Genomic DNA, 71,650 nt, shown 5'->3' with positions numbered 1-71,650 from the left:
GACGATAAGCATGTCTTTTGCCCAGTTTTGCAGCATTAAAGTGCATGCATGGTCCAGTGCCGTATGATTAAGGGCCACCCGAGACTGCAAGTTTTATTATGTGTGATTTCTGCAACGTGCATTGTACCAGTGGCGGATTTCTTCTGATTTAGTTTGTTCTGCTTCCCCAATTCTACCCCGTCATTGATGCAGAGGGGCTATAGTGTAACAAAATCGGGGCGGGTGGTGGTGGTGGTGGCCTGGATAAACCAGAACATTTGTTGTACAAAAAGTCATGGGATTTCAGCAGGATGTTATGAGATCTGCACTGACTGTAAATGCAGCATGATGACTGCCCCAAAACCTGTGCAGATGCCGCTCCAACAGGATGAAGAGTACACATCTGAGCTAGAGGGGCTCTGACTCTATAACAGAGACCCATTTTCAATCAATTATCACCTTGCCGACAAAGGTCCGTATAGTTAAAGCTATGGTTTTCCCAGTAGTGATGTATGGAAGTGAGAGCTGGACCATAAAGAAGGCCGAAGAATTGATGCTTTTGAATTATGGTGCTGGAGGAGACTCTTGAGAGTCCCATAAACTGCAAGAAGATCAAACCTCTCCATTCTGAAGGAAATCAGCCCAGAGTGCTCACTGGAAGGACAGATCCTGAAGCTGAGGCTTCAATACTTTGGCCACCTCATGAGAAGAGAAGACTCCCTGGAGAAGACCCTGATGTTGGGAAAGATGGAGGGCACAAGGAGAAGGGGACAACAGAGGACAAGATGGTTGGACAGTGTTCTCGAAGCTACCAGCATGAGTTTGACCAAACTGCAGGAGGCATTGGAAGACAGGAGTGCCTGGCGTGCTCTGGTCCATGGGGTCACGAAGAGTCGGACACGACTAAACAACGTAACAACAACAACAACAAATATTCATGTGAAGTATTTCATGTGTTGTTTCATTCTGTTTCCAGCGCACATTGCCTGCCTGGCATGCATTTGTGGTTCTGCAACTTCTACAGATACACTAATGACTTACGGTACTAGGTAGAATTGAGAAATGTGGGGAAAACAATATTTCAATTATTTCTCCCAGTTTCTACCTACTTCAAAAGGCTGCTGTGAGAATAAAATGGGAGTGTAAAGGACCATACTGGTTGCCTTTGCTTGTTGGAGGCAGGGCAGGATATAAATGCAATAAATTACAGTACTTCCTCCGTGTAACATTTTTCAACATATAGTGTGTCCTAACATCAGTCTACTATGTGTTTCCTCCCACTGCCAGCAGCAGCTGATGATATGGAATGAGGGTGGGGAAACGAGCAGCAAAATGATGTCTGGAGGAAGGGTAAGACGTACCTGACATTACAGAGAGTATAGCCTCTTTTCTCGATATAAAGGAGTGTTTATGTACTATTCCCTCTGATAAGCACATTCTTCTTCTTTTGCAGGCTCATCAGTGCAGGGAGACCCTACTTTAAGAAATTCAGCCGAGTGCCATAAACGATGGCAGAGGCACGCACAGAGCTAAGTTATATTTGCTCTCCTCGATACACATGTGTGAATCCCATTAGTGTAAATGGGATATAAATGTGTATATATTGAGAGTAAGATAGACTCACAAAAAAGGAGGGACAGGTATCGGACCTATCTGGAAAACACAGCATTACAAGATGGAGCATGCATGTAGAAATAAACACTGTTTGTGCTAGAAAGCTCCAGTTGTTATTAGGATAGATAGTATTATCCAAGCTTGCCAATATATTGGGGGTTACGTAGCATTCTGCTTAGATTTCAGATGGTTTTTCCCGTGGCTTCATATGGTGGCTTTGAGATGCTGTCCAAAATTAACATGCTTGAAGACTTTTCCCAGCTGGCAGTTCTCAACTGTACTGCGAATCAAGTTCCGCTGAAATTCTTCATTTATTCCTAATTAAAACCCAGGCATATTATGAGTGTGTGTGCCCATTTTGTGACTGCCCAGTCAACATTAACTCAAGTAGGCATCCTGACTTGGTAGCTGCTGGTATCACAAACTCACAATGTGAGTCTCAAATGAAACTGGAAGTGATAACTTTTAAAAACGGGACGCGGGTGGCGCTGTGGGCTAAACCAGAGAGCCTAGGGCTTGCCGATCAGAAGATCGGCGGTTTGAATCCCCGCGACGGGGTGAGCTCCCGTTGCTCAGTCCCTGCTCCTGCCAACCTAGCAGTTCGAAAGCACGTCAAAGTGCAAGTAGATAAAAAGGTACCACTCTGGTGGGAAGGTAAACGGCATTTCCGTGCACTGCTCTGGTTCGCCAGAAGCGGCTTAGTCATGCTGGCCACATGACCTGGAAGCTGTACGCCGGCTCCCTTGGCCAATAAAGCGAGATGAGCACCGCAACCCGAGTTGTCCGCGACTGGACCTAACGGTCAGGGGTCCCTTTACCTTTACCTTGGCTCCTGGGCAGTTAATATATGTCATTTGTTGTGTGTGTCTGACCAACATGGCATTCTTAGGCAAACATGGGCACAGTGGCATTCTGGAGGTCTTCGCTTAATCATGAGATGGTGAGAGTGGTTATCTTGTTTCCCCTTGACAAGTACATAAACCCAAAGGACAAAGTTATGACCTTTTCCACTTTCTCTTTCAGCTCTATGTGCTTTCCAAGGCTTGTGGATCAGTCCTATCCAGATCCATCGCAAAAAAAAATTGTGTGTGCACGTCCTCTTTCTCTCTCTGTATGTGTGAGATCTGGGAGAGTTGCTGACCAGAGATGGCAACATCCATGACATTAACTCAAAAATTCAAATCTGCCTACAGACCTAAAAACTATGACGACTTCTGCAAACCACCCTTTCAAAAACCTTGTCCAAGAAGGGGAGACTGGCAACTGGCCGGTAATTACCATATTTTTCGCTCTATAAGACGCACCAGACCACAAGACGCACCTAGTTTTTGGAGGAGCAAAATAAGAAAAAAAATATTCTGAATCTCAGAAGCCAGAACAGCAAGAGGGATCGCTGCGCAGTGAAAGCAGCAATCCCTCTTGCTGTTCTGGCTTCTGGGATAGCTGCGCAGCCTGCATTTGCTCCATAAGATGCACAAACATTTCCCCTTACTTTTTAGGAGGGAAAAAGTGAGTCTTATAGAGCAAAAAATACGGTACTCAGATTTTCCAAATCCAGGGAGGGTTCACTGAGGACTGGTTGTACCACTGCCTCCTTCAGGCAGGCAGGGAGCACCCCCTCTTTCAAGGAATTAATCACCACCCTGCCCCGGCCAGTTGTACCCTCCCTCTTAGTTATTATCAGCCAAGAGCAGCAAGTGGGACGCGGGTGGCGCTGTGGGTTAAACCACAGAGCCTAGGGCTTGCCGATCAGAAGGTCGGCAGTTTGAATCCCCGCAACGGGGTGAGCTCCCGTTGCTCAGTCCCTGCTCCTGCCAACCTAGCAGTTCGAAAGCACCTCAAAGTGCAAGTAGATAAATAGGTACCACTTCAGCGGGAAGGTAAACGGCATTGCTCTGGTTCGCCAGAAGAGGCTTAGTCGTGCTGGCCACATGACCCGGAAGCTGTACGCCGGCTCCCTTGGCCAATAAAGCGAGATGAGCGCCACAACCCGAGAGTCGGTCACGACTGGACCTAATGGTCAGGGGTCCCTTTACCTTTAAGAGCAGCAAGGATCCAGGGCCCAAGTGGTTGCCCTGACTGATCCGAACACCTTGTGCACAACCTCAGTCCTTAGTCCACAACTAAGAAGCTCCCACAGAGATTATACTCATAAGGGGTTTGAATGTAGAGAAGTGCCAACTTGAATTCCAAGTGTCCCATAGCTGAAGGAGTTCTCCTTATCCCATCACAGCTTCAAATCCATCAAGCAGAGAGTTGTAACTGCAGCTTTTCAACATTTGTGGAGCTGGAGCTCCTTAGACTCAGCAAAGACTTTGCAGGAGGGTAAGTTCATATCTGTCTGCATTCAAATGCTTTTATTTATTTTCTTTAAAATATATACTTTTAAACTCTAAAATTGTACCCAATGGTTCACAATACTTTCAACAAACAACAATAAAATGATTATTATACAATAAAGCATCAGAACAACGGAAAATCATGCAGGATCATATATATAAAAAAACAATATTCAAGCAGTAAAACAACACTAAAAAGAGTCTTGGAGAGCAACAATAACAAAAGTCTTCATCTGTTGCCTGAACAATAAAGGAGCTTTTGATTTGGCATTCTAAATTATTTAAATGCACCTCTAAATCTTTATTGCGGATGATGAAAAAGTCAGGTTCCCCACCACTGCGGTACGCAATAAATTCATATTTGAATTCATAGGCTTTGAACTGAATAGCAAGACTTCACAGTAAGAGCTCAGGCTGTAAATCTGAATTTGGAAATAATGGGGAACCTTCTGCTGCTGTGTCTTAGCAGTCACAGGCACCCCAGTATTTGGATCTTAAATTCCAGGACAAGATTACAAATTGCCTTGTAATCCTCTTGGGTGCTCTATCAACAATACCTTAATACAATAGAAATATATTTTAAAAATTAAAAAATTGTCCAGTAGCACCTTAGAGACCAACTAAGGAACTCTATTCTGGCAATATTTGGTGACAGATTATGTATACAGTGGTACCTCAGGTTAAGTACTTAATCCGTTCCGGAGGTCTGTTCTTAACCTGAAACTGTTCTTAACCTGAAGCACCACTTTAGCTAATGGGGCCTCCTGCTGCTGCCGCATCGCTGGAGCCTGATTTCTGTTCTCATCCTGAAGCAAAGTTCTTAACCTGAAGCACTATTTCTGGGTTAGCAGAGTCTGTAACCTGAAGCGTATGTAACCTGAGGTACCACTGTATATTGAACTTTTGAATTATTCTACCGCGACTGGTTTAGAGACTTTGGTTGTAATTTCTGATCATTTCTATTAGTCTATAAATAGTGTTTAGCGCCATTGTTATTGGCCATCGTGTGCCATTATTATTGGCCATTGTGTTGTGTTATATTGTTCAGCTGAATTTTTTGAAGGCACAAACATACGGTACTGAAAATGGGATCGCGTACAACTGCCCGTTGCCATCATGCACAGAAATCATCACACATGCAACGTAAAAATGATGTGTGGAAGAGCCTGAAATCAAATGAGGCCTTCTCTGTCAGTGCTAACTCAAGCAGAATACTGCATAGACTTGTGAATTCAGTTTCCAGTTGACCTTTTTACATAAATATAGATATTTGTGATGGATATGGTAATTTTTGGAAGCCAATATCCAAGCTTGGAGTGAGAACCAAAGCAGAGATTTAAAGTATCAACATATTCAGCAAAGTAATTACTAAGAAATTTGGATGGAAGAGATTCGAGGAAGTCAAATACTATGTCTATGAAGATGGATGGCACTTAATTTTAATTAATTAAGTGGTAATATGTTGTATGTATCTTTTTTCACTTTTTCTCCTATTTTTTGTTTCTTTATTATTGTTAATCTTTTCTTTTTTATTATGTTTATTTACGGAAAATAATAAATATTATTTGGGGGGAAAAAACATATTCAGCAAAGTAATGCATGCAAATATAGGCTAAACCTTTAAATATGCCTTTCTAAGTGAATTCCAAAATTTCCCTCTTCCTCCAGCATAGGAAAAGACCATATGTTTGGTAAGTTAAAATTGCAAGTAAACTCTCCAAAGGTCAGATTTATGTGCTTCAGGAAAGTTGCACAGGCAGTGAAATTTAGCTTAGTTACAAATTGGTGAAAATTATTGGTATAGGAACACAAGAATGGCTGGTGAAAGCCATGTGGCTGCGCTGAAGCAACGAGCTCAATCCTCTTCACACACTGGTTTAATCAGGTAGACTGCATACAACTATAGGCTTGATTACCTATTTCTTCCAAAGGTGAGGGGAAGTGACATAGATAAGCTTAGCAGGACAGCTTACTCTATGGTTTTAACCCCTTCATGCATTAACTAGACTTAAGCATGTTGGTTATTTGAAGCTGGTTATCCCACAGTATTTTCCTCTTCAAACATCAAGTGGCATTTCTGTCTCAGACACGTATATTATATATGCTGGTCCAGTAACCTGCGCTGTAAAAATATCCTTCGCTTCATTGCACTTCACAATAATATTTACCACCACTGTTTCAGCTGCAGCAAGCTCTTTGGCGGGGCTGCTTGGTTTACCCCTTCTGAAACAAGAATAAAAAAAATACAACATAGCAAATTATTTGGCTGGTCAAGTGTGATGTTCTGCCGAGATTGTCCTAGACTACTACTACTACTACTACTACTACTAGTAGTAGTAATAATAATAATAATAATAATAATAATAAAATGCAGTGGGGAGGAAAGATTTGCAAATTGCAACTTCTCAGGAGGATCTTTGGGAGAGAAAAGTCCTGTAGCAGCTTTTATGTCCGAACCTTAGCTTAATCATTAGAATAAATAATCACAAAAGTGAGGTTTCTGCTTCCTGATAAAGTTTTTAAAGTGGGGCTAGGCAGGAAGATCTCATTCTAAACCTCTAAGAAATGGCTTCAAAATGTATTACTCTCTTTCTGCTACCCAAGGAAGCGGATGGAAGGGGAAAGTTTAGGACAGGGGTAGGCAACCTAAGGCCCGTGGGCTGGATGCAGCCCAATCGCCTTCTGAATCTGGCCCATGGGAATCAGCGTGTTTTTACATAAGTAGAATGTGTCTTTTTATTTAAAATGCATCTCTGGGTTATTTGTGGGCATAGGAATTCGTTCTTTTTCCCCCCTTCAGAATATAGTCTGGCCCACCACATGGTCTGAGGGACGGTGGACCGGCCCACTGCTGAAAACGGTTGCTGACCCTTGGTTTAGGACATCCTTTGCTGCCTCTAAGGCCACTAAAATGTCTTGGCTTTTTGTTGGGGGTGGGGTGCAGGAGAAGAAGGAATGAGAATTTTCTGCTTAACATTTTAGCTTATAATTTCCTGGCTCAAAACATCCAGGAGTTTAGGTGTTTGATGCTCTTTTGGGAGAGGGTTCTTGGTTTGCATCGCTTTTGCTTTTGTTTTATTATGTATTTGGCGTTTTCGTTTTGTATTTTTATGCTGCGAACCACCCTGTGATCTTCGGCTGAAGGGTGGTATGCAAATTTAATTAATAATGAATTAATTAAGCTAAATGAATTTTCAGATCAGGCCGATCGGGGGAGGGTGACATGAGATGGCAAAAGATTTACACCATGGCAAGACCAGTCAATGAATTGCTGCGCCTCCAGTGGTTACATGGTGCCCAAGGATTAAAATATGACCTGCTTATGTAGCAATAGTTACACCAACCCCATCCTGGTTGCATTGTGTTGTGTTGCTCCCGCATTCAGGGAGTTGAAGACCCACAATACTTCTTGTGCAACACCATAGGGCAGCCTTCTACAACCTGGTGCCCTCTAAATGTTGGACTACAACTCCTATCAGCCTTGACCGTTGGCTATGTTGACTGGGGCTAATGGGATTTGTAGTCCCCAGCTTGGTGAAGGAACATGGTATCGGGTATGTTCTAAGTTTGTTTGGAATGTAAGCATGAAAGCAGATGTTATGTACTGAGTTGAATAGGATCCAAAAGGCAGCAGTCTGATTGGTCCTAGAACAATAGGATTCAGAATGCAGCAGTCTGATTGGTCCTAGAACAATAGGGTCCAGAATGCAGCAGTCTGATTGGTCCACAGGAGGCACCCAATCCAGCTCCAGGTGGAAGTGAATCCGCAACCTGATTGGCCTACAGGTGAATCCCGGAATTAGCCAATCACGTGGGGCCCATTGTGTAAATAATGTATATAGAGCAGACATTCTGAGGGAACTTCCATTCCTCTTCACCACTATGAGCTGAATAAAGAGCATGAAATCCACTCTTGACTATATTTCAGCTGGAGTCTGACAGATTCCCCAGAAATGCACTACCTCTGAAAATGCAAGACCCTCGTTCGGATTGTCTTCACTGCAACGAACATCAGAGCTGCCAGAAAGATGCTCCCAGAGAGACATAACATGATGATCTCATAGGTCCAAGAGGAAAGATCTAAGCACAGAGAACAAAAGCAACCATTCCTTAAATGTACACCCCGTGGTGTTAGGTTATTAGCATTAATCCTTTTCTCGACAACATGGATTTGAAATAAAAAACAAAAGCTTGTGAATAGACCTTGGTCTGTTGTTCAGCATAAGGTAAAGGTAAAGGTAAAGGGACCCCTGACCATTAGGTCCAGTTGTGACTGACTCTGGGATTGCGACGCTCATCTCGCTTTATTGGCCGAGGGAGCCGGCATACAGCTGCTTCTGGCGAACCAGAGCAGTGTGCGGAAATGCCGTTTACCTTCCCGCCGGAGCGGTACCTATTTATCTACTTGCACTTTGATGTCCTTTCGAACTGCTAGGTTGGCAGGAGCAGGGACTGAGCAATGGGAGCTCACCCCGTCACGGGGATTCGAACCCCTGACCTTCTGATTGGCAACTCCTAGGCTCTGTGGTTTAAATCCTGGCTATACCTACGTCTCAGGTTGATGTTGAGACCTGTGGCAAAACCTTCAGGAGGCAAGGGACAGAAACATCGCCAGTGAGCTTGTACAGTTTGGAACAAGAGGAAACTTTGTTGGCCTTCCAACGTTTTGTTTTTAAATGAATGGGATTAACCTTCGCTGAATATAGCTTTGCAGTGTGGAGTACCTGGATCTTTGGGGGGAAGCGTTCCATGAAATTCCTCCTCCCTAGGAGTAAGCATGCTGCAAAGGAAAACAGAGCAGAGAGCTGTAAGAAGGATGAAGGTTGTTAATGTGATAGGTTGGGGGTGATATACATTCCTAAAGGCCATTCCCATCATTTCTGATCATTTTCTGTGCTACCTGCTGCTGGTGGGTGTTGGAGTCCAGTGATGTGTGAAGGGCCACAGGTATTCCACCATGGTTTTAAACCATGGGTAGGCAAACTAAAGCCCGGGGGCCGGATCCAGCCCAATCGCCTTCTCAATCCAGCCTGCAGACGGTCCGGGAATCATCGTGTGTTTACATGAGTTGAATGTATCCTTTTATTTAAAATTCATCTCTGGGTTATTTGTGGGGCATAGGAATTCGTTCATATTTTTTTTCCAAAATATAGTGCGGCCTCCCCACAAAGTCTGAGGGACAGTGGACTGGCCCCCTGCTGAAAAAGTTTGCTGACCCCTGTTTTAAACCATTAAAATGGGAATGTGTGCTAAATATAATTGCAGGAGCAGGCTTGCTCGCTCTGCCAGAGTTGCGAGGCATCTCCACCCCACCTCCCCATTGCATTGCCCTGTAAGCAAAGTCTTTAAAGTGGGAGGGAAAGGGGTAGGAGACATGGGGATTGGAGCAACAGACTTGGGGTTTGTAGGGTCCTGGGACTCCTCCTAACATAATCCCTCTGTAGTGACAGACTGTTGTTTTCAGCATCCGTCTGTCTTGAGAGACAATGGAATACGCCACCAGGGGTGAAGCCAAGCCGCTGGAGAATCACGGCGCCTGCTGTGGCTGCAGAAACCGTAACTCGTAACTGCTACCTCCTGCATTGTTTTTGCTGCACTAGCAGCGCCAAAGTGACCTCCCTGGGGCATAAGCCTGGGCGGTGTGTGTGGAGGTCCTAGGCTGCCCAGACACCAAGACCGTCCTCTCAGCCTCACTGATGCAGTTCAAAGGAAAGCAGAGCAAGACATTTGGCACCAGCTTAGCTGCAGGCGTTGCCAGAAGGAGGTGTACAAGATGTCATCCAACCGCCTTAGGGACTCCACTCTGGATTTGTGTAGGGTTTGCTCCTTAGCCTTTTCTTCTTCTTAAGATGTCCCACAAAGCAGCAGGTAAGTGACTATGTATCTGCTGGCATTTGGGCCCAAGCACCTTATAAGCTCATTGTACTAAGTCAGGGGTCAGCAACCTTTTTCAACCGTGGGCCGGTCCACTGTCCCTCAGACAATTTGGTGGGCCAGACACACACTCTCTCTCTATATATATAAAATGTATTTTTATTAAAGATTTTCTTCATTTACAAAGTTATGTGGAATGTTTCCCTTGTATTTTCCCCCCCATGTAACATTTTTTTTTTTACACAAATCGGTTTCATTTGTTGAGACATTAGGAAGAAAAGGGGGAAAGAGGTGGGGGGGGGAAGATGAGCGGGGTCGAGGTCGGGTGGCAATGTTTCTATTTTGGCTGGACTATATTTTGAAAAAATAAATAAAAAATGAATGAATTCCTATGCCCCACAAATAACCCAGAAATGCATTTTAAATAAAAGGACACATTCTACACATGTAAAAACATGCTGATTGCCGGACCGTCCATGAGCCAGATTGAGAAGGTGATTGGGCCACATCTGGCCCCCGGGCCTTAGGTTGCCTACCCCTGTACTAAGTTTTCCCCAAGTTGATCTAAGGAAAGCAACACATATGCTAGTATGGGGAGGATTTCTTTCCAGGTCTCAGGCATCGTTTCTGATTTTACTTAGGTGTGTAAAGGACTTGCACACCCTTTTTTTCTGGGGACTTCTCTCTCTCTCGTTGTCTTGCTTCTTCACATATACAACCCGTGGCTAATGGATTCCCCCCTGTTCCTCACCCCACCCCAATAAATTTGTTTTAACTTAAGGTTGTCAGTGCAAAGAGAATAGAATTTAAAGTGCCCCATACATAACGCAAGGCACAAACTCCCCGGCACCTGGGGACATGCCACAGCCAGTTGATTAACATATTTATTAAAGGTGTGCTATCGGGCTATGCATTCGGTAATTCCACACCTCATTTATAATCTGGAATAAGGGGCAGCCGGGGTCAGTGCATAAATGCCACAAGGAAGCCAGTATATTAACGCCCAAGTGACAAAACGAAAATGCCTTGGGATGAATTTATGGGGAAGGAAGGCCTTTAAATCCCAAGGCTTTAACGGAGGCTCAGAACGGAATCGGGCTCTGAAATTATGTGCTATAATGTTTAACGGGAGTTTTGTTGTCACGTACATTATTTTTCCTGATAAGACATTTCGTATTTATGTTGTGGCTCCCCCCCCCCCTTCGGAAAAAGAAAGAAAGATAATGGTATTGTAAGTGAGGCTGTGTCTTCCCTGTCGTGATTTGATGTGCCTTTGACAGAGCCTGAACTCCATGGGAATAAGGTCGTAGGATGCTCCTGTTAGACCAGACCAAAGACCCATCTAGTTCTGCTTCCAACTTCCTGCTGTGGCCAGCCAGATTCCTCCAGAAAGCCCACCAATGGGGACTTGGACGCAATGGCCCTCTCCTATTTAGTTCTGTATTGCCCCTGCTTCACTTGGTGGCCATAACTAATGAGAATAATTGGAGGAACATTCTCCAGCGGGTTTTAATCAAGGAGAGGGGTAGTACCTCTGGTGGGTACCTACCGTGCTCCTTCTGGGGTAGTTTGTCCACCTTTGGTCCCCGCCCTCCGCTCACCTCTCACCTGTGGCTACTAGAAGCTGTCAGCATGTGACAGCAGCCACACCCCAGGAACAGCTTCAACTAGCCAGCTAAAACGGGTGAGGGTAGACGATGGGTGTTAAACCCTCAGAGAGTTAGGGACTTCCCTTGCATGTGAAAAGAAGAGCGATCAGGAGAGATAGAACTGCCAGTTGCTTTCTGTCATGATGGCTAAGGAAAGCCTCCATCTTCACAGGAAGTAGATCACTGTACAGTGGTACCTCGGGTTACAGACACTTCAGGTTACAGACTCCGCTAACCCAGAAATAGTACCTCAGGTTAAGAACTTTGCTTCAGGATGAGAACAGAAATCGTGCTCTGGCAGCAGCGGGAGGCCCCATTAGCTAAAGTGGTGTCTCAGGTTAAGAACAGTTTCAAGTTAAGAACGGACCTCCAGAACGAATTAAGTTCTTAACCCGAGGTACCACTGTATAGCCCACACAGGGCTGCCTCTGAAGACTTCGGGCTGGTGCAGAATTCTGCAGCCAGATTGCTCACAAGAAACTGGTAGTTCTAACGGTTCTAGCACAACTGAGCTGGCTTCCAAGATGATTCCATTATGGACCCTTTGCCTGATTCTGTAGGGCTCGTCTTGTGTTCTTAGCCCCATTCCCAACAACATACAGTGGTACCTCAAGTTACATACGCTTCAGGTTACATATGCTTACAGACTTGGTTACACCTGGGTTACAGACTCCGCTAACCCAGAAATAGTGCTTCAGGTTAAGAACTTTGCTTCAGGATGAGAACAGAAATCGTGCGGTGGTGGCGCAGTGGCAGCAGGAGGCCCCATTAGCTAAAGTGGTGCTTCAGGTTAAGAACAGTTTCAGGTTAAGAACGGACCTCCGGAACGAATTAAGTACTTAACCCGAGGTACCACTGTATTTGTCTCTTCCTTCCTCTTATTTTAATACCCAGCCTAAAGAAACTGCTAGAAGCTGTCTGCATGGGACAGCAGCCACACCCCAGGTAAAGGCTTTGACTGGGCGGCTAAACCAGGTGGAGATGACCGATGGGTCTCAAACCCTCAGTGAGTTAGCGACTGCTCTTGCATGCAAAGACAGGCTCCAGAGGATTGAGTGGGTGAGACCAAGAGTGAGGGTTGGCCAAGAAGGCGATTTCTGCATGTGCTGTACAGGGAAGTGAGGGGCTAATGGGGCTTGTCAATCGGGGAAGGGAGCCCCTCTAGGAGAAGGAAAACTCTGATCCTAAATCTTCTGCCTTGTGGGATATCTTTGAGAGAAGAAAAGGCTAGGGAGTAAACCCTACACAATTCTGGAGCGGAGTCCCTAAGATGGTTGGATGGCGCCTTGTTGGCCTCCTTCCGGCAACTTCTGCAGCCAAGCTGGTGCCAAACGTATTGTTCTGCTATCCTTTGGACCACATCATTTTTGCCCAGGCAGCCAAGGAACTCCATAAATGCTGCCTGGGCTTATGCCCCAAGGAGGTCATTCTGGTACCTCGGGTTAAGTACTTAATTTGTTCCGGAGGTCCGTTCTTAACCTGAAACTGTTCTTAACCTGAGGTACCACTTTAGCTAATGGGGCCTCCTGCTGCCGCTGGAGCACGATTTCTGTTCTCATCCTGAAGCAAAGTTCTTAACCCGAGGTAATATATATGGGTTAGCAGAGTTTGTAACCTGAAGCGTATGTAACCCGAGGTGTCACTGTACTGCCAACGCCACAGTTTGATTTCGCCCACAGAGCCCCAAAAGCCCCAGTGAATGCCCTGAGCTTCAGCCTCATTTGGCCAGTTCTGGGTCAAAAAGTGCTGTTTGGGGGATGCCTCAAAGTACCCATAAGACTCTGAACTGAACAAATTTACACCAGAAATAGGTGAGAGGGAGGAATAAACAGCATTTAGACATAAAACAAGGAGCTGTGGACTAATTACCTTGTGGCTGTCAAGTCTTCTTTCCTGTTTGTCTCTCACTGGGTCTCGTTGGGTCTCTCGATGAAAGAAGATCTTGTCATGCTGAGCTCTCAGCTTGTCACCTTCTCGTACTCCTGGTTTGTATGAGGAGTTTAGTCGCTCTTAGGCTTTTATTGAGAGGGAGGTGGAATTCCCTGCCTCACCCATGTACCGGTAATTTCTTTCACACTGCGTTCTGTAAGATACCAAGGCTCCCCCTACAGGGTTAGTTCTGCATGCTAGTTTTTGATTTTACTATGGCACTACTACTACTATTAGGAACGTGGGTGGTGCTGTGGGTTAAACCACAGAGCCTAGGACTTGCCAATCAGAAGGTCGGCGGTTCGACTCCCCGCGACGGGGTGAGCTCCCGTTGTTCAGTCCCTGCTCCTGCCCACCTAGCAGTTCGAAAGCACGTCAAAGTGCGAGTAGATAAATAGGTATCACTCTGGCAGGAAGGTAAATGGCATTTCCATGTGCTGCTCTGGTTCAGCAGAAGCGGCTTAGTCATACTGGCCACATGACCCGGAAGCTGTATGCCGGCTCCCTCGGCCAGTAAAGCGAGATGAGCGCCGCAACCCCAGAGTCGTCTGTGACTGGACTTAACTGTCAGGGGTCCCTTTACCTTTTACTACTACTACTACTAGAACTATTTAGATGTAGAATGACTTGCACTTCACAGAGAGAAAAGCAATCTCATTTCCCCAGCAGTTTCTGTTCTTCTGCGTCCCACCACTCGGTCCTTCACACTGTTGTGGAATGCCAGCTGTTCTGAACAGGTTCTTTGCAGAGGTCAAGCATTAATGTCCTCAGAAGATAAACTGCAGTAGAGGTGGTGGCAACTATATGAAAACAGCAGCAAGAACCCAGCTGCCTTCACCAAAGGGAATTTATGGGAAATACAGTAAGCCACAACCATTATTCCTGTTAAATATCATTATTCAAAACCCCCACAGATTTTTTACACAAGACTGGAATCATTTAGTACAAAGATAAGGATGATATTGTGACCATAAGGTGATTTTTAGCAGACATTTCACAGCTTGGTCTCATTGTTTCTCTGCCTAGATGCCAACTGACTCACTGGGTTTCAATCAAAAGGTGGAAATGATTACATAAAGTCATGCAACTTTGAGTGGAACACAGAGCACATAGAGTTGCACACAGAGAACACATACCTGTATGGAGCATCATTGCACAACCAGTGCACACCTGACTTCTGCTATCTTATGGGATAATTCACCCGTAAGCTGTGCAGCACTAGGTTATCCAAAACCTGACTATTCAAAACTTGACAAGTGTCAGCTAAATTCCTGAATCAACTCCACTGAAAACATTAAAAGAATCTTAGGTAAAGGTAAAGGGACCCCTGACCATTAGGTCCAGTCGTGGATGACTCTGGGGTTGCGGCGCTCATCTTGCTTTACTGGCCGAGGGAGCCGGTGTACAGCTTCTGGGTCATGTGGCCAGCATGACTAAGCCGCTTCTGGAGAACCAGAGCAGCACATGGAAACGCAGTTTACCTTCCCGCCGGAGCGGTACCTATTTATCTACTTGCACTTTGACGTGCTTTCGAACTGCTAGGTTGGCAGGAGCAGGGACCGAGAAACTGGACCTCACCCCGTTGCGGGGATTCGAACCGCCGACCTTCTGATCGGCAGGCCCTAGGCTCTCTGCTTTAACCCACAACGCCACCACAGAGCACCTTAAATGATTCTGTTGGTTTGGTGAAACAGACTAACAAGACGGGATGGGAAATGTTGTGCTTGTGGTGAGATCAGGTGACAGTAAAGCCCTCCCCAAGGTGTTGAGTCTGTGATGGTTCAGTCGCGTATGCGAGTTGTCAGTTTGATGTCACGGTCATCACAACTGGGCGCAAGGACTACTGAACCAAAGCAGGCCTTTTCTCCTTCGTAGGGGGGAAATGTTTTGCAGTGGATGTGCCCCCTGACTCAAAGGCCACAAGTTCCTTAAACAATGGATGGGGAGCCTGTGGTTATCTAGATGTTGTTGGACTAAAACTCCCATCATGCCTGATCATTTGCCGTGTTGGCTGGGGCTGAAAGGAGTGAGAAGGCATCAACATCTGGAGGACCACAGGTTCCTCATCCCTGTATTGAGAGAAGGGGCGTTTGGGGAGAGAGTTTCTCCCAGGTCAAATGTTGTAGGCTCTCCAAACACCACCTATTACTTTCCTCCTCTCTCCATTGTCAGAAACAGTTCAAGAGGAGAAGGCAGACAAGATGCACAAACTGATGGGACAATGCTATTTAAACATTATACCAATTTCCGGCTGGGCTGGATGAATCCCTAGCCGGAATTAAGATTGCTGGAAGAAATATCAACAACCTCAGATATGCAGATGACACAACCTTGATGGCAGAAAGTGAGGAGGAATTAAAGAACCTTTTAATGAGAGTGAAAGAGGAGAGCACAAAATATGGTCTGAAGCTCAACATCAAAAAAACGAAGATCATGGCCACTGGTCCCATCACCTCCTGGCCAAGAGAAGGGGAAGAAAGGGAGGCAGTGAGAGATTTTACTTTCTTGGGCTCCATGATCACTGCAGATGGTGACAGCAGCCACGAAATTAAGAGACGCCTGATTCTTGGGAGGAAAGCAATGACAAACCTAGACAGCATTTTAAAAAGTAGAGACATCACCTTGCCAACAAAGGTCCGTATAGTAAAAGCTATGGTTTTCCCAGTAGTGATGTATGGAAGTGAGAGCTGGACCATAAAGAAGGCTGATCGCCGAAGAATTGACGCTTTTGAATTCTGGTGCTGGAGGAGACTCTTGAGAGTCCCATGGACTGCAAGAAGATCAAACGCATCCATTCTTAAGGAAATCAGCCCTGAGTGCTCACTGGAAGGACAGATCCTGAAGCTGAGGCTCCAATACTTTGGCCACCTCATGAGAAGAGAAGACTCCTGGAAAAGACCCTGATGCTGGGAAAGATGGAGGGCACAAGGAGAAGGGGACGACAGAGGACGAGATGGTTAGACAGTGTTCTCGAAGCTACAAACATGAGTCTGACCAAACTGCGGGTGGCAGTGGAAGACAGGAGTGCCTGGCGTGCTCTGGTCCATGGGGTCACGAAGAGTCAGACACGACTGAACGACTAAACAACAAAACCAATTTCAGAAAATTTGTGAAGAGATGCTGAGTCCAGAACAGGCTGGTTTTTCTTTTTCCTTTAGGAGGGAGAAGGAATAAAAGTTCTGTATCTTTTCTCTCGTGCTCCATCTGCAGCTCTCAATTCCATCAGGCGGGGCGGGAGGAAGGGGGGAGGGAAATAGCGTTCGAAGTAAACCCGCAGATCAGACCATCTATGCTAGTCTGCCACTACAAATCTATGGGAGAAGCGCTTGTGGTCCTTCCCTAAAGCCCTTGGAACACCTGCCCGCGCTTCCGCCTCCTCCTCTCCCTCCTCTCTCTGAACTGCTTTCTCTATGGTTGCCCTCGCTCTCCTCTCAAGGCTCCTCAGCAATTCATAGGCCGTGCCAGGCTGCCCATCTCATTCGGGTCCTTCGGCGGCACAGCCACAGTACGGCCTAGCGGGAGCGGTGGTGACAGGCAGAGGGGAGGCCCCAGGCAGAGACGCTCAGTTCGGCGGCCGCGAGGAGGATGGTGGCGGAAGGGCCCGAGGCTCCCACAAGTCCCGGCGGGGAGGGGCTCCCGGGGGCCGAGGCTGGTGAGAGGAGGCCGGAGGGGGGGCGGGCTGGGCAGCCAAGCAACACGGTTGGAACCTCCCTCCTCCCTGGCCAGCAGGGAGGGAGGGAGAGGAGCTGCTTCCTTTGAAACCCGCGAAATTTAAGGGACATCATCAATAAGGGACAGCAGCGGGACATGGCGCTGGGATAAGGGACTGTCCCTCCAAATAAGGGATGGTTGACAGCTATGGACCCTACTCCTTATAGACAACACTGAGCCAGATATATCAATGGCCTGCTGCAGCTTCATATCTGCACACATATTCAAGCTTATCAACCAACACAGTTATTACCTGCCATGACAAATAACAGGGCGAGGAGGAAGAGTAAGCAAAAGAATGAAACAGCTGACTTGCAGGAAAGCACCAACTATTACGTCATATAGTTTTCTGTTTTTATTATAGACTTTTTTTTTTATCCACATGAATGTTAAAGAAACTACAACAGAGTTAAATACCTTTTTTTTCCTTTTAATCTCAGGGGTTATATTTTTAATTACACTCAATAATAAATTGTAAAATATTTCCAGAAGAGTACAATCTTCATTCATACAGCAGGCAAAATACTGGGAGAGAACGGAGAGAGTCTGGGAAAAGGTGGTTGAGCGGATGAGGATCCTTGAATTTCCCAGTCTGCTTTCAGAAAGCGCTGGGTATGGCTAATGCTCTTCCATCAATGTCACGCTAGCCCAAGTTTGTTCTTTCCCCCCCTTCCGAATCACGTTCCTTTCCACAAAAGAATCACTCTTCAAAAGCAAAACAAGCTGAACTCTCCACGTGCTTTTGTGACACTGCACTGGGAAGCCTTGGGAGGGTCTTTTGTGTGGGTTTAACCACATGACTGGGTCAGAAAGCCTTTTCACAGTTTCTATCAAGTTGAGGAGTCCTTCTAAAAACACCAAACCAAACTCTGGTACCACCAAAAAGATCCAAGACAGGCATTCTTGAATTGTTCCACCTTTTTAAAAAACTCCTCCTCTTCTTCTTCCTCCTCTTCCTCTTCCTCTTCTTCCTCTTTTGAAATTAATAAATGTCTGCTACATTCTAATTTACATGGTTGTCCATGAAGCTTTGAGGTCACTTGTCCTTGGGTTCAATGGAACCTGATTTATTTTTGTTTCTTCCTTATTTTTTTAAAAAAACACCCAAAGCCCTTCCATTTTCAGTCTTCAAATAAGTCCGAAATCAAAGCGATGGGTGGGTAGTTTCTTATCAGAGGATCCTGCGCTCCTGCTATAAAGCGACAGAAAAGAAAATATTAGAACAGGCTATAAATCAATAACATCATTTGATTTAATTACATAAATCTTAGCTGTGACCATCCATAATTTAACAATTCTCTCCCATAGACAGCAATAACAAAAATAAGAAGAAAGCCTTATCTCCCTTGGCTGGAGCAAGTTGGCAAGGCTTAGCAAGTGTAGGCAGATCCACCAATGAAATTGTTCTGACAGTCATAGAATCATAGAATTGTAGAGTTGGAAGGTACCCCAGGGTCATCTAATCCAACCCCCTGCAATGTAAGAATGTCAGCTAAAGCATCCATGACAGATGCTCATCCAACCTCTGCTTAAAAAACTCCAATGAAGGAAAGTCCACCACCCTCTGAAGGAGACCGTTCCACCATTGAACAGCTCTTACTGTCAGAAAGTTCTTCCTGATGTTCAGCAGGAATTTCCTTCCTTGTAATTTGCAGCCTACCCTCCAGAGCAGGAGAACAGGACCCTCTTCTCATTGGGTCTAAACTGCCATCATTCACAGAACACAGAAGTGGAAACCCTGAATCTGTCCCATATCTGAAGGAGTGTCTCCACCCCCATCGTTCTGCCCGGACACTGAGGTCCAGCGCCGAGGGTCTTCTGGCGGTTCCCTCACTGTGAGAAGCCAAGTTACAGGGAACAAGGCAGAGGGCCTTCTTGGTAGTGGCGCCCGCCCTGTGGAACACCCTCCCACCAGATGTCAAAGAGAACAACAACTACCAGACTTTTAGAAGACATCTGAAGGCAGCACTGTTTAGGGAAACTTTTAATGTTTGATGCATGGCTGTATTTTAATATTTTGTTGGAAGCTGCCTGGAGTGGCTGGGGAAGCACAGCCAGATGGGCGGGGTATAAATAATAAATTGTTGTTGTTGTTGTTGTTGTTGTTGTTCAGCCTCCACAGAAGGGGGTCCCATTTTCCAGGTCAGTGCTGATTTGCCACACAGCCCAGTGCTGCCCAGAGTGGGTTGAAGCTGGACGTGTTCCTTGAGCGGCATGCCGAAATAAAAACTACGCACACAAATTCAAAATCAGGGAGGATTTAACATTTCAGCTTATTTTAAGTGGGTAATAATAATAATGGGAGGGACGTGGGTGGCGCTGTGGGTAAAAGCCTCAGCGCCTAGGGCTTGCCGATCGAAAGGTCGGCGGTTCGAATCCCAGCAGCGGGGTGCGCTCCTGTTGTTCGGTCCCAGCGCCTGCCAACCTAGCAGTTCGAAAGCACTCCCGGGTGCAAGTAGATAAATAGGGATCGCTTACCAGCGGGAAGGTAAACGGCGTTCCGTGTGCTGTGCTGGCTCGCCAGAGCAGCAATGTCACGCTGGCCACGTGACCCGGAAGTGTCTCTGGACAGCGCTGGCCCCCGGCCTCTTTGAGTGAGATGGGCGCACAACCCTAGAGTCTGTCAAGACTGGCCCGTACGGGCAGGGGTACCTTTACCTTAATAATAATAATAATAATAATAATAATAATAATAATAATAATTTATTACTTATACCCCGCCCATCTGGCTGGGTTTCAAAGCCACTCTGGGTGGCTTTCAACAGAATATTAAAATACAATAGTCTATTAAACATTAAAAGCTTCCCTGAACAGGGCTGCCTTCAGATGTCTTCTAAAAGTCTGGTAGTTGTTTTTCTCTTTGACATCTGCTGGAAGGGCGTTCCACAGGGCGGGTGCCACTACCGAGAAGGCTCTCTGCCTGGTTCCCTGTAGCTTTGCTTCTCGCAGTGAGGGAACCGCCAGAAGGTCCTCGGCGCTGGACCTCAGTGTCCGGGCAGAATGATGGGGGCGGAGACGCTCCTTCAGGTATACTGGACTGAGGCCATTTAGGGCTTTAAAGGTCAGCACCAACACTTTGAATTGTGCTCGAATTGTAAATCTGACACCATATGTATCGATGTTTCCCTCCAAGCAAATTCAAGGCAAAGGAATTTGTGTGACAGACTCTCTCTCTCACACACCTCTGTGCTGTTGATTGCAGCTCCGTTTGAGCAATCGCGCAGATGGAGGGATAAGACTGCTCTGCAACGCCGCACAGAGAACAGCCGGAGAGGATTGTATTGCACTCATGAGCCCAACTGGACCAGGCAATTAGAGGAGCCAAAAGAGGCTTGAGTTAACATGAGTTCAGTACCTTAGTCTGAGAAGCTTATCAGAGCTGCTGCTGTAGAGAATGTGGCCAGCTAGTTGACCTCACCTGTATCCCAGTCTCTGCCCGCTTTTCCTATGTTTACTGATCTAGACCTTGACTTGTGCCCAACCTGGTCTCTGGCCCTTGCAGGCCAAATCCTGCTGGGCCCAACACTGCAAAAAATAAGGGGACTGTCAGTTTCTGCCAGACTATACAATGCAAGGTTGGCCGGCTGCATTTGGCTGGGAGGTTTACCTGTTGCGCAGAATTGCTTGAGCAAGTAAGAGAGGCAGCATGCTTAGATATGCAGAGAGTGAACAGCCCGGTAGATAAATTTCTCATGCTGGGTCTGTTGTCGCTGACATGCCTCCCCTGCAGACAGCCTGATTTTTTTTTAATATAAAAAAAGTAGACAGCAGTGCTTTTCAAAGATTAGTGTTCGCTTAAATGCTAACTAAACCATCCAAGCAGAGAAACCGCTGGGATTATTACCAAGAATAGATAGATCTATTTAGAGCAGGGTGTTTGTTTTCGTTTGCTGGCTCTCGGAACAAAAAGAATGCAAACGACGACGTACATTGGTTGCAGGTGTCTTAACGAAGTGGAGGAGCACAGGCTCAGTCGGTAGACCACGAGACCCTTAATCTCAGGATTGTGGGTTCAAGCCCCATGTTGGGCCAAACATTCCTGCTTTGCAGGGTGTAGGGGTGCAAATACCCAGAGTGTGGGGGTCAGGTGGGATCGCTATGAGGAATTATAAAATATGCATCAAGCCATTGTGTCCGCAATGAAAGCATTGTGTTGACTGGATTTGATTCACTGACAATAATTTCGGATCAAATCCCACAAACCTCTCTATCTCTACCATTTGCTTTCTCTACACCCAACGGGCACGTATAAGCATTCTAAAACACAGGCCAGTTGCTTCACCGGGCATCCTGGATCATAAAGATAGTAGGTAGCTTCTTTGCTGTAAAAGGTAAAGGTAAAGGGACCCCTGACCATTAGGTCCAGTCGTGACCGACTCTGGGGTTGCGGCGCTCATCTCGGTTTATTGGCCAAGGGAGCTGGCGTTTGTCCGCAGACAGCTTCTTGGTCATGTGGCCAGCATGACTAAGCCGCTTCAGGTGTACCAGAGCAGCACACAGAAACACCGTTTACCTTCCTGCCGGAGTGGTACCTATTTATCTACTTGCAGTTTGATGTGCTTTCAAACTGCTAGGTTGGCAGGAGCAGGGACCGAGCAATGGGAGCTCACCCCGTTGCGGGGATTCGAACTGCCGACCTTCTGATCGGCAAGTCCTAGGCTCTGTGGTGATGTGGCTCTGTGGTGATGTGGCTCTGTGGTGATGTGGCAAGTCCTAGGCTCTCTTTGATGTAGCTATTGTTAGTTTTGTTAATCTAAGGGCCAGGAAGAGAGTTCACAAGGAGATGGTAAATCGTGCCTCTCCTGTTTATGACCTCCGGGGTATCCTAAAAGCATTCCTCCTTGCTTCCTCTTTTATTTATTCTGAACTACTATGCATGCTCAAATTAGCTCTTTGTAGTTTTAACTTTAACTTTGTCCCCACGTGGGGGTTTTGAATTGCTCAGAGGAAATCTGATTAGTTCTTACGAACACTGTGTAAAAAGTTCTTTTGTGAATAAAACGACCTGGGCCGAGGGGTGGACAGGAATTATTATTATACGCACTCCGCCCAGAGTCTTTCTTGCTGTCAAGCCTCGTGTGTATTTTATTAATCAGAGTCCAATCCTTCCTTGCTTTGGGAAAGCTACAGCAGGGTATAGGACCATATGAGCCTTGTGGTCCCTTCCAACTCTACAATGTGATGATTCTATGCATTGCCTATAGGAAATACTAAGTTCAAACTCTGGTATCTCCAGTTAAAAGGATCGGGTGATGGGAAGAACCTCTCCTGGAGACCTTGGAGAGCTGCTGTCAATCAGAGTAGACATATCGCGTTAGGTGGACAAATGGTTGGAAGTCATATAACTCACATTCCCATGTATCCATTTATATACGTAAAACAAAATCTATGCTTGATCTCAGCTGAAAGACTGAGAAGCGATTGGGACAAGACCTAAAACAAGGGTTGGGAACCTGTGGCTCTTCAGATGTTGTTGGGTTCCTACCTCCCAACAGTCCCAGCCAGCATGGCCAGGGTTGGTGGGAATGGTCAACATCTGGAGGATGTAGAACATTAGCATCTGGAAGGTCACAAATTCCCCACCCCTGATCTAAACATTTCCTGAGGTATTTAGGATTATACTAATGAAGTTGACTTCATGGAATGGGAATGTCATGTAGATGAATCATCACTCATGAGTCTACTTTGGCACATATCCAGCTAATTCTGAATTACACGCCAATTTAGTGTGAAATGTTTATTTCAAAGGGCTCCAGTGCAGCCGTGTTGACACAACATGATACTGTGGGTCAATTCAGGATGCTGAATTGTGCTATAAACTGCGATCAAATGAACTCATAGCTGTCCTTGCACCCTAGTGGGATTATTTTCTGGTGCAGAAAATGTTTCAAGGGATACCTTTGAATCCTAAAAAGGCACAGAGGTGACCTATGGAAAAGCAAAGTGTGTGGGTGTCCCCACACTCACATGTATGGCGGGAAGAAGTGACCAAGGGGACGGGCAGAAAACAGCAGAAAGGGATGGCACCTCCAAAACATTGGCTCAGTGGTGGGACCTAGCTAAGCTCTGAATTTTTGGTTGTGTTCTTGGGAAGCTGCTGTAAGTTATTTCAACTTGTCCATCTAAGCATTCCTAGATAACTTGTTTCCCTTGTTTTAAGAACTAGCAAGAATAGAGGTTATGAAGTTCATGCTGTGAATTTAACATCCACAGTGCAGTGGTCAATTCTGACATGAAGATGCCAATCCCCATGCCATGTCCCTCCTAAGGTTTTATGACAAAAAGGCATTTTTGACCACATTACGACCTTCCCTATCAAGCCAGCCCTTTTTCTCATCCTCCCTTCCCAGTTTGTTGAACATCAGGTTTGATAAAAGTGTTTTGGTGGACTCAGAAGGTTGCACACTAGTTTGTGGCACTCGGATCAATTGTAGTTTTTTTGACATTTTTCAGAATCAGCATGGCAGATTAACCCTTTAGCCATGCATGCTAGTGTAACCAACTAGGCTCCTGTAGATATTGAAGTGTCAACCTTGAGCATAACATAGCCGACACTTGTTTGATCAAACTTACTTTTGTTAATATCTACAGGAGCCTGGCTAAAGGAACTTTAAAGACTAAATCTTCCTTTTGGACACAATTTGAATGAGTTTTCTGTTTGTGGCTTTTGTAGGAGATCTTGTACCTCGTTCTCTCAATTTTTGGATTATTAATATAAGATTTAGAACATAGAATGGTTTGGTAGTGTTTTGTGTGCCGCTTAAATGTGTGTTGGGCACACAGCCTCAGCCCACTCTAGACTACCACTCACCTTGCCCTTTAGCTTTTGCTGAGATGCGTGCCGAGTTTTTCTTTCCTGATCAAGCTTGCTGCATAGGGGATCTGCAAAGATATAGAAAATGCGTCTATGTGAGGATGAGATGCCGAGGAGATATCAATCAGAAACAGGACTTTAAGTCAAGGCTAAGCCAGATGCTTCCCAGGCGATTCTTACAGGAGCTTGTAAGGCAGGCAAGTATTTTTGTCAGTGCAATACAGAACAGAGTATGTTAAAAAAGAGTGGCTTTCTAACAGCACAATTCTATGCATCTTTTCTCAGAAGCAAGCCCCACTGAATCGATGGGGCTTGCTCCCAGCTTAAAGAAGACCCAGGTGGGTCAGCTGAGCTCCACACAGAGACATCAGCTTCAAACGTCACGTTCTTCCTTGCTGTGGGACACTTGACACAACGAAAGCGAACTAAGCAATTTACAAGGAAGTAATTGCTAAAAACCAAAACTAACTAACAATATTGAGTGGGAACATGTGTGGGATGAATTAGTAGACCAAATTGTCACTTCTACCTCAGGGGAAGAAAGAAAAAGTTCTCCCAAGTAGAAAAATCCAGCTTTCCAAAATTAAGAGTTCCCCAGGAAAAGGGATTGATTGATGAACAACTCTGGGGAATTATAGCTGTAGGAAAGGAACAGGGGTCTCCAAACAACTGCAGCCCCCATAATTCCTTGGGGGAAGCCACAACTGTGGTACCATAGTGCTTTCAATGTGTGCTGTGAATGTGCCCTTTTACCCAGAGTGAGCTCATTGAGATTAATGAGCATGGCTAACTTAGGCCCATTAATTTCAGTGCGTCTACTCTCAGTAAATATTAGCCCCATGTCTCTAGAACAGTCTGCATGGACACCTGGTGGCCTGTGGAGCATCTCAGACCCTGCTGTGTGTTCTTGTGAAAGGGTGTCTCCCTATGCTCACACCTAAAATCCCTGTGGGAAATTCCACTTCGCCCGTGGAGACATCAGGGGAGAGACAGAATCTGCTGCAACTATCTCCCAATACTTCACAGACATAACCAAAAGCAAAGTTTTCAATGTTAAATGTTTTATTATGTTTTCATATGTGTTAGAAGCTGCCCAGAGTGGCTAGGGCATAAAGAATAGAATTATTATTATTATTATTATTATTATTATTATTATTATTATTATTATTACTACTACTACTACTACTATTACTATTACTACTACACCCTAAATCATAAACCAAAGCCCCCTGATCAAGCCCCTCTCTCCCACATCTATTCCACCTTTCCAAAAAAGGGCTCTGCTTCACTTTCATCATCAATATATCTATTTCCCCTGTGATTGGATGTTCAGTCAGTCTGCAAGTTGCATCATATGCGCTAGCGCATTTAGTTTCTTTTAAGAGCCAAGCTAGCAGGTGTAGAAGGACCTGGTGGGGACTGTGGTGAGTGGGAAGGGAGAGTTCAGCCCTTCTGCCACAGTTCCGAAGAAAAAATTCTCCTCAAAGCTGCTTTTTGGATTACATATATAGAGAAAAAGCTCCCATTGGCATCACTGGGAGCTTTCTTTCCAATGGAAAAAGCAACTTTGGGCCTGGGCGGTTAAAACATAGATATATATTTAACATCCACAATAAGTAGTCATTTTATATGGAATTCTGACCTATCATAACTAACTTTTACATATACTTTCATTCTCTTTTTCTCAATGATCTCATTCCCTCCTTTTTCTGTCTCTCTGTCTCTCTCAACCACTCCCCCCCTTTCAACTGCTCTTTTTCCATCTTGCACTTTCTACCTGTCACTCACACTAACTCCGCCCAGTTGTCAGTCATTATTCCACTCCCTCTGGGATTTACTCCCTCGTAACCATGTTCTGAGGGACGCGGGTGGCTCAGTGGGTTAAACCACAGAGCCTAGGGCTTGCTGATCAGAAGGTCGGCAGTTCAAATCCCTGCGACGGGGTGAGCTCCCGTTGCTCGGTCCCTGCTCCTGCCAACCTAGCAGTTTGAAAGCCCGTCAGAGTGCAAGTAGATAAATAGGTACCACTCTGGCGGGAAGGTAAATGGCGTTTCCGTGCACTCCTCTGGTTCGCCAGAAGCTGCTTAGTCATGCTGGCCACATGACCTGGAAGCTCTACGCTGGCTCCCTTGGCCAATAAAGCAAGATGAGCGCCGCAATCCCAGAGTCGGTCACGACTGGACCTAATGGTCAGGGGTCCCTTTACCTTTAACCATGTTCAGAAGTGCACCCTCAGGGAATCCACGCTCCCCAAAACATACACAGTCAAATGACAATAAAATCCACCTTTGTCTCCAATGAGCTCAAGGTGTTCCGTGGTTCTCCACTTCCCAATTTTGTCTTCACAACAACCCTGTCAGGTAAGGCTGAGAGACAGTGTCTGGGCTTAGGGCCACACTTGAAACTTTGTGGCTGCAAAGGGATTCGAACCCTGGTAACCCAGCTCTCAGCCCAACACTCTAACTGCTACACCACATGGGAAGAGATTGTTCCTTGCAAGAAGTCGTCCTCATATACAGCCTCACCTTATGTTCATTGCCTGCTTTAGTTTGAGAGCATATAATTTCCTGTGGCAAAGGATGTACAGGGGAGAAGAGAGACTGTCTTGCCAATTTCCCAATTATTGGGGAAGCCAAGGAAGTCAGTTGCTCAGGAAATCGTAAAAAAGAATCTTTACAAGTCCACGGTGGACAAAAGCTGAAAATGAAACCTTATTGATCCAGGGTTGTTTTTTTTTTAATTGCATGCTTTAAACTCCCTCATCTGCTGGAGGGTGTAGTGATAAGGTGGAGGCAGAAGGGGGCGCTGGGAGATTGATATGTTGCCGAGAGAAAATTCTAGCTCTCAAGTGTTCCCATCAACATCTGCAGACTGGAATTACAAGGTAAACTTTATTATGCTTTCTGCGTTGCAGAAGACTTCTCCTGCAAGTTGCGCCAACTTGGTGATGACCCCATCCTAGCACAAATCAGCATTGCACCTACTGATTTAACTTGAGAAGCACCATAGCTCAGCAGCAGATCAAACAAGTGGTCCAACTGATTCAACACTGTCTACAATTACTGGCAACCACTCTCCGTGGTTTGAGTCAGGGGACATTCCTAGCTCTACTCCAGAAATGCTGGGGTCCTTTGAATTCAAGGCAGATGCTCCTACTACTGAGCTATGACCCTTCTGATGTGTGTGTTTTTTTCAGTTTCCCCACTCTAAAATTCCACCAGCATTGTGTGCTGACTGGCCTTGCTCAGTTCTCCTTGGGTTTTAAGTCCCCACCCCACCCCTTCTCTCATCTATCTATCTATCATCTGTCTATCTATCTATCTATCTATCTATCTATCTATCTATCTATCTATCTATCTATCTATCATCTATCTATCTATCATCTATCATCTATCTATCTATTTAATCTCTAACTTCTGCAAAGCTTTGGGTTCCACCAGAGCTCATTTGAACCATCCTCTTCTTTTGCTTTGTGCTCTTTTGGCTACATAAGGATCTCCACGCTTGGAGAATGGAGCTCACTATCCGTGTATCAGAATGCTTTGCACACAGAAGGGGTCTCAGGGTTCCTATGCTCAGGCCACCTCAAATTCTTATACGAATGACCTGCCCGCCCACCTTCTTAACCATCTTTCCAACTTACTTAAGAGATTATTTAAGAGGAGGACTGCCTGTGGGGCCTGAAGGACCTTGCCCTTGCCTCTTTCCACCTGGCTTGGGGTGGGGCCTGACAGGCTTCACAAGGACTGTGGCTGCTTTCAATTTGTTTTTAATTTTTATCTGTGTTGTTTTAAACGAGACTGTCTTGGCTGTGAGCCCTGGAAGACCTGGCCTTTTTTCCACCTAGCCGGGGAGAGTGGAGTGTGGACTGACTCCAGCTACAAAAGCTGAGGTTGTTGAACAGATTCTTGGGCTGGAGTATCGTTCAGGGGAGGTTGAGAGAGCTTGTTGCTGTTATAATAATAATAATAATTTATTATTTGTACCCCGCCCATCTGGCTGGGTTTCCCCAGCCACTCTGGGCGGCTTCCAACAAAGATGAAAAATACACTAAAATGTCACATATTAAAAACTTCCCTGAACAGGGCTGCCTTCAGATGTCTTCTGAATGTCAGGTAGTTGTTTATCGCTTTGACATCTGATGGGAGGGCGTTCCACAGGGCGGGCGCCACTACCGAGAAGGCCCTCTGCCTGGTTCCCTGTAACTTGGCCTCTCGCAGTGAGGGAACCGCCAGAAGGCCCTCGGAGCTGGACCTCAGTGTCCGGGCAGAACAATGGGGGTGGAGACGCTCCTTCAGATATACTGGACAGAGGCCGTTTAGGGCTTTAAAGGTCAGGACCAACACTTTGAATTGTGCTCGGAAACGTACTGGGAGCCAATGTAGGTCTTTCAAGACCGGTGTTATATGGTTTCGGCGGCCGCTCCCAGTCACCAGTCTAGCTGCCGCATTCTGGATTAGTTGTAGTTTCCGGGTCACCTTCAAAGGTAGCCCCACATAGAGCGCATTGCAGTAGTCCAAGCGGGAGATAACCAGAGCATGCACCACTCTGGCGAGACAGTCTGCAGGCAGATAGGGTGTCAGCCTACGTACCAGATGGAGCTGGTAAACAGCTGCCCTGGACACAGATTTGACCTGTGCCTCCATGGACAGCTGTGAGACCAAAATGACTCCCAGGCTGCGCACCTGGTCCTTCAGGGGCATAGTTATCCCATTCAGGACCAGGGAATCCTCCACACCTGCCCGCCTCCTGTCCCCCCCAAAACAGTACTTCTGTCTTGTCAGGATTCAACCTCAATCTGTTAGCCGCCATCCATCCTCCAACCGCCTCCAGACACTCACACAGGACCTTCACCGCCTTCACTGGTTCTGATTTAAAAGATTCTGATTGTTGTATCTTTAGTTTTAGAGCTTATGGTTTATGTGGAAATTGTTTCCATTTGGTTGTGTACTTTTTGATGTGTTTTATTTATTGTTTATGACTTCTGTTATGTTGGTAATTATGTAAATCTTGTCGTGCTGTAAGCCGCCTTGAGCATAGTTTCAAATAAGGAAAGGCGGCATACTAATAAAATGATGGTGATTTCAAAAAATGAAGTGAGTTTAAAAAGAAAAGAAAGGAAAAGAAAAGAAGCCACAATATCACATAGAGCTTAACATTTTTTTAGCAAGGGAACACTCTCTTACAATTTGTAACTGTTGAACCATTTCTTCTCTGTAGGCCAACTCCCGCTTCATCTGGTCTTGAAAATTATCTACATGGGGGGAAAAGAAGGAAGGTCCATTAAGAATCATTACAGGGCAAAAGCATTTAAAATAAATAAATAAAACCAAACCAGTAGAATAGAAACACAACATTAAAAGTTTGTTATTCCAATGTATTGCACGAGTGGGAACGATCTGCAGATCCACTCTGCAAGATAAGATGGGATTCCTTTTTTAAAAAAATAATATTTATTAGAAGTTTTATAATTACAGAAAAAAGTATAAGAAAAAAAGAAGCAAAAAAAAATTAGCAAACAATACATCAAGAATAAAAAGAAAAAACAATACATCAAAACAACAAAAGGAGGAAAAAAACAAAAACATTTAAAAACACATCAAATTTCCATATCTTTATCTTTCATTTACTTGTTTCCTCAACTTCCTCACGCCTCCCTTTTTTGTATTCTAGTTCAAATTAGCTAATTCAGCAAATCCTTTCCCGATAAGATGGGATTCCTTCATTACCAGCCCTTGGAATTCTGTGTGGATTTCCACATGCGGAAGGCAGAATTAGGGTTCTAGATGTGACACCCTGTCCAGGCTTGGAAAAGATGTCTGGATCCAAGCAATGGCTCTGAGCATGGCTAGCAGCACAACTTGCACCTATAGCTTGCAAAGGCCAAAGACATCTTTAGCAATGGTCTGAGCAGACTTCTCAGGCACAGTGTGGATCTGAATTCAAAACTTGCCTTTCATGAAGTGTTAAAAGGCAAGGCCTTAGTGAAACACACACAAAAAAAATCTTACCCTTTTTGTTATTTATTTGCAAATCATTTCCCATGAAACATCTCAAAGTGACGTAACAGTAAAAAGCAACAATTGCATATATAAAGGCAATTGTAAATCCAATACGGATACAGATTAGGATTAAAAAGAAAAGCCCATGATTTAGCCAAAACATACCTGACATAGATTTCTTTTAAAAACAGTAGTTTAAGGGGATTTCCACAAAGGTAAGGAGATCACACCCGCTCTGTAATTCAAGCATTTCTTAAGTGCCTCTCTATCTTTATATATTAAAATCAAAGCTGAATCAAGCTATCCATCTCACCCCTGCCTTGTGTCCTGGGCTCATTTTGTGCCTTTAAAAAACATTTTGCGGTCCTGTCTGTGAATTTATAAGCATATGCATTAATCCTTTATCCCACCAGTCTTCAATCTTTTCAAACACACCTTTTACCAAAACATGCCTTTGGGGAACCGTTTCAGAATCTTTTACTATATATTTGTATGGTGGCAGTGTTCCTGTTGCAACCCAGTTTGGATCAGGATGTGGCCTGGGTCAAGGCCACCGGTTGAAGACCAGTGCTTTATCTTGTCCCTCAAATTCCCAAATGTCCAGAACTTGCCAAACTGCTTTGAGGCTTAGCAAGGCAGAGTGGGCTGTAAGTGATGTTACAGGTGCTAGCCAATAGATCTACCACCATACATGGCTTTTCCCTGATATGCTGGTAGCTCACAGAAAATTCAAAGCTCATAACTCCAGGGCATGAAAATATCACTGTGCTATCAGGGCTTTATTAAATAACTTCAGCTGCCCTTAAAATGTTCTCCTCGTCTTCACCCACAATTCTTTGCACACTAACCTGAGTAAGATGGACTAGGAACACAATCTGTCCAGAACAAAGCCTCATGAAGTTCTATAGGGTTTACTTCCAAGTAAATGGGTACAGAATTTCAGTATAATTGCAGCAGGATCTCTGTCCAAGTAAATGCATATAGCATCTGGCTGTAAGTACAGTGGTACCCCGCAAGACGAATGCCTCGGAAGACGAAAAACTCGCAAGACAAAAGAGTTTTTCATTTTCTCAGGTGCTTCGCAAGACAGATTTCCCTAAGGGTTTGCTTTGCTAGACAAAACGGCCCTGCCTCTCGTGTCATGGCGACGGTCACTCACTGCACGCACGCACGCTCGCTCGCTTCGCCGCTCCTCCGGCTCCCTCCCACCTTCCCGCTGACGGTTGGTGCCTTGCGCCGCTGCCCACCTCCCTCGCGCGCTCCCCTCAGAGAGCCGTTGCCGCCAGCGCCTCTCTCTCCCTGGAGTCACGCTCCTGAGCCCCGCCGCCCTCCAGCAGCCGCGTCGCACAGTGGCCACAACGCGCAGGTGAGTCTGAGGTACCGGCTGCAGCAGCTGTCCTGCTTCTCTCCGCCCCTCCCCGCCGTTGTCAGTGTTTAAATGCAGTGGTGCTTCGCAAGACGAAAAAACTCGCACAACAAAAAAGCTCGCGGAACGAATTAATTTCGTCTTGTGAGGCACCACTGTACATGCAAATTTATCCACACTTAATCCTAATCTGGGAGTAGGTCCCAACCAATTATGGGACTTGCACCCGAGTCAATACTGTTAGGACCAGGCTGCAAAACTATAAAGCAGCCATTAAATGTTCCCACTCCTTAGTACTCCATAGTTGTTTATAGCCTGGTATTTACGTTCTATTTTAATCTGGAGCAAAATTGACCACTGCTTTGTGGTGTAGCAAGACCACACATTCTTCAAGCTGGCGAATGCCATCGCCGCCACTTCCTTGGTCAGCAGCGCATGACTATCCATTTTCATTCAGATTGTGTTTTGTGTGGTTTCATTGCGGGCTTTAGTTACATGAAGGGGAGGCAAGTCTTAAATTTTACTGTGGTACCAAAAGGAAACATGGGGGAATGCAGATGGCTGAATGCCAAGCTGCCGTGATAACATTACCTGGCAGGTAAGGTAATGTACGCAGTGGCGTAGCGTGGGTTGTCAGCACCCGGGGCAAGGCAAGTAATTTGCGCCCCCCCCCGCTGCACTGTCCCTCCCCCAGATAGTCCCTTGCTCTCTCTCCACACCGCACGCCTGGCACCCCCCCCCCACAGTGGGCGGCGACCCGGCGGCTCGGATCGGATTCGTACAGCCAGCACTGCAGTGAGAGAGAGAGTGAGTGAGCCAGGTAGGGGCAGAGAGCTGCGAGTGCGAGCGCCCCCCCCCAGATGTTGCGCCCGGTGCGGCCGGCCCCCCCTGCACCCTCCACGCTACGCCACTGAATGTATGACAGCACTTTGGAACCCAGCCTTGTTCCCCAAGCTCTTTGAACCGCAGCTGTTTGTTGTTGTCGTTTCTTAAACCGTTCTCAGTTTTGTTCACTTGACATTGCTGCTTTTCTAAATTGCACGTTCTCTTTTGAACTACGTCGTTCTGGTTTTTTTAGGTACTTTTTTGTACTAGAAAGGTATGGTATAAATTAAGGCGGCGATCCTATGGCAAGATTCACTGGGATGAGCAGTTTAGGATTCAGTGAACTTTCAGCTCCGCTAGCAGGTTCCCGGCTCAGCTGGGGTAAAGTCCCCAATCTGTAATATTCTTTGTACCTGCTGTAGTGGTTACTGGCGCCCACTGGGAATAGATAGGGGAGAAGGCTGGGAGGCAGACAGTAGGTGGAGCCAGAGTTAATCACAGGTAAAAAAGTAAAGGTAAAGGGACCCCTGACCATTAGGACAGACTCTGGGGTTGCGGCGCTCATCTTGCTTTATTGGCCGAGGGAGCCGGCATACAGCTTCTGGGTCATGTGGCCAGCATGACCAAGCCACTTCTGGTGAACCAGAGCAGCGCACGGAAACACCGTTTACCTTCCTGACAGAGTGGTACCTATTTATCTACTTGCACTTTGACGTGCTTTCAGATTGCTAGGTTGTCAGGAGCAGGGACCGAGCAACAGGAGCTCACCCCATTGCGGGGATTCGAACCGCCGACCTTCTGATCAGCAGGTCCTAGGCTCTGTGATGTAACTCACAGTGCCACCAGCGTCCCCTACTAATCACAGGTGGAGCTGGCCAATTCCAGTTTTGTCCCCATCCTCTTCCCAGGCGAGTACTACAAGGGTGTCAGGAGTCAGCCAGCAGTAAATCACACTGTTCAAGCTAGAGTTAACTCTTTATTAGCAAGAACGTGATCTGCACAGACCTGGTGGCATGAGCACAGCAGCTCAACCCCAGCAGGTCTTGCCCCCATGAATCAGTTGCTGAGGCTGAAGGTCCCCACCTCCCCACAGCCACTTGAGTCCATCGTCTCCATGACTTTTCCCAAGCAATCGGAGACTGTGCCTGCATGAAGCCAACCTCTCCTCTGCTTTTTTCATGCCTCTTCTGGTTCTGGGAGACTAGAGGGGAGGGGAGCTTGTCACAGCAAGAGGAGGAGGCACCCATGCCTCTTCACAAGCCTGACCCATCTTGGCTTCCCTACTCTCCTGCTTCAGCTTCTGCCTCTGATTCTGGACTTCTCTCTGCCACAGACTCTCCCTGCTCACTTAAGCCCTGCTAGCTCTTCAGCTTTTAACACCTCTTCTTCCTAGTCTTCTCCCTCCCTCTCTCTCTCTGAACACTCATTGTTGTCCCACCACCAATTCCTGTGCTCTAAGCCTTCTTGCTTTGGTGGTTCCTCACCTGGTTCCTCCCACCATTCCTCTGCGTCCAACCACTCCATAATACTGAGGCAACACTGAGACTGAGGAGGAGGAAGGAGACCACCATCGCCACCCCTGGACTGGCTGTAGATAAGAAGCCAGGTATATGGGCAATTGATACAGAAGATAATTGTATTTCGAGGAGCTAGTGCTCTAACATGATTATCATTCCCGCTCCTGTTTGCTTCCCCCTCTCTAAACTCTTTGATGGCTGAAGAACAGCCTTTAATACTCTAACCCAGCCTTTCTCAACCTGTGGGTCCTCAAATGTTGTTGAACTACAGCTCCCATCACTCCTAGCTAGCAAGGCCAGAGCTCAGGGATGATGGGAGTTGTAGTCCAACAACATCTGGGGACCCACAGGTTGAGAGCCGCTGCTCTAATCCAGGCTTCCTCAAAGTCGGCCCTCCGTGGCCTATAACTCCCATGATCCCTAGCTAGCAGGACCAGTGGTCAGGGATGATGGGAACTGTAGTCTCAAAACATCTGGAGGGCCAAGTTTGAGGAAGCCTGCCCTAATCTGTTGGAAGGAAGTAAGTGATATTACTGGGTGCCTTCTTTTGATGTTGGACATTGTTTGAAGAAAGTGAGGCATTGGGAGAGGCGGCTAATGAATAATCTGCATGTAGCTAGTAGCACTAGCCAGTCAGGCAAGCCACGCAGGCTAACAGGTTAGCTAGCTATAAATCAGATGACTTTGGGCTGAGTTCTGAGAAGCTGGTGGACGGACTGACGGCCGTGGGTCTGTGCCACCTGAGACTACTTGGGGGAGTCACTTCGCCACTTCTTGAGGATTTCCAAGTGGTAGCTTGCTTGGTAATGTATATATTGCTTTCCGTTTAGAATAAAATCTTAAATCTTCTCACTCACTTGGGTTTTGTATTGCCTCTGAATCTCTTTTTAAAAAAACCACCTTGCATTCGGCAAGGCACAAGGCAGGTAGGAGGCTGTTTGAGGGCAGAATGAGCTTGGTGGGACAGTGTCCTATTCATAGCTGTCAAGCGTCCCTTATTTGGCGGGACAGTCCCTTATCCCAGCGCCATGTCCCGCTGCTGTCCCTTATTGATGATGTCCCTTAAATAAGCTACTGAAGGGGCCCTCTCTATGTCCAGCTGTCCTTTGCCAACAACAAATTGTTGCTGTTTTTTTGTGTTGAATATATGCTATATGGTAATTTATGGACCTAATAGGTATCTAAAGCCATTTGCACGCAACAAAATATGTATTTCATCAAAGTAATTGTTGATCCCTTATTTTGGCTGCTGATCCCTTATTTGCGAGGCTGCTGGTCCCTTATTTTCAAATCTGTAAGTTGACAGCAATGGTCCTATTTGCCCCTAAAGTAACACCCTCCTCTGGTACCAATTGATGCTCTTGAGCGTTATTCACATACACTTAAATATACAGAGATAAAGTAAGAAAAATCAATAATATAAATGATTGTCTTACTGAATACGGGGAAAGAGGCGGTTCCTTTCAGGACCTGGAATTCCTGTTCTAGCCTCCGCCGCAAGTCTATCTGCTCAAACAGGACCTTCTGAAGTTCTTCTAGACCAAGAGGAAAGGAGATATTTTTCTACTAATCAGCTGAAATAAATCTTGAGAAGCTGCTTATCCACGCAATCCATTATTACAAAGACTTGTCTGTGCTGGTGGTGGCAATTTAAGGGTGTCCATGGTGGAGAGTCTTGCTTAGGCCCAGGATAGATTTTGTGCAGAAATCCATGAATATAAATCAATGCAATATATTATTTTAAAGTATTATAGCACAGTGTCATGTATTGATTGATACATATGCATTAATCTCAATTATAGCCACACAAAAGGTCCATATATTATTCATATTATTCACTTGTCAAGCTTAAAATATGGCGGAGAATAAAAAAAAAAGACAAGGAAAGAAAAATCCCCTCAATTGTCTTTGTATTGCTGCTAAAACAAAGGGCCACATGGCAACGATAGATCGAGAGCTATTTATCTATATATAATTTCTCTCTCTTTTACCTTTTCCCATGTTTTCGACATCCTTTTTCAGAGAATGAGGTGAATTGGTTTCCTGTATGGGTTCGCCTAATGAAGAGAGGAATATAAAGTTATTGATTTACATGTATGCTGCTTCTTATCAGACGCAGAGGTTCATTTTGAATCCTCATCAAATGGCTGTGGGGGTGGGTGGGGGGAGATATTACAAAAAAGGGTTTTATGGCACCAGCAAATGCCTAGAACCTCCAGCCTTTGTTCATTCGAATTTAGCCAGAGATCTGGCTTGAGAAAGACGTACGTATATGAAATTACTACTACTACTACTACTACTACTACTAATTTATTATTTATACTCCGCCCATCTGGCTGGGCTTCTTCAGCCACTCTGGGCGGCTTCCAAAAAAATATTAAAATACTGTAATACATCAAACATTAAAAGCTTCCCTAAACAGGGCTGCCTTTAGATGTCTTCTAAAAGTCTGGTAGGTGTTGTTCTCTTTGACATCTGGTGGGAGGGCGTTCCACAGGGTGGGTGCCACTACTGAGAAGGCCCTCTATCTGGTTCCCTGTAACTTGGTTTCTCGCAGTGAGGGAACCACCAGAAGGCCCTCGGTGCTGGACCTCAGTGTCCAGGCTGAATGATGGGGGTGGAGACGCTTCTTCAGAAATCTCAAAGTGAAGAAATGCCACTTTTTTTTTAAAAAAAAAAGTATCTGTTCACCCTCCTTTTTCTGAAGGTGTGCAGAAAAGAATATCAGCGCTTGAAGTTGATGAAGCCTCGCCTCCCAATTTTAAATGCAGTTTTATATTTAACTAACTAATATATTTACAAACCGCACTTGCATAGGAAAAACATCAAGGCAGCATACAATGGAAAAAACCACAGAGTAATAACATGGGTTAAAAACTCTCAGCGTCTTGCCAATAAACGCTGGTTGGTACAGACATTTCAAATTCCAAAGGCCTGTCTGAGTGCTACTGTTTTTTTAAAAGACATCTAAAAGAAACAGGGACGCGGGTGGCGCTGTGGGTAAAGGCCTCAGCGCCTAGGGCTTGCCGATCGAAAGGTCGGCGGTTCGAATCCCCGCGGTGGGGTGCGCTCCCGTTGTTCGGTCCCAGCGCCTGCCAACCTAGCAGTTCGAAAGCACTCCCGGGTGCAAGTAGATAAATAGGGACCGCTTACAGCGGGAAGGTAAACGGCGTTTCCGTGTGCGGCTCTGGCTCGCCAGAGCAGCGATGTCACGCTGGCCACGTGACCCGGAAGTGTCTCCGGACAGCGCTGGCCCCCGGCCTCTTGAGTGAGATGGGCGCACAACCCTAGAGTCTGTCAAGACTGGCCCGTACGGGCAGGGGTACCTTTACCTTTAAAAGAAACAGGGATAACTCCCACCCAGCGATGATTGGTAAGGAGTTCCACAGGGTCTCTTGCACTAAAGACTTCATCCCTGGTAAAGGCCAACTCAGAGGCATGGGGTAACCAACCAAGAGAGAGTAGGGACTGCATCAGGGACACAGGAAGTTGCCTTATAAGAGGCAGATGACAGGCTAAGTACTGTCTGAACCAGGGATAGCCAATGTGATGCCTGTTGACTACTGTTGGACTCCAACACCCATCAGCCCCAGCTAGCATCCCAGCCAGTGGTCAGGGATGCTGGGAATTGTAGTCCAACAACATCTGGGAAGCAGCACATGGACCACATCTGTCAATACAAGGCAGCTCTATAAACCATATACACTATTCATGCGCAAAATTGTTGGTGTGCAATAATTGTCAAACAAATGTATAAACCCCACCTTACAGGATGGTGTATATACAAGATAGGGGTATATCTAATATATTTAGTACACAGTAGTATACCTAATATGTTTAGTACATACCCCATATACTATTAGTAGCAAAGATGCTAATTTCAGCAGGCATTCTGATATTACAGCGTTAACAAATTGTTATCTTTATTATACTGTTGAGTCACTTGTACACCATATAGAGACAATCATAATAGATAAATTGTCTAAATAAATAAATAAAATCACAACAAACGACCTACAGCAGGCATCCCCAAACTCAGCCCTCCAGATGTTTTGGGACTACAACTCCCATCACTCCTAGCTAACAGGATCAGTGATCAGGGATGATGGGAATTGTAGAGCCAAAACATCTGGAGGGCCGAGTTTGGGGATGGCTGACCTACAGTATAGATCAGTGATGAGCAACCACCAGCTTAATTCAGGCTTAATTCAGTCCAGTCGGTGTCTAAAACTGCTCCATGCCATTTCCCCAAAGACATGTCCACCTGTTGTACGCTTGATTTCATATATATCACAAGGTTTTGAGCAGATAAAGATGCAGATCCCTTCTAAAAGTGGGGATTATGCCTGCAGACACCAGTGCCTTGGTCCTCGTGGGCACCAATTCAAACTGTGTTGACAGTGAAACAGGGGTTTGCGGACACCACCAATCAGCTAGTGAACGGTACCGGCAAAGCCCTGAGCCCTTACCTGCATGGTTTGATTTCAATCCATGCAGGTAAAGGAGAATCGTTCACCTGATGTCACAACGAGGTCAGGTGATTGCCAGGTATGTGACCCCCTCCCATCCGTCAAAATGCCCTGAAAGGGTTTTGGGGGCAGCTAGATCCTGCTTGCTGACAAGATATTCACTCGATAAAATGGAAAATGCAAAACATTTCATCAAAAGCAGGAAGAGCCGCAGGCCACAGTTAAACATGAAGTAAACTCATTGAAACATGCAGACTTAAATTAGCTGTGTATTAAGTAACTCTGTACGAGATTAAAGGCAGTCGGAAGAAATCAGAGTGCTCTATGTAGGCTGAGAATTCCTGAGTTCAAATCCTTGCTTAGCCATGAAGCTAGACAACAACTCTCAACCTAGCCATATAAATAATAAAATTATTATTATTATTATTATTATTAGGCTGCTGGGTGGATAAAATCGGAAGATTCTGCACACACCTTTCTGAGCTCTTTGGACAAAGGACAATATATAAATGAGCCAATGTCATCCGAGAATATTAGATGATGAGATATTATTAAAACATGAACTTTAGATTTGTTGATTTTTCTATATATTTACAGGGAATGGTTTATTCCTAGTTTCCACTGATCAATGTACACTTAAATCTGCCCTTTGCAGAAATCCTATTATTGCGTATGATGCATATTCAATAGTGACATTTGTGATCTCTTCTCGATATTTATTGTAGTAATGCAATTGTAAAACCAGATGTATCCAACGTGGTGCCAGCATTTCCATTATGCTCAGCAACATGGTTGCTAAACTTCATTCCAGGATGTTGTGTGAGGAACACAAGGTCACTGTCCGGTGCAATTTTTTAAAAAATTCAAAATACAAATAGAAATACAAATAAAAGCTCAATAATGCAGGAGAAAAAGGGATGCTTATAAAAAGCAGTAGGATTTAGCTGGTCCTTGTATATTATTTTTTGGCTGAGAGGTGAAGGAAATTACTGGCAACCCCACCCGATCCCTTGACTTATGTTCATGATCAAACAACTCCATTTACAGGGGGCCTGGAACTCCAGGTTCTAAAGCAGGCACCCTCAAACTCGGCCCTCCAGATGTTTTGGGACTACAACTCCCATCATCCCTGACCACTGGTGCTGTTAGCTAGGGGTGATGGGAGTTGTAGTCCCAAAACATCTGGAGGGCAGAGCTTGGGGATGCCTGTTCTAAAGCATGCCTCTACCCATGGACCTCTATGGGGCTGCTGAGTGGCCATGCTTAGGATCACTTTATTGGGCTGGACTTTGGATCAGGGCTTGTTTCAGAAAGCTTGAGACCATGGAAGTGTATGAAGGTGCCTTCAACAAGAACCAGAGCATCAGTCTATTGGGCCTAGCACTGTTCACATTGGCTGTGTGATGGCCTGGGACTCGGGCTCAGACTCGGAACCAGAGAAGTCTCAGTCTGCACCGGATCCTCAGGCATCATCTGAACCAAGTCTGGGGCCTGATCCTGAAGAGTCCCAGTCTGCACAGTTTCCCCTGCAACAAACACCAGCTGGGCCGAGTCAGGGGCCTGAGCCTGCCCTGGCTCCAGATGCGGGGATTACCTCGTTGCCTTCAGCTGGGCCATCACTTACAGCTGCTCCACTACCGGTTGGGTCAGGGGAGGCTGAGGCGACCCCTGGGTCTAGTAACCCACCGACGTCTCCCGAGCTGCAGAGACTCAGGTCTGAGAGAAGGAGAGGCCTGAGTACTCGCCGGAGGAGTGCTTGCCTTCAGGCAAGACAGGGAGGTGAGTCGCCGGGGGATCAGGACCGGCCGTTACCCCGACAAAGATAAAAGGCTGACGGACCCTGCCCCAGGTTGAAGGAGCAACATTGCTGTATGCCAGATCCTGTACCTGTCCTTGCCTGGTTTCCTGCCTTGGCCCTGTCGGACTGACTCCTAGCAGAACCTCCAGATTCTGGCCCGGTCCTGGACCGCGTTTCAAGGGTTACCCATGGGCCCAGCACAGGCTGGAGACTCCTTCCAGGAGACTGAGCTTACGAACTGGACCTCTGCTCATACCATTACGGAGAAGAGATGTGTGATTTGGTCTTCTGTTACTCTCCACAAGTTTCTAGCCTTGCAATGGAAGATATCACGTTGATGTACAGTGCAGAGTTTCTTTCTGCGGGGAGGGGGAGTGATTTAATAAACCTTGCAAGAGGGGGACGTTTTACAGGTTGTCATGTTGCTTGCAAATAGAGACCATCTTGCCCATGGCAAAAAGTGCCTTGCAGACCCCAGGTGCAATTTTGAGTTGGTGTGGTGCCTCTATAGACATAAGCAGTGCTGGGGGGGGGGGGGGCAAGGTCCAAGTACAACTAAGTTATTCACCCCCCCCATTCATGTGCAATGTCTGGATTACAAGTATAGACTGCAAAATAAAAACTTTTCTCTCTTTGGAAAGACCATAAACTCAGAGAAAACATAACTTACTACTTCACCCCGTCGTTCGCCCCCCTAACCACCCCTCTCCATATCAACAAATATTTATCAATTCACAAAAAACAAATATACCGTACTTTTCTGTGTATAAGACAAGCTTTTTTTCTTAAAATATAATGTGAAAAATGGTGGGTCGTCTTATACATGAGTAGTGCCTTGGGGGGCGGAACTTGGGTTTGGTTGCTGGCGTGAGCTGGAGATCGTCACAGTGGCGTAGCGTGGGGGGTGCAGGGGGGGCCGGCCGCACCGGGCGCAACATCAGGGGGGGGGGCGCGCTCGCACTCGCAGCTCTCTGCCCCTACCTGGCTCACTCAGGGTTAGGGGGCGCAAATTACTTGCCTTGCCCCGGGTGCTGACAACCCACGCTACACCACTGGATTGTCAGTAGCTACTGGTTGTTTTAATGGTGGCTGTGGCAAGCTGGGTTGTTGATTGGCTGTTGCTGGGGCAATTGGGCGGGTGCATGGCGTCTTCTGCCAGAGAGAGGACCATCAGTTGGAGGCTTTAAAAAGGGGGCATCTTATACATGGGAGCGTGCTATACCTGGGAAAATACGGTATTCAAATAGCTCAGCTGGTAGAGTATGAGACTCTTAATCGCAGGGTCCTGGGTTCAAGCCCCGTGTTGGGCAAAAGATTCCTACGTTGCAGGGAGTTGCATTAGATGACCCTAGTGAGCCCACAATTCTACGATTCTAAATATGGATTAGCAGGTTTCTGCCACAGGATTGCCAGGATCTAACCCAGGCCAAGGCCAAGATCACCCTGACAAAGAGGACACCTGACTTTGCCCTGAGGTTGTGGACTCAAACTTCTCCAGCAGGGAACCAGAATCTACAGTGCAGCTGCCTTGCTCAACTATCTGAGCTCAGTGTTTGACCCTAAAAGCTCTTATAGGGAGCTGTCCTTGGTCCTGCAAAACTTCACTACTCTTATGTGTCCTTGACCCAGAATATACCGTATTTTTTGCTCCATAAGACTCACTTTTTCCCTCCTAAAAAGTAAGGGGAAATGTGTGTGCGTCTTATGGGGCGAATGCGGGCTGCGCAGCTATCCCAGAAGCCAGAACAGCAAGAGCAGCACTCCCTCTTGCTGTTCTGGCTTCTGAAATTCAGAATATTTTTTTCTTGTTTTCCTCCTCCAAAAACTAGGTACGTCTTGTGGTCTGGTGCGTCTTATAGAGCGAAAAATACGGTACGTTGCTTGATCCTTGCAGGCTGGTGCTGGACAGCATATAAATCCCCGCATGTAAAAAAACAGCACCCCTAGGATGTCAAGGAGAAGGGTAAGTTAAAGCAGGCACCCCCAAACTCAGCCCTCCAGATGTTTTGGGACTACAATTCCCATCATCCCTAGCTAACAGGACCAGTGGTCAGGGATGATGGGAATAGTAGTCCCAAAACATCTGGAGGGCTGAGTTTGGGGGGTGCCTGAGTTAAAGCATTTCTCCCTGGCACACTAGTTGTTTGTGTGCAGGGAAGTTCCTTATTCTTCTTATTAGGAGCTTTCCGACAGATTGGCCATTGCATTGAAAGCTAGGCCTCTTGCTACAGTCTTCTTTCCACTTAACCAGGACTGGGACTAAAACACACTCGAAGAGACCTACTTTCTGAGTAAGCATGTCTAGAACTGTAGTATTAATGAGTCAGGAATATAAATTGCAATGGTCTTGTCTTCTGTTCTAACCAGGCACTACTGCACCTTTTATAGTTCCTTAGGGTACAGCAGGGACGCGGGTGGCGCTGTGGGTAAAACCTCAGTGCCTAGGACTTGCCGATCGCATGGTCGGCGGTTTGAATCCCCGCGGCGGGGTGCGCTCCTGTCGTTTGGTCCCAGCGCCTGCCAACCTAGCAGTTCGAAAGCACCCCCGGGTGCGGTGCAAGTAGATAAATAGGGACTGCTAACCAGCGGGAAGGTAAATGGCGTTCCGTGTTCTGCGCTGGCTCGCCAGATGCAGCTTGTCACGCTGGCCACGTGACCCGGAAGTGTCTGTGGACAGCGCTGGCTCTCGGCCTATAGAGTGAGATGAGCGCACAACCCTAGAGTCTGGCAAGACTGGCCCGTACGGGCAGAGGGGGGGTAGGGTGCAGCAACCAAAGGTGCAGAAATATCTGGCATCACTTTTAATCTGACCGCCCTATGCTGTTCCTGTGAAACTACATGTGTTCTCTAATAACTGGCTAAGGAATAACATACGAAGCTTCAGTCGCCCTTGTGCATGACAAGGCCTGCCACAACCTGGAAAAACCTTCTCCGTCTACCTCGACTTGGCAGCTTCACTTTATGTCTCCTGCTGCGTATCCCAGCAGCAGCTTGACAAACAGCAAGGAAGGATAACCATCTGTGAAAAGCAACAGCTTGCTGGTTTATGCAGCTAAAACTGCTGTTAAGGGCATAAGATCAGGTATTTCCACCCCCATTCTGGTCACTTGGTGACCTTTTTGCTTTCTAGTGTTAGGAATGAAACTTAGAGTAGCAGGATGAGCAGTGGTCTTTATCTGATGCTCTAGGTCTCTCTTTTTCCTCCCCACTCACAATTAACCAAGGACACCTGCTCATTCTCAATACATAAAAAGGTAAAGGGACCCCTGACCATTAGGTCCAGTCGTGGCCAACTCTGGGGTTGCGGCACTCATCTCGTTTTATTGGGCGAGGGAGCCGGCGTACAGCTTCCAGGTCATGTGGCCAGCATGACTAAGCCACTTCTGGTGAACCAGAGCAGCGCACGGAAACGCCGTTTACCTGCCCACCGGAGTGGTACCTATTTATCTACTTGTACTTTGACGTGCTTTTGAACTGCTAGGTTGGCAGGAGCACGGACCGAGCAACGGGAGCTCACCCCGTTGTGGGGATTCGAACCGCCGTCCTTCTGATCGGCAAGTCCTAGGCTCTGTGGTTTAACCCACAGTGCCACCCGCGTCCCTTTCTCAGTACATACTTCTGCAGAATTGGTGGAATCCATCATAGTGCTAAGGCAACCCTTCCATCTGTGCGAGGATTTCCGATTGCACAGCAAGAACGTTCTCCCTCTCTTTCCTCGCACAGCCCCTAGATCTATTCTGGGGGGTTCCCCTCATGTTCTGGAGCGCATACAGGAAGGGGAGAGGGGCAAAGCCCTATGGCACAAGCAGAAAACCTTGCGCTGATGGGACGCATTAGTAGACTGCTTCCCTAATGCATCCCATTAGTAGAATGGCATAATCCATGCTAGCACATAAGTCAAGGAAGCCTGCAGGCAAAAGAGGCCCGCCGGATCCACAGTGAATTAAGCCTGCCAGATCTGAGGCAGATCCACCTTGGTGGTTTTTGCAGGGAACCTTTAAAGATCACTGTTTCAAAAACAAGCAAGCAAACGAAACCTCTGTTTTATTTTTTGCCAGAATAGGGGGCAAATTGAAGGCATTGTTGCCCCTTTTGGGGGATAGAATGTGCCATACTATCTATCTATCTATCTATCTATCTATCTATCTATCTATGTATCATCTATCTATCTATCTATCTATCTATCTATCTATGAATGATAGGTGCAATGGAAGACGTTACCATTTTGGGTGGAAAAACAGAAAACACATCCCCTCTCCTATTGGCAATCAATTTGACAACTAGGCACATGAGGGAAGGGACAAATAGTCCCAGAGGCTAATGTGGGAGGTGATTCTACCTTCATTATTATTATTATTTTAATTGAAAAGTCTCCGTTTTTACTCATGCCACTTCCGTTCTTGGAAAGACAACAGAACTCTCCCCTCCTGCAGTTTCCAGGAACAGGTCAGAAGCACATAGCACCTAACAGTGGAGCCACAACATTATCTTTCATAGCTAATCCCTCCATGAGTTTGCCCAATCCTCTTTTACGGCCCCCCAAGTTGGTGGATATTCCTGCCTGCTGTGGGAGCAGATCCTACACTTCAGCTATGCCCTGTGTAAATAAGTATTTTCTTCTGTCTGTCATGAATTGCTAGATGCATGATTGCTAGATAGTCACAAACATGGGGTTCTGTGATGGCATATCCTCTAAACTTGTGTGATGGGAAGGGGAACAATGGAAACTTAATTTTTTCTTCCTGTCACTGCACACACACTCTTCTTCTTCTTACCTGCAATGGAGTAAGTTGTCTGTGAGCTCTCCTCCAGGGAGCACACTCCCTTTTGAAATGGAATATGAACTTTTGTAACATTTAAGGATTATTGCCTGCCTGATTTTCATCACTGTAACTGTTGAATCCTGGCAAGACTTTTAATGTGAGTAAACCTTGTATATTCTAGTTTACTTAAGCAGCCTGAGAGTGGTTTATTTGTTAAGAGGGAAACATTAAAAGGGAGAAAATAATCCAAGTCTGCCTAAGCATCCTTGGATATCGTAATTGTTCGAGGTTATGTAACCTTGTCCCAAATAGCTTCTAGAGATAAGCTGCGCACGGATGGTGATATTACTCTGCTGAAATAATTATTTGCATTCTCACACAAGTGAGAATACGAGGGATCATTCATATATAAAAATATCCTCTCCTACTCATCTAGATGGGGGGATGGGGGTGGCACTGTGGGTTAAACCACAGAGCCTAGGACTTGCCGATCAGAAGGTCAGCGGTTCGAATCCCCGTGACGGGGTGAGCTCCCGTTGCTTGGTCCCTGCTCCTGCCAACCTAGCAGTTCGAAAGCACGTCAAAGTGCAAGTAGATAAATAGGTACTGCTCCAGTGGGAAGGTAAACGGCGTTTCCGTGCGCTGCTCTGGTTCTCCAGAAGCGGCTTAGTCATGCTAGCCACATGACCTGGAAGCTGTACGCCGGCTCCCTTGGCCAATAAAGCGAGATGTGCGCCGCAACCCCAGAGTCGGTCACAACTGGACCTAATGGTCAGGGGTCCCTTTACCCTTACTCATCTAGATCCATCCAACAGACAGAGGGGAGGTGTGCCAGGATGTGACAAATAATGAATAAAACCATCTCACTGAAATCACCAAGTCCATGGTGACAGCCAGCGTGTTGCCCTGTGGATGTTGTTGGTCCAACTCCCATACCATTGACTATTGTCCAGGCTGACTGGGGCTAATGGGAGCTGTAGTCCAACAGCAGTTGGATAGCACCATGTTGGCTACCCTGACACTAAACTTAAGTCCTGCTGATCAGATATGGGGTCGGCTTAGCTCAGTGGCCAGCAAGCTGCTTCTGGAAGGCCCGTGATCGGCCCATGGAAGGCATCAGACTGCATGTCCCTAATATCTGGTATTGTAAGATATACTGCCATTGATTCTGGAGGGTTTACCTAGCTGTTGTGGGCTAAGAATAGCCGATGGAGTTGAACTATGCTCTTGAAGGCTTATGTTTTATTAGTGCTTCAAGGTAGTACAAGATTCTTTGTTGTTTTCGCTGCAACAGACTCAACACAGATGCTTCTCTAGAAAACAGTCTTTGTAGTACTTTGGGAGCCAGAAATCAGATAAATGGGAGAGAGGTATTCATTTGCATGTATACATGCAGGAGTCCTCTCTCTTTCACACACACACACACACACACACACACACAGGCACAATGCAGGGATGTGGGACTACTTTTCTGTATCTACACATCTCAGTTTATCTAAATTTTCTCCAGCGCAGGAAGCCAAGAATCGTACAAAGCTTTCTTAATAACTTACTCCGGAATGTATTCCTGCTGGTATTGGGCTCCCTGGTGGGCAATTTCATAATACCCTGGAAATAATCAAGCTAGATTATCCCTTGCCCCACTCTTAATATCAATTTCCCTTTTTATCATCTCTTATTCACTTTATTTAAAAGGCCATTGTTTTCCCTCCCTCGTCGCAGCACCCGTTTCAGAGTGGGCTTTTAAATCATGTGAAATCCATTGAAGGAAAGCAGGGTTTGCTTTTCTTTTGCTTTTTTTGCAGTGGAACAAGCATATAACCATGTTGGATCATTTAGGGATCATATATATATATATATATATATTTGCTTTCGTAGATTTTCACGGGTACAGGAATGCAGGTTTTGGTGTCCTCGGGTGTCTTCCCGTGTAAAAGTTGGGGTGTCTAGGCGACGTTTCGACGAGGTCTCACTCGTCATCTTCAGGCTGGTGCTTTCGGCTTCTTGTTACTGGAACAGAGCAGGATCTCAGTGTTTGAGTTCCTATAAATACTGTTGAGGAGGTGTGGTGTATAGCCTCCAAAGTTCTGGGCAGAGAGGAGGTTCCCAGGCTAGTGTGCCTTTTCTTCTTTTGTTCCTTAATTACTTGAGGGATATCTTGAGTGATTTCTTGAGTGATTTCCTGAATCCCACTTAGGTGGGTCATTAGGTGTGGATTAGTTGCTAAAGCCTTCGTGTCTTGAACTCTTGAACTTTGTGAAGAGTTTTTCTGAGAAGATGGCTGTACTGCACTTGGTTGTGCTCTGGCTTGGCTTCGTGTATAGGGGCGAGCTGTGGTTTTGTGGCCTGTGCCAGCCAGATCTGTGTAGGGATTGCAGGGGGGTGCAGCATCCGGAGGTGCCACCCTGGTTTGGCTACTGGATGGTGTCTGTAATTTATCTGTGGAGAGGGTCTGGGTTTGGGTCTGGTGTGGTTGATTGGTGATGGCGTTCTGTGTGCCTCTGGATCTGGTGTCGGATTTTGTGGGGAGGGCTAATTTCCAGATGTCTGGCAAGCGGGATGTGTCGTCACGCTTGTTCATGTTGTGAGGGTGTTTCTCTATCTCGATGGCTTCCATGATTATTCTCTTGTGGTGATGTTCCATGTTAAAGAGCAATTTGGAATCTGCAAAATTAATTTCGTGTCCTGTTTCTTTCATGTGTTGGAAAAGAGAGGAAGTTTTTTCTTCTTTTTTGACGGCATTCTTGTGTTCTGCGATCCGTGCATTTATTCGTCTGTTTGTTTGTCCAATGTACGTGGCTGGGCAGACTTTGCAGGGTATTTCATAGACCCCTTGGTTTTCCAACTGAATTTTATCCTTGGGGTTTCTGAGGATATTGGCTATTTTTTGGTTGGTGCAAAAGGCTGTTTTGATATTGTGTTTATGGAGGATTTTGCTAATTTTATCTGTAGTGCCCTTGACCATCCAGTAGCCAAACCAGGGTGGCACCTCCGGATGCTGCACCCCCCTGCAATCCCTACACAGATCTGGCTGGCACAGGCCACAAAACCACAGCTCGCCCCTATACACGAAGCCAAGCCAGAGCACAACCAAGTGCAGTACAGCCATCTTCTCAGAAAAACTCTTCACAAAGTTCAAGAGTTCAAGACACGAAGGCTTTAGCAACTAATCCACACCTAATGACCCACCTAAGTGGGATTCAGGAAATCACTCAAGAAATCACTCAAGATATCCCTCAAGTAATTAAGGAACAAAAGAAGAAAAGGCACACTAGCCTGGGAACCTCCTCTCTGCCCAGAACTTTGGAGGCTATACACCACACCTCCTCAACAGTATTTATAGGAACTCAAACACTGAGATCCTGCTCTGTTCCAGTAACAAGAAGCCGAAAGCACCAGCCTGAAGATGACGAGTGAGACCTCGTCGAAACGTCGCCTAGACACCCCAACTTTTACACGGGAAGACACCCGAGGACACCAAAACCTGCATATATATATATATATATATATATAGTCAGAACTGTGCTGGCTGCTATTATATAAGGTTTCTGGAAGATCCCATTTTCTTCATCAGTTCCCACTACACTTGCATCTCTCTCTCTCTCTCTCTCTCTCTCTCTCTCTCTCTCTCTCTCCAAGGCTTGCTCTCTCTGTCTCATTTGACAGGCAAATTTGCAGACATAGCCTCGGGATAACAACCTCGTTTGACAGTCAATTAACCGTGAATAGTCAAAGCCAAGACAGTTTGCATTACATAAATGGAAAATTAGATTCCCTTTTCTCTCTCTCTCTCTCTCCCTCTCCCAAGAAACAAAAACCCCTTTTCCTTATAACCCTCCCTCGCAATAGACAACTTAGTATCAAAACTTCTAATCACGTCTTTCCCTCCCCCCTCCGCCCCCCCCAACCCCTTGGAGACATTTAGCAATCAGTAAAAGGTGGTTCCATTTAATTTGTATAATGTAATTTTTGTCAATGTATTATACATTTTGTGTAGAGATCATTATCACGGAGATAATATAAATGTTGCCATGGATCTCATAAAACACCTTTAATGTCTCTCTGACAGATATTAAAAGCAATAAGCTGTGATCCTTTTTAATGGAAGGTTTCAAAGAGAACATTTCAATTATTGTCATTTTATGTTTTCTCTTCCCTACCAGCCGGCTCCATTGTGTAACCTGCTCCATTCCCGAAATTTCCTGCTGAAATATGCCCAGCAATTAATAACCTTATTGCTATTAACACCTCTTTGCATTTTTCCCTTAGTTATTATATCTATCTGGGACCGTTGTTTATTTTTACCCTTCTACAAAATATTCAGTCATTTGATTAGGAATTTGAAGGCTACACAGTCTTACGCACGCAGACTTGGGAGGAAGCCTTACAGCGGGGCTTACTTCCGAGTAAGGGACACGGGACCGGTCCGGTTGCAAACGTGTGCATTGATTCCCCTGCACTCTGAGCCTACCTGCGATATTTCTCCAGAAATCCCCTCCTGGATGTTCGGCGTCTGTGATGAAAAAATTGTGTTCCTTGCTCTTCTCTGAAAGTAAAACAAACAAAAAACAAAACCCGAATTAATTATTATTCTTTGCAATATTGCAAAGCTCTTTGGAAGGAACGCCGCCACCCCACAAACCTGAGAGGGGAGTAGATACATGCCAGCATGCAAGGACATAGAGAAAGGAAAACGTGTTGTATGGCATTGAGAACCTGCTAGCATTTGTTAGGAATACTAACGACCAGTGTTTCTTAGTCGTTGCTGGTAATTGTCGTGTTAACTTGGCTGATTAAATGTTCGAGAAGATCGATATCTAGTTCAGTGTGATCTGACACGCACACGCTCACACGTGCAGTGTCTGAGAAAGGATCTGCGGTTCAGCAGCCACATTCCTAAGGACAAATCCGGATCTGGAACCCCCAATTGCGCATTTGTCCGTTTCCACTGCGCTCCCGGGTCTGCCCCGGCGTGAGAAATTAGCCAACAGCTCCGTGTCTTGCCTGAGAAGCTGTTGTCTTCCTTCGCCGACGCGGCAACCTGGTTCCCCTCCTTGCCTTTCTGGATCTAGCACGACGAGAAACAAATAGACAAACAGGAATTAAAAGCCAAACCTAATGCAATCGATGAGCAATTAACAGGAAAGAGAAAGCAAACGGTTTGCAGCGAGCAAGAAAAATAGAGCAGGAGAAACAAACGCGCGGGGGGGGGGGGAGGCACAAACATGACGACCGGCCAGTGGCGTAGCGTGGGTTGTCAGCACCCGGGGCAAGGCAAGTAATTTGCGCCCCCTAACCCGTGGATTTGCGCCCCCTAACCCTAACCCCCAGATGTTGCGCCCGGTGCGGCCGGCTCCCCCTGCACCCCCCACGCTACGCCACTGCGACCGGCGATGCTTGTCGGGTCCCTGAGATATTTTTTATTTGAGGCGGGGGGCAACAGATGAATAACATCCACAAATAAGTCTTATATAAAGGGGGAGGGTCACATTTAAGTATGGTTGCTGGGGGGGGGGACATTAAAGACCCCATGGATTTCAGCGAAGAACCCTTGGACTCAATTGAGGCTTACTTTCGAGTAAGCAGCGTGCATAAGTTCTGGTTGCGCGGATCCTAGCCGGGGGCGCGACCCCAGCGCGCTCTAGCAATGTAAAGCCTCGTCTACTTCAACGCAGGGAAAACTCGCCCCGTGTTGTGGTTGAAACAGGTCAGGGCTGGTTGTGCGGAGCGGAGGCTTGCGTCCACAGCTGGATAGTGAGCCCTGTTTACTCGGAAGTAAATCCCGCACATGTCCACCATGGACCTCAATTGCCCTAAACTGGCCTCGGTCCTGTATACCTGAAGGAGCGTCTCCATCCCCATCGTTCAGCCCGGACACTGAGATCCAGCGCCGAGGGCCTTCTGGAGGTTCCCTCATTGCGAGAAGTGAGTTTACAGGGAACCAGGCAGAGGGCCTTCTCGGTAGTGGCGCCCGCCCTGTGGAACATCCTCCCACCAGATGTCAAAGAGAAGAACTACTACCACACTTTTAGAAGACATCTGAAGGCAGTCCTGTTCAGGGAAGTTTTTAATGTGTGACATCTTAGTGTATTTTTTGTCTTTGTGGAAGCTGCCCAGAGTGGAAGGAAGTGCTTATTATTATTATTATTATTATTATGACTACTACTACTATTCTTATTATCCGCCCCCTCCACCGTTGAAGGCAACGACCACCAGTTTAAGTCCAGTTTAAGGAATCCAAGCCGGGACACTGTCGTTCATTGCGCAGCCTACCTGAGCGGGCGGGAGCGAACCAAGTGAGGAGACGTTGTCTCAGTCAGTGATGGGCTGAGCATCTATAGAATTATAGAATTGTAAACTTGGAAGGGACTGCAAAGGTCATTTAGTCCAACCCCCTGAGATGCGGGAATCTTTTGCCCAATGTGGGGCTCAAACCCATGGATTTCAGTCTGAGATCAAGAGTTTTATGCTCAGCCAGCTGAGCTACCGCGTGATTTATCTCTGTTGGCCACAGAAAGCTGGGCTTCGCGGCCTCCAGTGGAACTGATCCAGGGGCTTTTCCTTCTGGGTGTGTACCCAAGTCTGTGTTCCTCAAGGCGCTTCCTCGGAAGAAGTGCCGTTGGGATCAGTGGGTCTTGATGTCAGGGAAATGGGTGCATGGAACCAGAATATTCCCAGAGAGGTGATCCGTCCTCCTTAACAGGAGAGCAAGCTAAGGATTGCCTTCAACTCTGTGTATCAACCTTTTAAGGCACATTCGCTGCAACCTCTTTCCCTCAAAGGATTCTGGGCGCTGTAGTTTACGCCTCACAGGGTGACAACGCAAAGCAACGCTTAACGAACTACAGTGCCCAGAATACTTTGAGGGAAAGAAGGTGCAGCGAATCTGCTTTAAAGGTACAGTGTGTATGCCGACCGAAAAAGAGTAAGTGCTTATAGAGACCCGATTATGACAAACCCTCGGGCCCCGCACGCATCTATTGGGACCTACTAAAAAGTGGCGAGGTCTCCTCTAAACCAATTTATAGCGCAATCCTATATAATATCTACTCAGAGGTAAGCCCCGCTGAGTTCCATGGGATTTCCTCCCAGATATGTGTGTAGTAGAGGATCGTGGCCTTAATTTCCACGGGTCACTATTGAGGGGAGTGTACACGTTAGGACTTTCCTTAGCTATTGATAGGCAGTCACGTCCCCCCCCCCCCAACTTGGAAGTTGCATTCAATACCCAGTACAACTGACAAACTGGAACGTGTCCAGAGGAGGGCAACCAAAATGGTCAAAGGCTTGGAAACGATGCCTTATGAGGAACGGCTAAGGGAGCTGGGCATGTTTAGCCTGGAGAAGAGGAGGTTAAGGGGTGATATGATAGCCATGTTCAAATATATAAAAGGATGTCACATAGAGGAGGGAGAAAGGTTGTTTTCTGCTGCTCCAGAGAAGCGGACACGGAGCAATGGATCCAAACTACAAGAAAGAAGATTCCACCTAAACATTAGGAAGAACTTCCTAACAGTAAGAGCTGTTCAACAGTGGAATTTGCTGCCAAGGAGTGTGGTGGAGTCTCCTTCTTTGGAGGTCTTTAAGCAGAGGCTTGACAACCATATGTCAGGAGTGCTCTGATGGTGTTTCCTGCTTGGCAGGGGGTTGGACTCGATGGCCCTTGTGGTCTCTTCCAGCCCTATGATTCTATGATTCTATTCTAACTAGGACTCATTTATAGACTTGTCCTTTCCTGATTCCGCAGAAAATTCCCATCTTAAGTCAATGGCCAGCGCTACATCTTGTGGCAGCGAGTTCCAGAGATTAATTAGTCAGTTTGATCGCTGACATAATGGGTCAGGCCGTTTGATCTCGTTCAAGTACGGACTGGGAGAGGCTCTTCCAGGATTTCGGGCCGAGGTCTCTCCCAGCTCTGGCAGGACATGCCGGGGATCAAACCAGCGACCTCCGGCCTGCAAAGCAGACGCCCTACCGCTCACCCACGTCCTTTCTCCAGAACTCTAGCATTATGAGAGAGCGCAAAGCTTCTCTCTCGGTGCTTCCTCCGCACCCTTGGGTCTTATTTTCTGAACCGAAAAGCTCCCTTTCCGCTTAAGGGACTTGCTCCAGACCCCTAGTCCTATTGGTTGTGCTTTTCTGCTCCTCTCCCAACTCTAGAAATATAAAAATAAATATAGTAAAAAATAAAAAATTGAGGTGTGGCTATCAGAACTCCGCAGAACCTATTATGAGGGCGGGTCCTGAGCTGTAAGTAAAAGGGCATGGAGCGGTAGCCCATGTTAGTCCTACTCCGAGTAGACCCCTTGAAGTTAATGCACAGGACCAACTCAGGCCCGTTAACGTCTGCGAGTCTGCAGTGGCTCCTGTTACAAGGCGTGCGCTGGAACCCAACCAACTTAGTGTCCTGGCACTAAAGCACTTAATTATCACAGACAATACATGAGGTAGTTAAGCAGTTTCTGGGCTCCGCGACATTTCAGGTGGTTCTTCATACTACTAACTAAAAAATGACTAAATGATGATGATAGTAATGCCGCTGCACATAGAAAGCTAGCGTTTCAAAAAGTTCCCTCCCTGACATGCTAGCTTTCTGCGTGAGAGCCATTGGTTTAATTATTTTATATGCAGGAGCATTCAGTCCCGTACTCCCTTACGCCTTCAACCTTGAAATGGCACAGCCCAGAAACCGATTTGCCATCTCATCTGCCGGCGGTGAGAATCCAGTCCACAGAAGTGAGGCACAGGCAAGGGATTTTGAGACTGAAGCGGGTTGTGCGCCGTGCTGGGAGAGGCATCGGGTCCGCCTGTAGCTCTTGCGGGTCCTGAAACCTGTGATAAAGCGCCCCCCCCCCCCGCGTTGGTTTTTCTGCGCGACCCTCAAAAATGGCAACGCGCACCCGCCTCCTTCGAAGAAGCCCAGTTAGGGTCGAAGGAACTGGTGTTTCTTCTAAGGGAGACCTTATTCTTTGGAAGCAGATATTGGGCGAACAAATATTGGAGCACATATTGGGCGAGAAGCCGAGACTGAGGAGGTGTTTAAAGGTCTCATTGAAATCAATGAGGCTGGGAAAGGGCCGGATAGTGGCCCCCGTTTCCTGAGCCCCTTTACCCATGCCCCCTCCCCCCAGAGAAGCTGTGCTGGGGCGTAGAGGGGGGGGGGAGCGCCAGACAAGAGCCACGCGCACCCACAACCGCTTGAAAGTGTCACGGGCAAGGCAGGCGCTGCCTTTGGAGATGCGGGAGAGGCTCGCCCTATTTCTTGCCAGTTCCGTTTCCCTGGCTCTAAAGGGGCGGGGGCCCTGCCAAAAGACCCTCCTCGATCCATCTTCCTCTCCCCGCATCTGGAAGCGACTCAGCCTAGAGGTGCATTTCAATAAAAATAATTGGCTCGAAGGAGCCTAGAGGGGGGTATTTACATCTTTGTAAGGGGGCTGCGGCGCCTGCTCCTCCGCTGATGGATGGGGCGCTGGGCTGCTCCCGCCGCTGCTTCCTCCTCCTTTCGGGGGGCAGGTGGGCAGAGGAAGAGCCGGAGGAGGGGGAGGGGGAGGCGGCAGCAGCAGCTGCTCGGAGTGGGGCGCCCCCGACTTCTCCTCCTCTGGAGCCGGCCGGCAGGAGGCCGCGGGGTAAGGCCCCGTCGGGGCAGCGGCCACTGCAGAGGCTGCCCCGCTCGGCCTGTCCCGGGAGGCGCCCTTGTCCGTCAGCCCGCGGCTCTGCAGGTAGCGGCCGGCTCCCCCGACGGGGTCCACCACTTCCTGCTCGTCTTCCTCTTCCTCCTCCGCTTCCTCCTCCGCTTCCTCCTCCTCCGGCAGCTTGTGGCTCTCCACGTCCACCTCCGGCTCTTCTTCTTCGTCCTCTTCCTCCTCCTCCTCTTCCTCCTCGCTGCTCTCCTCGCTGGGGTAACTGCAGCTGGTGCCCCCCGGGGAGAGCAGGCGGTGGCCGGGGGGCTGGAGGGGGCGTTCGCAGCCCCCTGGTTCCCGCTCGGGGGGCGGCAGCAGCAAGAGGGGCGGCGGCGAGGACGAGGAGCGCGGCGCCGGGTGGTGGTGGTGCAGCTTGGCTAGGCTTTCCGAGTCCTCTTTGCCCCCCACTGGACGGAAGGCGCTGGAGTGGTGGTACGACGCGCCGGATTTGCCCCGCGGCTGCCCGTCCAGCAGGTGGGGCTGGTGAGGCGCCGAGCCCCGCGACCCTCCGCCGCCGCCGCCTCCCTCAGCCGCGGGAGAACATGCCGCCTCGCTGCCGTCGAAAGCCCGTGGGTCCCTGCCGCTGCCGCTGCCGCCTCCGCCGCTCGCTTGCGGGGCGGCTGCGGCGGGCGGCGTGCCCAGCCCAGCGGCTCCCCCTTCGCTGCCGGGGTCCGCGAGGTCCAGGAAGGCTTGGCGCAGCAAGCTGGGGCTCTCCCCGCCCAGGGCGGTGCAAGTGGGCGGCTGCGGAGCGGGCTGCAAGTACGTGGGCAGCCCCGGGAGCGCCCCCGGGGTGCGCGGCGGCCAAAACATGCAGAAAGGCGGGTAGAAGGCTGCGGCCGCCGCCGCCGCGTCCTTCCTAGTCCCGGGCCAGAAGAGCCCTGACAGGCCCGCTCCTGCCGTCGGGGCGGCACCTGCCGCTTTGTGCCCCGCGGGTCCGCCTTGCGCCCCGACGCCCAGCCCCTCTGAGTCCTCTTTCTTGTGGCAGAGGCTGAAGGCGGCCGCGGGGAAGCCGTACGGGTGCGGGAAGAGGCCCCCGCAGCCGGGGAACTTCTGCAGGACGCCCCCGAAGGAGGAGCCCTTGCTGGGCACCGGGATGACCGGGTAGTTCCTTTGCGCTTTGCCGGCGCCGCCGTGCGCAACGGCCGCTGCAGCCGCCGCGGCCGCCGCCACCGCTTCCTGCAGCTCCTCGTCGTCGTCGAAGCGGCCGCGCTTCTGGTGCAGGTCCGGGGGCGGCGGCGGCGGCGCGCCCAGCAGGTGCGGGCTGAGCAGGCCTCCTCCGACGCCCACCACCGCCGCCTTGACGGCGCCCAAAGGGTGGCAGTGAGGGCCGGAGCCTCCTCCTCCTCCTCCGCCGCCCCCTCCAGGATGGTGGGCGTGCGAGGCCTGCGGGAGGGCCCTCTTCCGACTGCCGCCGTTGAACATGGCCTTGACGTCCTCCCAGGCGAAGACCAGCTCGTCCTGCGGGGTCTTGTCGGTCAGCTTGAGGTGGCGCCGCCAGGAGTTGAAGTTGGCGGCGTCGGGCTGCGTGTACTTGGCGTCGGGGGTGCGGTGCGAGTGGAAGATGAACTTGTTGGGCGAGAAGTACATGCTGCAGTAGCTGCACTTGATGCACTTGGCCCGGGAGCTGTTGTAGCGCGCCGGGATAAAGCTGCCCCGGCAGCCCCAGGCGCACTCGTGCGACACGTCGAAGGCGAAGTTGTCGGGCAGCTTGGGCGGCCGGTTCTCCCCCAGGAAGGACTTGCAGAGCCGCTCTGCTTCCCTCTTGGTGATCATGCCGCAGCGCCTCGACGAGATGGGCATGGCGCCCGCCCTGCGCAGGATCTCCAGCTGCACCGGGGTGCACTGCACGCACGTGATGCCCAGCGCCACGCGGCGGTTGTGGATCTCGTTGTAGCTGAAGTTCTTCAGCAGCGTGTTGGAGATCTGCGCAAGGCACAGCCGCTCCTGCCCGTCGATCACCAGAGACACGATGGGGATGCCGTAGAGGATCACCTGGCCCACTTGGTTGGGCTTCATGGCGCCCGGGTGAGGAGGGCCGCCGCGTGGAGGCGGAGGGGGCGGCCCCTGGCTCAGCGAGTCCGACGGGAAGGCGTTGGACGAGGCGGACAGGAGGAGGTCGGTGGCGCCTGGCAAAGGGCTGCTGGCCATGGTCCTGGGCCCCCGGCAGGCTCCCCAGCAAGCTGTGGGGGAGAGAGAAAAGAGAGCAGGCCATGAGGACTAGCGCCATCAAGCGGCTGAGCGGATGCACCATCTGCCCTCTAAACCGCCTGTGCTTTAATTAAGGTGCAAGTGATCAGAACCTCAATATAGGTGCCTTTTTGATACCGAAAGAACATTTAACAGGCAAAAGCAGTTGCTTAAGAGGCCATCTTGAAGATTTTGTTTTCATGCACCATATTATTACAGGAATGTACCACCTTCAGAAGAACCTCAGAAAAGAAAGAGGGAGGCCCCTTGTTTGCTGCCCTGTTGAATAAAAAAACGACTTATGGCATCAAAGTTGGCCTTTCCACCATTCTCAGTTAAGGCTGCATAGCTGGACCCTGTGGCACTTTTACTCAGGAGGAAGATGCAAAGGATTCAATGGGATTTACTCCCATATTTGCACGCGCGCATGGGCATATAAATGCAGCCGTGTATCAGCAACCCTATAGGTTTACTCAAAAGTAGGACCTGCTGAACCCAATGGGACTTACTCTCTGGTACCTCTGAGTAAGCCCCATGGAACTCAGCAGGGTTTATGTGTGAGTCGATGTGCAGAAGCCGACTTTGCACCTTGATGAATCTGCTGGGGAAATGGATGTGCCGCCAACCCTGTGGCCACTTACTCAGGAGGAATGAGCCTGATTGCTTTATTCGGGGAGCCTGATTCTTAGGCAAGTGTGTCTAAAACTTTAGGCTTGTAACACTTTTGAGAAGAGAGGACTTTCTTTGCTGAAATGAAACAACACAGAGCCTTAAGGCACATTGAAGACCAACAAATGTATTGTATGTTTCCGAGGGTGCATGTCCCACCCAAACTGCAGAGAATCCCACCTTCCTTCTGTTAATCCCAGGTGCAGGCAAATAATTATGCAGGGCATGGAAGCCTGCCCCTTGCCCCTAGCACTGGAAAATCTACCCAGCTACCCCTCTGACAAACAAGGGACTCCCCTCGTTCTTCTGAAGGTGGCACGTTCCTGTAATAACATGGTGCATGAAAACAAAATCTTCAAGATGGCCTCTTAGCAACTGCTTTGGCTGTTAAATGTTCTTTCGGTGTCAGAAAGGCATTTTGCCATTACCCATAACTTTTTCAGCTTTTTCACAAAATCATAAGGTCTTTGAAAAAGGAAAACACACACACACACTACCCTGTACCAAATCTAACCTCACACAAAATTGTAGAATTGCTGCAATTAATAAGTTATAATAAGTAATTTGCATTGGGTGGGTAGTTGATCATAATGCATGGCAGTTTGCTCCAAGGTGATGAACTTGTATCAGGGCTGTACCACTTCAGGCTGCAAGTCAAAACTCAAAGATTGAATGCTCCACCATACTTCTCCAGTCCCCCCCTTGTCCCCCCCCAAAAAAAGAGAAGAATTCTAGCTAGCTCAGAGAATTGCTTTGTACAGAGGTGTATTCTGGCACCTGCAGTGTGAAGTGGTACATCCCAGAATTACCACTGCAGTGAGAACTAGGCCAATGTTTGACTCCAGGCTTAGCGCACTATGTCTTTAGGGATGAGCTGATAAATCCCATTCCTTGCGACTTCCCTCCTTGTTTCTGATGTCAGCTACCAGAACTAGCAGTATGTTATCTATCGGACAAACAGACAGGTGCTTCCTACCATCTCACGATGCCACAGCCAGCTTGAGACTTCTCCGTTGTCACCTCACAAACCATGTCACTTTCCAGAAAGTGGATTAATAGCTACAGAATTAAGGGACTAAGTACCTATTGGGAAACTGCTCGGTCCGGGAACGTGTTTTCAGTAGCTAAACTGAGCACACTGTCCTTTCACCAGAAACAACCCACTCCCCAAGCTTTCTTCCTTTTAGCAAATCTAATTTAGAAAAGGGTTTTCATATTTTTGCTACAGTTAAACAATTAGGATTCAGAAACTCTTACTGACCTACTGCAAATTGCAGGGAGATCTAGTGTTAGATACTAATCTGCTTTCTGACCTCTAGAACAAAGAAACAAGTCTGGAAACCAGTTATCCTTACAAGTAAAAATAAAATAAAAGCTATCGAGGCTGCAGCAAAGTTAGGGTAGGGTTGTGGCTAAACAACGGAGTTGTGAATCAGCAAGGCCTTGGCTCAAATCTCACATCAGCCACAAATGCATTTTGTAGCCTTAGGAAAGTGCAAACTCTCAGCCTCAATCTGCAATATGGGACTGATAACACAAGCCTGCCTCACAGGGGTGTTGTAAGGAGCAAGGAGCAAAATTATAGGATGTGCTTTGTGCCCTCAGAAGGCCTTTAAAAAATATCAGCACAGCATTCCAAGCCTGCCATCTATCACTGATGCCTTTCCCACAGTCGAAGAAGAAGAAGAAGAAGAAGAAGAAGAGGAGTTTGGATTTGATATCCTGCTTTATCACTACCCGAAGGAGTCTCAAAGCGGCTAACCTTCTCCTTTGTCTTCCTCCCCCACAACAAACACTCTGTGAGGTGAGTGGGGCTGAGAGACTTCAAAGAAGTGTGACTGGCCCAAGGTCACCCAGCAGCTGCATTTGGAGGAGCGGGGAATCGAACCCAGTTCACCAGATTACGAGTCTACCGCTCTGAACCACTGCACCACACTGGCTCTCAGAGAAGGGAAGACGTTTGTATGTTATGGTCAGAACAGGCCCAGTTTTTTCTTCTATGCCAGGGATGGGTAACCTCAGGCCCATAGGCCAAATGTGCGCACAACACACACCTCAGACTCTTTAGCTGCTCCTCAGGCCTCTCCCCAGACCGCACTTCTCACTCACCCTGCTTTGAACCATCCTTGAGCATTTTTGCCAGCTTGAAACATATCCTTTGACAATGCCTAGAAACCAGTGTGCCTAGAAACCAGTGTACTGTACCAAAGGGTAACATTTACATCCATCTAGCCTCTACACCAGGGGTCAGCAAACTTTTTCAGCAAGGGGCCGGTCCACTGTCCCTCAGACCTTGTGGGGGGCCGGACTATATTTTTTGGGGGGAAATGAATGAATTCCTATGCCCCACATATAACCCAGAGATGCATTTTAAACAAAAGCACACATTCTTCTCATGTAAAAACACCAGGCAGGCCCTACAAATAACCCAAAGATGCATTTTAAATAAAAGGACTCATGTAAAAACAGGCTGATTCCCGGACCGTTCGCGGGCCAGATTGAGAAGGAGATTGGGCCGGATCCGGTCCCCAGCCCTTAGTTTGCCTACCCATGCTCTACACCATTCTAAAACACACTCCTGTATTATACCTATGTGATTCCTTCCCCACCATCCTGCCAGAGACATCTCTCCAGATTGTTGTGTGTGTGAGTTCTGGGACATGTAATTGACACAATAATAGTGGTAGATGTAGACCGGACCACCCACAGGTCATTCTGCTTATTCGATGCTCTGTGATACCATTGTTACTGCCCTCTGTAAGGACAGAAAAGCAGCAGAAAAGCAAACCAACCAGAAAAGTTGCCATTAAAAAAGTTACAGGATTTCAGCAGGAAGTTACAAGGCAGCCACTGACTGAAGATGAGGCAGGATGTGTTGGGTGTTTGGAGTTAACATGCATAGAGAAGCAGAAAAGAAAGAACACTGCATCCCTGTTGGAGGAGCACGGATTAATTCACACTGAGGCTCTGAGTTGAGGAAAGGAAGAAATCTACATTTATTGCAGGAAGTAAATACTTGATAGACAAGGCCTCAGAGTTATATTTGCTCTTTCACATGCATAGGAGAAACATACAACGAGATCACATTTCCTGAGGTAAGGATGAAGAAGGAAGTAGGAAATGAGGTCAGCAATCCTGAGAGTATCAGTCTAACCCTGAAGAAAGATCAATAGGTCAGCACAGGAAGGACAGTCTAGGAAGCTTGAAGGTTCATCTCTATCTACCTTTCTCATGCAGTTATATCTGACTATACTCTGCAAGCTGAGGGTGTCTTTTGCAGTGTTGAAAATGGGATCGCATCTAACCATCATGAGCGCAAATAATCACAAATGCACAACAAAAGCAACATCTGAAGGCTCCCCAACAAGACATTTTTCTTTGCTATGCTTTCAAAAGTTGAAGCTTAAGATGTTTTCTTCTTTTATAATTTATTCATTCATTCTATGTTTATGCCACATTGCCTAGGTTTCATAGATATTTCATACATTGACTTGGTTGATTAGATTTTTGGCTGTCCACGCTGCCCCTGAAATACACATTCAAGGACAGCCTAAAAATATCACAGATAAATAAAATGTTGACTGTAGTAGCATAATCAGCACACATAAACATGCATTGATAAAGTGGGTAGAATTCTGATGTTTGCACAACTCTTTTGCTACCCGTTTTTTCTTGCAAAAAAATAAATAAATGAGAGGAAGGGACAAGTTTATTTTTTGCTGAAAATAAAACAAGAATTCTCAAGCACTTTCTATACGGGTAGCAAAGTCTACCACCTGCCATACTGGGTGGAGCAGAGACATTGCTGCAGTCGTTTAAGATTTTGGAATCAGCTCCCCAAAGTGGAGCTTTAGAAGCAAAATGTAGGGTGACTTTCCACTAAAGATCTTGCGACCTCTTTCCCCCCATTCATTTGAAAAAACTCTTTAATTCAACAGGCTCTATGTATCTAACCATCGAATAGCCTTTTAATAAATGGTCCGTTTTAATTGATGTGACATTTGAGTGCTGCTATTTTATGTTTTTAACTTGCTGCCTTGCTTAAAAATATAGGAAACTAATTTGTCCTGAGTCGTGTCATTCATCCATTTAGCTCATTATTTCACACTGACTAACACCGGCTTTGGGGCAGGAATGGGGAGCCTGTGGATGCTGTTGGCCTTCATCTCCTAGCCTCTTTGACCACTGGGCCATCCTGGCTGGGGATTGTGGGAGTTGGAGTCCAACAATATGCAGAATGCTACAAGTTTGCAACCCTCCCTGGATAAGCCAGGGATTGGACCTGGGAGCTTTTGAACCCACTCTGCCACAAAGCTACAGCCTTCTCCAAATTGCCGTAGCTCAATCAAAAATTGTGCATTTTTACTGTCCATTTTTAAATCCTTTTGCAAGGCCCTTTGGGTGTTCTGGACGAGAAAAGTAGAATACAAGTAATAAATAGCAATAAAAATAATGATGTGCTTTTACAGGCGTTTGGGTGCTGAAATTGTCTGGTTGCGCTGCTGACAGTTTTTATTTCTGACTCCTTTTCTTCGCATCCTGCCTTCTTGTGTTCTAAGCAAGTTACACTACAACAATAAACACACACACAGAGAGAGACAGACAGAGTGTGTTTAAAAATTGTGTATTTTTAAAATAGGAACACCACCCTGTTGTTGTTGTTTAGTCGTTCAGTCGTGTCCGACTCTTCGTGACCCCATGGACCAGAGCACGCCAAGCACTCCTGTCTCCCACTGCCACCCGCAGTTTGGTCAGATTCATGTTTGTAGCTTCGAGAACACGTGTCTAACCATCTCGTCCTCTGTCGTCCCCTTCTCCTTGTGCCCTCCATCTTTCCCAACATCAGGGTCTTTTCCAGGGAGTCTTCTCTTCTCATGAGGTGGCCAAAGTATTGGAGCCTCAGCTTCACGATCTGTCCTTCCAGTGAGCACTCAGGGCTGATTTCCTTAAGAATGGATGCATTTGATCTTCTTGCAGTCCATGGGACTCTCAAGAGTTTCCTCCAGCACCATAATTCAAAAGCGTCAATTCTTCGGCGATCAGCCTTCTTTATGGTCCAGCTCTCACTTCCATACATCACTACTGGGAAAACCATAGCTTTTACTATACGGACCTTTGTTGGCAAGGTGATGTCTCTACTTTTTAAAATGCTGTCTAGGTTTGTCATTGCTTTCGTCCCAAGAAGCAGGCGTCTCTTAATTTCATGGCTGCTGTCACCATCTGCAGTGATCATGGAGCCCAAGAAAGTAAAATCTCTCACTGCCTCCATTTCCTCCCCTTCTATTTGCCAGGAGGTGATGGGACCAGTGGCCATGATCTTCGTTTTTTTGATGTTGAGCTTCAGACCATATTTTGCGCTCTCCTCTTTCACCCTCAATAAAAGATTTTTTAATTCCTCCTCGCTTTCTGCCATCAAGGTTGTGTCATCTGCGTCAAGAACACAACTCTACACATTTTTACTCAGAAATAAGTCCTGCCAATTCAGCAGGGCTTACCCAGGAAGCTGGGTTGCAGCCCAAGGCTAAAATCTTAGGCACTTTTACTCAGTAGAAAGCAGCCCAGTATAGAACATAGTGCAGCACACATCTGCGTATACGCAGATATGTAGGTTTGGTCTGCATAAAATGCTAGATAGCAGCAGCAATACAAAATACTGACATCAGCAACAATTCAATAACCTAGCTATGCATTAACTACCAAAGGTCTTACATCACAAGAGGGATTGTGGGTGGAGACAGTGACCTCAGGACATGCTTTTCTGAGTGCAATGAGTCAGTACCAGAAGATGCTTTAAAGACTCTTTCTCTAGGTTCCATTAATTTTCACTTATCTCAACTCGTTTTGCCTACCCCTCCCGAAGGTACAAAGCAATGGACATTGAAGGTCTGGGAGATTACTGAGCAATAAAGGTCAACCCTACCATTAGGCAAATTGTGTGGACTCTGTCTTCTACAGCCAGAAATGGCCAGTTCTATCTAGTAATCTGGGATCTAATTGATGATCTTAAAGGAGAAGGAAGTGTATGTGCCCATATGGAAGTCTCACAGTCATTTAAATTTATTTGTAAACGAAATTGTGGTTTTTCTTGTAATATTGTCCTCCCCCTCAAATTGTTTGGTGGGACTCCTTGAGTACTAGGAAAGGCTAGTCTTCAATACTATTACAGTGGTACCTTGGTTCTCAAACTTAATCCGTTCCGGAAGTCTGTTCCAAAACCAAAGCGTTCCAGAACCAAGGTGCGCTTTCCCATAGAAAGGAATGCAAAATGGATTAATCTGTTCCAGACTTTTAAAAACAACCCCTAAAAGAGCAATTTAACATGAATTTCACTATCTAACGAGACCATTGATCCATAAAATGAAAGCAATAAACAATGTACTGCAGTCACACAATCAATCAACCAACCAGTAGCTGAACTGGGTTCCATACAGTCACAAAAACAAACAAAAAAGAGCCGCAAAAACACAAACGCAAAATAAATAGCAAAAACAGACAGTCCCCAGCGTAACACCAGAATGGAAGTGTGGCACTCAAAACAGAAGCGTAACATTCAAAACACAGCACGTTCAGCTTCCGAAAAGAGTTCACAGACCGGAACACTTACTTCTGGGTTTACAGTGTTTGGGTTCCAAGTTGTTTGAGTACCAAGGCATTTTGAGAACCAAGGTACCACTGGACTACCATCAAATAAAGTCAAGGCACTGATGGGGGACATACATATATCATGGCTTCCTGGATCGTACTGGAACAGCACTTATCACTCTACCACTCCATGCCTGTCTTTCCCCTTAGATACTATTTTTCTTGGCAGAAATCCAGCAGCTGCAGTTCTTCCTGGCATGGAGAAAGGGGCATCGGATGCATTTCTGTCTGCTGTGCAGCCATACCAAAGCACAAACCCAATGTCAGGAAACTACACAACATATCCCTCTTGTGGAAATACATGTTAAGTTGGGGAACACACACACACACCTTTCTTTAAATTTAACCAGGCAATTTTGGAAATTGATGCATATTCTTGGAGATATTGCTCTTTTCATTCAGATTGCTGCATGTGGAATGACTTTCACTCTTTGATTCTGGACTCGCTGTCCTTTTCCCCCCTCTCCCTCTCCAGATCAGACCTGGAGAGGAAATTGGGCATCCACACATTTCATTTCCCCAAGGGATCTGAGTAAACGTCAAATCTAGCAGAGTGAATCCGAGCCTCGAAAACCATGTAGAACCAAAAGAGGACGTGGGAAAGTGTTTCAGACGTCCAACTTCCTCTTTCAGTTCTATGTATTTTTCGAGAGAGAAAATGGTAACCACTTTCACTGACCAGAAAGTGGGGGTCTCAGAGGCCTCAGGGGTACCTCTGCGACCACCAGCACCATGTTGGTGATCCCTGAATTAATGTTGTTGTTTAGTCGTTTAGTCGTGTCCGACTCTTCGTGACCCCCTGGACCAGAGCACGGCAGGCACTCCTGTCTTCCACTGCCTCCCACAGTTTGGTCAAACTCATGCTGGTAGCTTCGAGAAAACTATCCAACCATCTCGTCCTCCGTCGTCCCCTTCTCCTTGTGCCCTCCATCTTTCCCAACATCAGGGTCTTTTCCAGGGAGTCTTCTCTTCTCATGAGGTATTGGAGCCTCAGCTTCAGGATCTGTCCTTCCAGTGAGCACTCAGGGCTAATTTCCTTCAGAATGGAGAGGTTTGATCTTCTTGCAGTCCATGGGACTCTCAAGAGTCTCCTCCAGCACCATAATTCAAAAGCATCAATTCTTTGGTGATCAGCCTTCTTTATGGTCCAGCTCTCACTTCCATACAATTTGCAGAGCAGTAGAACCCTGGTCCGTGGGCAAATACAATCCAGTCCTTCCATTGATGCCCAGGCTATATAAAATAGCTGATGGCCTAACCAGGACACATACTTTTAGATGCTTTGAGGTGATGCGCTAAGAGGTGGCTGGGGCCAGCGACTGACAGTGTGATTCATTTCATTTCCGCATGTATGAATTTGCCTTTCAGTAAGTTCTCAAAGAAATGTACAAGAAGGAAAACAGCAAGAAAAGACTCCTTTCCTGAAAGATCCCCTTAAGAGTCGATTTGCTGTTGCCTTTCCAGACAGCTCATGTGATGGTGATATGATTCATAAAAGTGAATGAAATGCAAATGGAAACTCACCACTTCCCCTGCTTAGAAAATGGACTTGTGAGCCAAATTTTCAATGACTGCGCATAAAACTGGCTACTACTACTACTGGAGACCAGATTAATGTTATTTTGGAGGGGGCAGATCTGGACCACCAATAGACATTATACTATAATTTTCAACATGTATACAAAGTTTATATACTAAAAGAAAGAAAGAAAGAAAAAAATAAGGACAAAAAACTATTCCAAAATCATATATGTACCAACACTTTAGACTTCCTGTCTATCCCGTTGTATATTCCTTTTTTACAAATGAATGTACGCTTATTATTGTACGCTTATTATTATTGCCTGGACTTGCTCCCCAGCGGCGACTCAGCCAGCCCAGCACCTCCGCCCCTTTCCACCTCATTGCCATGGAAATCGTGGGAGTGACAGCTGCCATGGCAACCCCAACCCTTTGAAGTCCTCCTCCTTCAAGTCGTGCCTCTGCCTCTGTGTTTTGAGTGGAACCAGGACAGCTGCCTTATACAAGTCAGACCATTGCTCCATCAAGCTCAATGCCATCTACACTGACTGGCAGTAGCTCTCCAGGGTTTCAAAGAGGGGACATTCCTAGAGATCCTGGGGGCTGAATCTAAGACCTTCTGCATGCAAAGCAGCTTCTCTGTCCCTGAGCCGCCATAACCCATCCACCTTTTCCCTTGCACCATGCAGCAAAATGGCACCAGCTCTGCCAAACTGGCTCTCACACACAGAGTATTCCCAAGAATAGGTTTTGATGCCAACCAGTGCACTAAGGCCTTTACACGCATATCGTATTTTTTGCTCGATAAGACACACTTTTTTCCTCCTAAAAAGTAAGAGCGAATGCATGGTCCCTGGAACCAAATTGCCGAGGGGCAAAAAGCAGATCGTGCTATTATTTTTAGAAAGAGGGAAGGGGGTATTGAAACAAAGCCACTGAGCAGCTGATCGGCAAGCGATTGGGAGGGAGATAAGGGACTCTAGATATAAAGGAGGCTGCCCGGGAGGGGGGAGGTAAAAGCACATGGATCCTCAGGATTTTAGCATTGGGTCACCCCAAATTCACCATCAGATCACATAGCATGTCCATGGCTATAGCTTGCACACAAAAAATCACGCACCCACTGTTTCGTGGGACCGCAATGGTGCAAAAACGTGGTTACAAAGCATGGATCCACATGGATTCTCAGGATTTTTGCATAGGGCTACCCCTAACTCACCATCAAATCACATATTATGTTTGTGGCCACAGCATGCACCACAAAAATCATACATCCACTGTTTTGTTCAGAATGTGTTTTTTTTCTTGTTTTCCTCCTCTAAAAACTAGATGCGTCTTATGGTCAGGTGCGTCTTATGGAGCAAAAAATACTGTACATGTGCATTGCTTGAATGTCAAGTACCAATGACTTGAATGTGTGTGTGTGTGTGAGAGAGAGACGAGAGAGAGAGAGAAAGAAAGAGAGAGAGAGAGAGAGAGAGAGAGAGAGAATGTTTCATTACCAATCGCCACAGAAAACTGTCCATATATCCACAGCAGACACAAAATGAGTCAATTCACATGTTCAGCTGCAGGTTGTCAACCGTTAAGTCGTCAAGTGAGGAAAAAACCAAGCGGAAAAGATGGAGGAGTGTGAACAGGCTAATGGACCAAACCAGTAGTGATGGTGTTGGGGGTGGAGTTATGGGGTTTGCCTCCCAAGACCAGCTCATCTGGATGGGGCTGGGGTGAAGAAAGGGAATGGCAAGACTGTGACTCTCTGGTAGGAGTCCTGGACTGGCTCCACTGATGCAATGGTGAAGCCTTGACCTCGCCACCTCCCTGCCCTCATCCCCGTCTCGGTTTCCAGCAGCATCACCAGTGCCAGGTGAGTGGCTCTGCCCAACCAAAGGGACTGCTTAACCCAAACAAATTTTAAATTGAAAAGCAGCTCATACCTACATGCTAACAACTCATTGGCTGTAGTATCAAGTGGTGGCTTGCATGCGTGAACCAGCCATATAATAAGCAAGCTCAGTTCTCTCAATGTAAAGGTAAAAGTACCCCTGACTGTTAGGTCCAGTCGCGGACAATTCTGGGGTGGCGGTGCTCATTTCGCTCTATAGGCCAAGGGAGCCAGTGTTTGTCTGCAGACAGCTTTCAGGTCATGTGGCCAGCATAACTAAGCCGCTTCTGGTGAACCAGAGCAGCGCACAGAAACGCCGTTTACCTTCCTGCCAGAGTGGTACCTATTTATCTACTTGCACTTTGACATGCTTTCGAACTGCTAGGTGGGCAGGAGCTGGGACCAAACAACAGGAGCTCACCCCATCGGGGGGGATTCGAACCGCCGACCTTCGATTGGCAAGCCCTAGGCTCAGTGATTTAGACCACTCACATCTCAATGTAGATGCAGGCAAAGCAGCAACAGCCGCTGGCATACCTGCAGAGCCCCGACCTCCTGACTATCTTGCTGGCTTCACCACACCAGCCAGGTGCTTCTGCAATGCACACACACACACACACACACACACACACACACACACACAAAGAGGAGAGGTTAGCATGCTTTAGCAGATAAAATCCACATGGAGCAACTCAACCCCAAACAGCCTGTTGATGACTGAGCATGCTCAGTGCCCATGGAAGGCTGGCTAAATGCAGAAGTGGGAAACAACAAGAACATATGGCAGAGGGAGAATGCAATGGAGTATCCTGAAAGAACAGGGATGCGGGTGGCACTGTGGGTTAAACCACAGAGCCTAGGACTTGCCGATCAGAAGGTTGGCGGTTCGAATCCCCATGACAGGGTGAGCTCCTGTTGCTCGGTCCCTGCTCCTGCCAACCTAGCAGTTCGAAAGCACATCAAAGTGCAAGTAGATAAATAGGTACCACTCTGGCAGGAAGGTAAACAGTGTTTCCGTGTGCTGCTCTGGTTTGCCAGAAGCGGCTTTGTCATGTTGGCCACATGACCCGGAAGCTGTATGCTGGCTCCCTCGGCCAGTAAAGCGAGATGAGCGCCGCAACCCCAGAGTCGGTCATGACTGGACCTAACGGTCAGGGGTCCCTTTACCTTTACGTATCCTGAAAGAAGGTGGTTTCATTTGGCTGCAACCCTGCACAGGAGCCCACATCAGGAGTGGACTTTGGTAATGTGGCGCCCTGAGCAAGGACAAAAATTGGCACCCCCCCAAAAAAGAGAAAAAATATTTTCACAATAATTCCTTTTGGTACAGCTGCTTTTAAAATGGATCTTTTCAGTAGGCACTCATGTTGTTGTTGTTTTGCTCCCCCTTTGCTCATCTCCCTGCAAGGAATCTCCCACAACACCCTAACTCTGGCGGCACTGCCCCAAACTGCAACATTTAGTTGTGGGTCCCACTTCCCAGAGAACAATTGCGGAACTGCACTGTCTCCAGATCTCAAGCGAGAGGCATTTCCTTCTAGGAAACAGTTCAGATTCAAAAGGACCTGGACCCAGAATGTGACGACTGCTTCATTCTGAATGAACTCAGAAATCCTTGCTTGGGGATTTATTTATTTATTGTCATTCATTTAAATATGTATAAGCCACACATTCATAAAGGTACCCCTGCCCGTACGGGCCAGTCTTGACAGACTCTAGGGTTGTGCGCCCATCTCACTCAAAGAGGCCAGGGGCCAGCGCTGTCCGAAGACACTTCCGGGTCACGTGGCCAGCGTGACATCGCTGCTCTGGCGAGCCAGAGCCGCACACGGAAACGCCGTTTACCTTCCCGCTGGTAAGCGGTCCCTATTTATCTACTTGCCCCCGGGGGTGCTTTCGAACTGCTAGGTTGGCAGGCGCTGGGACTGAACAACGGGAGCGCACCCCGCCGCGGGGATTCGAACCGCCAACCTTTCGATCAGCAAGCCCTAGGCGCTGAGGCTTTAACCCACAGCGCCACCCGCAGAATGTGACGACTGCTTCTTTCTGAATGAACTCAGAAATCCTCATTTGGGGATTTATTTATTTATTGTCATTCATTTAAATATGTATAAGCCACGCATTCATAGAAAACACAACAAAGGAGTTTAAAACATAAAAAACACAACACTCCAATAATAGCCATAAGAATACTAATAGCATATCGAATAAAACTGATGGGTAAAAAAATGATCACAGAATGGTGATCATTTCCCCAGATGTCCCTCCCTCTCATTATACACATATATTCTCTGAGTTTCTGTATGTGTGTGTATATATATATATATATATATATATATATATATATATTCTCGCAGCTCAACTGTGAAACAATTTTCCTTATTTTTACAGTATCCTAGCGACAGCACTGGCCTAAGCATGCTTTTATTCAGAAGAATGTCCCAGTCGCAACTTAACAACAACCACAAGAAAAAACAACAGCCGCAACAACCATGTGCACATCCCATCATTTAGAATCATAGAATTGTAGAGTTGGAAGGGACCTCAGTGGTCATCTAGTCCAACCCCCCTGCAATGAAGGAATCTCAACTACAGCTGCCTGAATTCAGGATCTCAGCAATGCCTACCAGCTGTTTCCTTTTCTCAGCAAGTTTATATCCCTTAACTGTGCAGTAGGGAGAACCAACCTGGTACAGGCAGTACCATGGAGGAGTGTGCGTGTGAAATAGATAAATGTAAGAAACTGGTGTCTGATTGCTGCAAACAACTCTTTTAATAGTGTTGGCCTTAGCAGGGGTGGCACCATTGAGCTATGTTTCAGGCTGAAACATTTGGGACCGACCCTGCCATTAGGCAGGCTGAGGGGGCCTCTTCAGGCAGCAGATGTTGAAGAGCTGGGCCAGAGGGCCAAAGCCTTGCATGATGCTAGAACCCCACTTACCCTATAGAACATGGGTAGGCAAACTAAGGCCCGGGGGCCGGATCTGGCCCAATCGCCTTCTAAATCCGTCCCGCGGACGGTCCGGGAATCAGTGTGTTTTTAAATGAGTAGAATGTGTCCTTTTATTTAAAATGCATCTCTGGGTTATTTGTGGGGTATAGGAATTCGTTCATTATTATTTTTCAAAATATGGTCCAGCCCCCCCACAAGGTCTGAGGGACAGTGGACGGGCCCCCTGCTGAAAAAGTTTGCTGACCCCTGATTTTGTAGCAGACTTTGCTGACATGATGCTCTGCCAATGTTTTGAACTACAACTCCCATCAGCCCCAGTCAATGTTGGTTGTTACTGGTGGCGGTCCAAAGGACCAACAGGGCATCAGGTTTGTGAAGGCTGGGCTATAGGCTTAGATTGGAGGCTTTCCTAGCCCTGCTACTGATCTCTAGGTCTCCATGTGCAGTGCAATAAGCTTATAAAATGCCAAGCTTGATAAAACTCCATTTCACAATGCAGGTGGGACATAACGATTAGAATGCCACTCCCCACATTTTTTAAAAAATAACACACTCCCTGCAAGTAGAAAGCTAGCACATCAGGGAGAAAAGTTTGTACTCAGCCCTTTTTTCTGCAGCGCAAATTCTCTATTTCTAGAGAGCTTTTAAGATAGGGAGGCATGAAAAATTGGCAATTCTTAACTGCAGTCCATTCTAGAACCCCCACATATTGCCACCTTTTGCTGCTCAGGAGATCGTCTTAGTGTTCGCCGATGGGAAACTCTCTGGATTTTTCTGAACTACAATTCCCTTCAGCCCCTGCCAGTATGGCCAATAGTTAAGCGTGGTGGGAATTGTAGTAAAAAATAAATAAATCTGGAAGGCATCTGGGGAAAGATGATTGATTCCAATGAGAAACACTGGGAACTGAACTTGAGAGTTTAAAACAATCTAGTTTTTGGTTTGTTTTTTTAAACAGTCTGGTTTGTTTTTATTCCTGTTCTTCACATAACAAAGAACCTGTGTGTTTTGCCAAAGGATGGAGGCAGACTGTAACTCAGTGGTACCTCTCTTGCTTCTCAAGTAGAAGATTCCAGGTTCCATTCCAGGCCTCTCCTGGTAGGGAAGGAACATCCCTCTCCTAAAACACTCAGTGTGGGTGGCGCTGTGGTCTAAACCACTGAGCTTAGGGCTTGCAGATCGGAAGATCAGTGGTTCAAATCCCCGCAACGGGGTGAGCTCCCATTGCTTGGTCCCTGCTCCTGCCAACCTAACAGTTTGAAAGCACTTCAAAGTGCAAGTAGATAAATAGGTACCACTCCAGCGGGACGGCATTTCCATGTGCTGCTCTGGTTTTGCCAGAAGCAGCTTAGTCATGCTGGCCACATGACCCGGAAGCTGTCTGCAGGCAAACATCGGCTCTCTCGGCCAGTAAAGCGAGATGAGCGCCACAACCCCAGAGTCGTTCATGAATGGACTTAACTG

At 47.0% G+C, this 71,650-nt stretch overlaps 1 protein-coding gene and 2 long non-coding RNA genes across 4 annotated transcripts in view; all 3 read right to left on the bottom strand.

The window, feature by feature from the left end:
* Positions 1–3,931: 3,931 nt before the first annotated feature.
* Positions 3,932–13,448, bottom strand: LOC310659604. The gene is made up of 4 exons (XR_014502854.1): positions 13,325–13,448; positions 8,657–8,712; positions 7,895–8,012; positions 3,932–6,155 (listed from the first exon to the last, which is right to left on the bottom strand). It is a non-coding gene; the product is annotated as an uncharacterized lncRNA (long non-coding RNA).
* Positions 13,449–18,249: 4,801 nt separating this feature from the next.
* Positions 18,250–56,345, bottom strand: SKOR2 (SKI family transcriptional corepressor 2; the record flags this gene model as incomplete). 2 transcript variants are annotated; one of them, XM_083402760.1, is made up of 8 exons in its annotated part: positions 18,250–18,287; positions 23,907–23,977; positions 29,096–29,163; positions 35,056–35,154; positions 35,611–35,676; positions 49,121–49,195; positions 49,654–49,717; positions 54,069–56,345. In XM_083402760.1, 7 exons carry the CDS (start codon positions 56,343–56,345, stop codon positions 23,915–23,917), a joined length of 2,712 nt encoding a protein of 903 aa, XP_083258886.1. In that variant the 3' UTR covers positions 18,250–18,287; positions 23,907–23,914. The 2 variants fall into 2 exon arrangements, with proteins under 2 accessions (XP_083258886.1, XP_083258887.1); XM_083402761.1 differs by lacking the exon at positions 18,250–18,287 and adding an exon at positions 20,795–20,830.
* Positions 56,346–60,214: 3,869 nt separating this feature from the next.
* Positions 60,215–71,650, bottom strand: part of LOC310659636 — a 20,467-nt gene continuing 9,031 nt past the window's right edge. The window contains exons 3-4 of the long non-coding RNA XR_014502891.1: positions 61,653–61,753; positions 60,215–60,340 (exon numbers count right to left, since the gene is read on the bottom strand). This is a non-coding gene — a long non-coding RNA (uncharacterized lncRNA). The remainder of the gene's footprint in view (positions 60,341–61,652; positions 61,754–71,650) is intronic.

The sequence above is a fragment of the Podarcis tiliguerta genome, assembly GCF_965153285.1.
Source record: "Podarcis tiliguerta genome assembly, chromosome: 11".
Taxonomy (NCBI): domain Eukaryota; kingdom Metazoa; phylum Chordata; class Lepidosauria; order Squamata; family Lacertidae; genus Podarcis; species Podarcis tiliguerta.
This window is presented reverse-complemented; position numbering and strand designations above follow the sequence as displayed.